The sequence below is a fragment of the Palaemon carinicauda genome, chromosome 33 (genome assembly GCF_036898095.1).
Source record: "Palaemon carinicauda isolate YSFRI2023 chromosome 33, ASM3689809v2, whole genome shotgun sequence".
Classification (NCBI taxonomy): Eukaryota; Metazoa; Arthropoda; class Malacostraca; order Decapoda; family Palaemonidae; genus Palaemon; species Palaemon carinicauda.
Genome location: NC_090757.1, coordinates 16,196,984 through 16,263,018, shown reverse-complemented (window position 1 = coordinate 16,263,018; position 66,035 = coordinate 16,196,984). Strand labels below are relative to the sequence as shown.

Below are 66,035 nucleotides of genomic sequence, written 5' to 3'. Positions count from 1 at the left end.
CGAAGGGTCACTGGAAAGACCCATAAATGATACCTTGAGTTCACCGCGTAAAATACGCTGACGGCATTGCGTGTGGAAGGCAATAACCGCCACTCTGAAGTCGGGATCAATTCATTTACCTAAGTCTCTTATTAGAGAAGTTTTGATATATATATATATATATATATATATATATATATATATATATATATATATATATATATATTATACACACATGAATCATGGTATGGTAATGAAGTAATATCCAAGAGATTTTGTAGATTTGGGAACAAAGCCCTCTGAAGAGTATTGGGAGTTTATGGCAGGACAGGATTAGAAATTAAACTATAAGAGAGATTACTCGAGTGCCATATGTGGACGAGATCATGATGGGGGTAGATGGAGATGGATTTGGGTATATGCTCTTCGCACTCCCCAAGAGAGATGAGTTCACTCAACTTTCAACAAGGCACTAGAAGAGTGGGAAGACCCAATCCTACATGGTTGAGGACTATGAAGCGTGAAGTAGGTGATGATGATTGGAGAAGTATTGATTTAAAAGCTCAAGATAGAGATGACTGGCGAAATCTAACCGAGGCACTTTGCTTCAATAGGTGTAGGAGGAGATGATATATGTATGAGGCTATAATAAACATCCAGGATGTAGGCAACTGTTACCATTAGGTTTCGATTAAATCGAACCCATATCATATTAGGCTTGCCACTTGCCAGGCTACTGATTGGTGCGCATGCGCATGTCTGTGTAATTGCGGCTGCTTTGAATTTGTAGACAACCTCGTAGTTGGTTGGTAAAATGGCAAAGAAGTGCAAGGAAAATGGAAAATATGAATAAAACATCATGCGTTTTTTTTTTCAAAGTCATCTCAATTATTAATTTTAAATAGTAATTGGTTTATCAGTAGAAATGAAATTAAAATTATACTTTCATATTATCGAGACGCTCCTTATCTATGCTTCTCATAATATACCTTTAATCCGATCATCTCTTCTTGTCTTCATATGTTACATTACCCTTCCCCCCCACAAAAAAAGATAGAGTTCAGTCAACCACAGCTGATTATTATTATTATTATTATTATTATCATTACCTGTTCAGCTACAACTCTAGCTAGAAAAGCAAGATGCTATAAGGCCAGGGGCTCCAACAAGGAAGAATAGCACAGCGAGGAAAGGAAATAAGGAAACTATAAGAGAAGCAATGAAAAATTAAAATAAAATATTTTTTTAGTATATTCTAATTGTCTCTTGATGATGGAAGTACAACAACAGTAATACTAAGTTATCGTGGAAATATTATGTTTCTTAATAAAATATTTATTATTATTGCAGGATTGGTGACCTACGCAGATGGCTCCAATGGGTTCCCCCGAAATGAAGGTTTCTTCCAAGACTGTCGATTCATGAGGAAGACCAGATGTCCTCAGGTCATCCAGAGGGCCCAGAAGGTTTCGCACATAGCCCGCGCCCAGATGGATACCCACTAAGTCTTAACTCTTAACTGGTTGAATAATGATGGTTACAGACATTCTTTGTGTTCATATTTTCATTATAAGCGGAGACCTTATTAGTCGAGTGAGATTATGGTTACATTTGGATTATAAACCAAAGCGTTATTATTAATCTGTTGAGATTATATTTGGATTATGAAAAGTCCCTCTCAAAGTTTAGACCTCGAATTGTATTTACCATTTAGTAGAGTAAGAACTCACTATGAAAGATGTTATTTATAATTCCTTGAATTACAATAATTTAAATTAATTTGAAACATATTGTAAAGTATGAGTAAATTATCTGAAGGAAAATCAATGCTTTATAAAGGCTAGAAATTGATCATTCAAGTTTTAGACGTCAACACCATGTAAAGACAATTACAAAGGTGGACAAAACTACTGTCAACCTCACAACTGAGACTCTATTCAATTCAATTGATTACTATAACATAATAAACGGATTACGAATCAATTACCTGTACATAACCTCTTTCATTTACAGTGGTGGTATTGTATCTTTGTTAATACAGATTAAAGAAGCTAAACAACTATGTAAAATAAACTAAAAGTGAACACTGAAATTATTGTATGAGTCTCCTTCACTTTACTCGTCAAACAAACAACAATGGTGTAACAACAAAGTTCAAATTTTGGAAGAAATATACTAAAAGCAGTCATTCCTTACTGGATAGTGCCGTCAGTGTGCTTCACGCAGCGTACTGTAGCCATTACCAAAGACTTTGCCCTCGGTCCCTAGTTGCACCTGCTTGCTAAGCCTCTACTTTATTTTCCCCTTCTGTACACCTGTGCTGAATGGCATCCCCACCCCAACGCTGGAGTATACGACCCAAAATCCATACAGGAAGTTAAAAGCTGTTAGGTTTTTATCAATAATTTTTGTATTGGACTGGATTTGTGCAATTGGTCTATAGTAGTCTACACTAGCGCCTTTGAGATCATTCAGCGCTCAATTACAAGTTGGAGGGGGGGGGGGGGGAGATGCCCGTAGTTGCGCTATGAAGTAAAAGTTAGAGGAGGTTGGGCGGCAAAGAGGGAGAAAGGAAACGGGATTAGAATTGAAGTAGAAGGTAAAAAAAATGCAGATTGGGTCCAAAAGAACGTTGTAAATACCCATAAATAATTTCTACAGTATGCCATGCAATATGTACTGACGTCCCTTATGCCCTTATTGTTGGTACCTGCTGGTACTTATTAATAAATAACGTAAAAATTTCAATCTATCGCTGGTCATTGGTGAGGGTAAAAAATGCTTTGCAACATGAAATGTGCAAATGGTTTCAATAAATTTTGGCTTATGGACAAAAATAATATGATTAGTACCATGAGGACACAAGATAGTACAAGCAGATGTAACCGAAGCAATTGCAAAAATATAATCGAATAACCGCTCTAAACCACTTTTATATTTTTTAATAAGAACCAGATAATGAAAGAAGATAGTAAAACAAATGGCATCGCCCTATAGGTCGATAACATTTATCATGTCATAATTAACTGAGGTGCTCTGCATACAGAGATTTGTATAAGAATCTTCAATTCACAAGCACGACGTTTAATCTTGATATCATTTTTCTCTGTGATAAAGTTAATATTATCAAATGCCGACAGTGGCGCTGCCGATAGGAACTAACTCATCTCGTTGCCAGTGACAAGCCCTCTTAAAGAAATAACTAGTGTCTGTACCACTTTAAATAGCACTCTATATGAAATAATTTGTGTCAGAAACACTTGAAATAACCCTCTATATGAAATAACTAGTACCTGAAACACTTTAGATAGCCCTCTTGGTGAAATAACTGGTGTCTGAACCACTTTAAATAGCCCTCTATATAAAATATTAGGTGTCTAAACACTTTAAATAGCCCTCTTAATGAAATAATTCATGTCTGAAACATTTTAAATAGCTCTCATAATGAAATAACTGGTATCTGAAACACTTTAAATAGCCCTCTATATGAAATAACTATTGCCTGAACCACATTAAATAGCCCTCTATATGAAATAACTATTGCCTGAACCACTTTGAATAGCCCTCTATATGAAATAACTATTGCCTGAACCACTTTAACTAGCCATTGTATGAAATAACTTGTATATGAAACACTTTAGATAGACCTCTATATTGAAACACTCGAAATAGACCGCCATATGAAATAACTTGCGTTTGAAATACTTTAAATAGCCCTCTATATAAAAAAAATTGGTGTCTGAAACTATTTAAATAGCCCTCTGTATGAAATAAATTATGTTTGAAACACTTTAGATAGCTCTCTATATGAAATAACTTGTGTCTGAAACACTTTACATATATCTCTATATGAAATAACTTGTTTGAAATGCTTTAAATAACCCTGTATATGAAATAACTGGTGTCTGAACCACTTTAAATAGCCTTCTATATGAAATAACTTGTCTGAAATACTTTAAATAGTCATCTATATGAAATAACTTATCTGAAACGCTTTAAATAGCCCTCTATATGAGAAATATCTGTGTCTTAAACACTTAAGATAGCCCTTTATATGAAATAACTTGTGTCTGAAACACTTTAGATAGCTCTCTATATGAAATAACTTGTTTGAAATACTTTCGATACCATTTTTATATGAAATAACTTGTGTCTGAAACACTTTTTATAGCTCTATATATGAAATATCGTGTCTGAAATACTTTAGATAGCCCTTTATATTAAATAACTTGTGTCTGAGCCTCTTTAAATAGCCCTCTATATGAAATAACTTGTTTGAAATACTTTAGATAGTCCTCTATATGAAATAAGTTGTGTAGGAAACACTTTATATAGCTCTCTATATGAAATAACATGTCTGAAATACTTTAAATAACTCTCTATATGAAATAGATTATGTCTGAAACACTTTATATAGCTGTCTATAAGCAATAACTTTATATGAAATAACTTGTGTTTGAAGCACATATAGCTCTTTATATGAAATAACGTGTTTTAAATACTTTAGATAGCTCTTTATATGAAATAACTTGTGTCTGAAACACTTTAGATAGCTCTATGAAATAACTGCTGTCTGAAACACTTTATATAGCCCTCTATATGAAATAACTTGTCTGAAATACTTTAGATAGCCTTCTATATGAAATAACTTGTGTCTGAAAACTTTAAATAGCCATCTATATAAAATAAATTGTGTCTGAACCACTTTAAATAGCCCTCTATATGAAATAACTTGTCAGAAACACTTTAAGTAGCCTCCTATATGAAATGAATTGTGTCTGAAGTTCTTTAAATAGCCCTTTTTATGAAAACACTTGTATCTGAAACATTAAATATCCGACCACAGGAGATATAGATGCGTAGACCACTCAACCAAAAACATGAATTGAATAAAAAAACCCCAGAACCTTAGAAAAAAATAGTAAATTAAAGAAATATAATAGAAGTACAAAAAACATCTAATGTTGAAAATAAAGGTAAAACGAAAAGCAGCCTTACATCTATTGCAAATAAACGAAAGTGATCCTGACATGACGATAAAGAAAGATCAGCTTCAATTGTAATTACGTTAGAAAGTATACGCAAAGCAAGATAAAAGAATTTGTCGGTGATTTAATAAGGGAAAAATAGAAGATTCTTCTACTTGCATTTCACGTTTCATAAAGTAATAAAGAAGATATTGAAAAAAAAATAATGATAGACCTTTAAGTTGTCATAAACCAAAATTAAAACTAAGCACAAACAACAGAAAATAAATTCTAGTCAGCAGGTTGTTGTAAGGGCCAATCCTACTACTACTACTTAAACACTAACAACATCTGTCGCAATTTTAATTATGAATAAATAACCAAGTTTTGGCACAGATGTAACTATTTGTAATATTAAAAAGGTGGCAGATTGTTTTATCCCTTCTTTCAAGAAAAAAAAACCCAAACTGTGTTTTTAAGGTCATGAACAACCAAACCAGATCTATCAATAACTTGGACTATAATTTCGCAATCAGAGGTGGCTTCTCAGTCTGACAGGAAATGCTTTATCTAACGTCTACCACTAAAATTCCCTGCCTTTGTTTTAGTTTCATCAACAGAATTGAGATTCCTCAATTTCAACTGAATATATATTAGAATTATAGGAATAAACATTGACTTGTAAGTATTCTCTCTTAGAAATTCTTTGATTACGAGAAAAACGAATTACTAGTGAAGAAAGCTTTATGTTATGAAAACTAAGTTTCAAGCTAATGATATTGGACTATTTGCGGAAACTGTTCATGCTAGTACTTTGAATCCTTTCCAATTATATGCAAATGTGATTGCTCATAACCTGGACATTTCGTAAACAGGAAAATTTTAACGCACGCAAATATAAAAATACGCGGGAAATATACATGAAATTACAGAACGTGCTAGAGATGGATAATTCCGATGATGAGAGATATTCCGTTCTTTATGTGCAATTTAAATTAATTCAAAAGATATTGAAGCAATAAGGCAACAAATGTTTAGATACAGATAGGGCGTTATCGCTCATTCTTCAGCTCCCAGAATGCTTTGCAGTCACGTGATCTCACGTCAGCCATATTTATATCGGCCAATAATGTTACGGTGAGATTTATCCGGTTAATCCGCTAACATCACAGCTTCTTTACTCGTTTGGGTGACACATAATTACTTGGGATTAATCGAAGAACGCAGAGGGATAATTTCAGAGGAGAAAGCGGCTACGACCTTCACCATGAGCTTCCTTTTGTAAGAAAATCCCTGGTTTGTTATGGTCGATCAGCTGATTGTGAAGTTGGCTGACTCGATCTATTTACCGTAGCGTCTGGGGTTAGGAATTGAAAGGCACTTGATTGATGATGTGAAGGAGACTTTTGTTGTATTAAGATATACCTTGTCAATGTTACTGCTCAGATTTATAACAAAAATGTAGGCTTTTAATATTTGTAATTAAGGGTAGGCTACGTAGGCTAATTTGAACACCGTAATCACACCTATGGTGGGTATGGTTGCGACATTGCAAATATCTGTAAATGGTTATTGGTGTCATGAATAAGATTTTGATAGATTTAGGAAAATTAACCTAATGTTAAGTCTGGTTCAGTTAGGCAAAGCATAACCTTTACTCATCATAGTTTGCATAAGACAATCTAACCTATATAAAAGGTTTGACATAAGTGTTGGTTCATAGTTTACCTGTTATTTATCTTTGGGAAACTCCAGCCCTTTAAGTGCTGTATTCTGGTTTTCAATAGTAATAATAATAATCATAATAATGATATCAGTAATTATAACCAGAAATTCATATGTAAAATATATGACAAATGTTTTATTATATTCTCATAGACAAGAGTAGTTTCTTTTACCCTAGAATTGACTTTAGGCTACTTATTAATTCTTACTTTAACTCATTACCCCTGCATTGAAAATCCCCAGTTATCCTGTTATTAATAGATATGCTGTGTTTATTTCAGGTAACCAAGCAACTAAACATAAGTTAATCTCAAATTATGTATGATCACTCATATAGTGTAGCTTCTGGAGCCTTTGTAGTTTGTTGGGATAGACATGGTGTAAAACTCCAATAGTTATTGCTGATAAACCACATTTTAAAAGTGAAACAAATACAAGAGCACCACCTAACTTGAGGTTCCCAACCTAACCTAACCTAGATCCTTATCCTTACCTAAACAGGGGTGAGGCTGCTATGCCCCCCTGCGATCATCCTTAGAATTCCGTATTCTTATCTAGCCCTAATACTAAGTCGCATTCTCGTGTTTGCCTACCAACCAGCTTCACTCATGGCAAGGTAATACTAAATCATAATCTTTCGCAAATCATATAATTAACTTTATATTGTATTTCAGACCAAAATAAACTTGTCCATTTAAAGGAAATTGGTTTGACAGTTGATAACGAGAGTTTACACCAGTCACAACAAACTACATTCACCCCTAGACTCTTACTGGAGCGAAACTGTATTAATTTTGTGTTGCATAATTGGTTAGCATTTTTACCATCACAGGTATCATTGTATAGAATAAAAGTTGATGGAATCGTACCAAATTTTCTTAGCTGAATAATAAGCGATTGTTTCTTATAATTCAAGGTCACAGCTCTAAATCATATGGAATCAACATGGCTTTCGTGTGGTTGAATATATTGATAATATCAAGTATTGGTACAAGCTGATCCTATGCACATATGTTAATGGACATTAAATAATTAAATTTTTTTTTGTATATGTATTTCTTTATAAATCTTATTGTGAAAAGTACTTTGTTATTACCATTTTGTGATTCTGGGCTCACATTCACATTCCTGAACCCAATTGGATGGAACTTTCTGGTCTCTCTCTTCTTTGGTGTTCATTGGGCTTAGTAAGAAAAAGTTTTTTTTTTTTTTTTTGGGGGGGGGGGGCTGCATCATATAAGTAACCTAGGGTAAGGTTCCACGTCTAGTCTAGTGGCATGTCCTGTGTCAGACATTGAGATTTTAACGATCAGAAAATATTTGTGTGAATTTGACTCCCTAAGGCCTATCTTTGACATAATATATATATTATTTATATAGTGATAGTTTTATATCTAATTAGTTTTAGGTTATTTTACCTTTTTTGGCCTAGATTTACTTGTTAGTGTTGGTAAAATACCTTTTGTAGGGTAAAAATAATTTGTTTTGGAACAGCATTAAAACCAGTGAATCCCAAAAGCACAATAACCTAACTGTTGTGTTAAAGATATTTTCATTTGGTTTAGAAATAACAATGCTTTTAAAAGTATTATTTTTTTTAATTGTTTTGGTAGAATAGCAGTTGGGTAAATAGCCTTTATTGTTTGTTTTATAAATCAGTTCTTTAATTCGGGGCTCTGTTCCTAAATAACTTGAAGCATATTGTTGTTACAGTTCTTTCTTGAATTGACAAGAAAATAGGAAACTTCTTTCAATAATTTGGGGTAAGCACAGCAAGATTTGTTGTTGTAAGGTTATTGGATTGTTTTACGCACGAATTTAGTTTAGTATAAAATTGTGCTAAAGGAATTAGGTGTCATCCTAATCTGCGATATGTAGCTCTGAAGAGGTAAACGTTCACCTTCCTCTATCCCAAGATACATAGTATGTTTCAATTAATGTAAGGCTGATTTTTAGAGGATAAACCCTCATTACATATTGGAAGGACACTTCCCCTTCCCTCCAGACAATGGCACATCATCTTTCTTGTAAAGAAAACCTGATTTGATAAAAGTATTTTTCCTAGCAACTTTTCTTGGGTTCTGGGCCTATTTTACGGTTTTAAATAATGTCATTTAGCATTTTTTCTTTTTATCCCCACTCAAGAACCCTTTTTCCATTGTTGTTAGAAACTTTATGAGTTGGGAAACCAGAAACTGCTGCATAGTTTGCTCCTACAATGTTAGCCAAAAATCCTATAATCCACAAAATAAACATGGTCAAGCATATTCAATGAATATGGGTCTGGTTGAATATTGGCAGCTTCTCTCAAAGGCACTTATGCCATTGTTTCTCGTGAAGTTTCTACTATGGGGTGAAATCAGTGCATGAACTAAGGTACTGTATACATAAATAACAAAGAAAAACCCAAGTCTTTCATGCTTGCTGCGTGTGTTTACTCCAGATCATAGTGATAATTGTGTCCCCGTAGCATTCAGAATATATGGGCCTTATAGAGATGGAGCACAAAGCAGATGCATCGTTCTAAAGAATACGCCATTGTCCCTTTAAGGATGTGTTTTATATATTATTATTCTTCATGTCTTTGTCATTGGTAATTATTCTTCTCTCAATTACCCACTAGGTGATTTGTATTATGGTCCATATCAAAATACAAGATGTACAATATTGCCAGATTTAAGCTTATTTTGAGTAGTTCACCTTATAATATAAGACAAGTACGGTATCTCATCACATATTGTACTTTTCCAGTGGTGTCTAGTATTAGGCAAGACACATGATTTCTTGATAATTAGTGTTAGCCTAAAACCTTTTTTATAGTGTAATTATGAGCCTAATGGTATTGCCGTTACGGAGCAGATTATCATCTGGTTTGCATCTGTTACTACAATACTTGCAAAATCTATGGATGGTCTGGCAATTGATACCATGATGTATAGGGCAAAAGTTTTCATCAATGAATTTTATACTTTTGATTATTTTGCCAAATGCAGTAGGAGAAGAGGATCATCCAATTTCACTGGATAGGATTTGTTATTCTAGGATGAGGTCACGTGGTAGATAAAAACTGGTATCCGGGAGGAATATTTTTCTTGTTTTTATTTATTTGCATATAATGCAAAAAATGCATTAAGATGTTGTAGTTGATGAAAAAATTGAACTTTTAAGATCAGTGGTATAGAGAAGTCGTAACATTTTTAATTGGTTAAGTTGTGGAAAATATAAGAGGTATGCGATAATTTCTTCTCTCTTCCTTTTACCTCAGTTCTGCTATTGTTTGCCATTGTTACAGCTGTGATTTTTCAAGCAGGACTTTGTTTTGATTTTTGCATTTTTCATTTAATAATCATGGTTATTTGGTTGTTATGTATGCAGTATTCCTTTTCCACCATTATCCTTATGCTACTGCATTTTCTTTGACCTTGTTTGACTTTTTAGTAACACCTGTATACAGTATCTGATATTGCTTTAGATATCAGCAAAGAAGTACTAGTATTTTTTGCTTTCCAATCTTCCCGTGTGTTTTTATGTTAATATATTAAAACCTTGGTAAGCTTTTATAATTCTTGTGTGGAGTACAATATACTATAATTCATCTGCTAATTTTCAGTTATATTTTGAGTGAAATTCATCGTAGCCATTAAAAGATTAAGATTTTATATCCTGGTACTGTAGTATATAGATATTCCATTATGAAAACATTGTCAACTGTCACAATTCATTGAAATAAACTATCAAATAGTAATATTTTGTAGAGTACTGAATACCCCCCCCCCCCAGCCCCTGCCTTGGACTTTTGGCCCTTATTCATAAATGAAATTTAATGAAATAATGCCTTATAAATCTATTCATGTAGTTGAATCATTTTGATGCATTACTATATTTTTGATGTGTGAGCATTTAAATTTTTTTCCAGAACATTCCTGCTGTAATCAAGAATATTTTGTCTAAGTGCAAGAGAATGTTTCTTAGAGGAATTTGTAGTCCGTGACATGATTTCAGACTAGTGCGTCTCAGATACTTTTGCTACCACAAGTACTCTAGGTATTTGGCAGCCAGAAAGTATTTGGTTTGCAGTGGTTTGTACTTCCTTTGTTTTGGATATCTACTCCCCACTAACAGTTGCCTCCCACACCCTCCCTTCCCCACATGGTTGGTGTGCATAATTCACTGTATACTGCTTATTAAGTATCTTTAAATGGTTAGGTCTATTGCTTTGGTCATTCTCAGAGTTTGCAGATATATTTTGGGCAAATGGTTGAAACCCAAATTGTTGGAATGCTAATATGTGTGCTAAATGCAATAGGCATACCAGAAGTGCTGAATTCCTGAGAAGTAGCAGGTCCAAGTATTGTCAGTGAGAATTTGGAGGTGATAGAAGAAAGAAGTGCAACTCCCAGAGTAGTGCGTCTTGTACAGCATACTTTTAGATATGTTTTTCCTTTGGGGCATCACACACAAACTTAGCCGTTGTGGGAAAAGAAGAATTATTGTGACAATTACGCCCATAGGGTCAGAGACGTATGTTGAAATTGGAGCTGCATTGGCATAGTTTGTCCATCCTTTTACTTGTAGGCTGCATACCTTCTGACAAATATGGAAGCTGCTATTTACAGCATGCTTTATATTGCTAACATTTATTTTGTCTTATAAGTTTTTTAGAATACCCAATGATAATTGTACTGGCATTGTAATAATGGCACTAATTCCTCTTTTGTTTCATTTTTGTTTTTAAATTGTCTCTAATTATGGAAATAACATATTGATTTGGTAGCTTAAAGTTTACTGTATTTTGATTAATACAGATATCCTTTTCCACATGCATACACAGACAATTTCCCTTTTGTAATAAGCATGCTGAATTTTCTGTCTGTAACATCCTTACACAGACAATTTTCATTTCTTTAAGCATTGACGGATAATTTTCTCCTGTTATATTAACAGTTTTATCTTAATTTGAATACAGTACACACAATTTTCCCTTTATTCACCTGCGTTTGTAGGAAATTTGCTTTTTGAGTGTTTGCCAATGTATTATGTACTGTTTTAAGGATTTTTGCTATACTTTTGTATTAACTCTTGAAACAACAATGATGCACGGTAGGGTGTAGTGGTGTTATGATAGCTGTCTTTTTGAAGAGATCAACCAAGTATGCTGTGCATACGGCTCAAACTGCCATCTTTGTCAGAGTGCCAAATTTCTGCCATTCCTCTCCCTTGCTTTTTCACTAGGAATGCAGGTAATTTTAGACCCACCGGTAGCAAAAATGCTAGGGATTGTTTCTCTCCCAAGTTAAAATGATTTGTGGGTAAATATGTATCTGTATTTAAGTTCAACAAGATGATTTTGTTTGTGAATGAATGCTTCAGCAGTTTTATCGTTACATTTGTTCTAGGTTATTATTTGTGCGTCCTTTTATCACTGACAGTATGACTGCTTTCATATAGAACAAGACAAAATGTAACTTCTCATATAGACATTAAAGAAAAGTAAGATGGCTAGAAAGGCATCTTAATTTTCTCACTTTCATGACCAGATTGAATGCAGGTATCGTAGTAAGGGATGTTTCAACATTTTTAAAGCCCTTCTACCATCATGAATGACAGATGCTATTGATCAATAGATTTGATAGCAAGCTGAAACAAATCCATCTCATAATGAAAGCAGAACAATTCCATTTGTGAAATTTGATGATATTCACATTTAAGTAATTTTCTCTCAAATTGCCTTCATCCATTTAACTCCAGGATATTTGAAAAATAGTACAGGTATACTGTATATAAATCACTTCCTGTGTACAGAGAATGCAGATTAACACTATTGAATGAACTTAGTTAATGGGAATGTCTAAACTTCGACCAACAAGGAATGGTAACTTTATGAAAAAAAATTCATGTACCCAAATGAAATTATATATATTTATATATATATATATATATATATATATATATAAATATAATTTATGGTTTATTCAATTATTAAGTTCATTAAGAATTGAACCTAGGATGCTAGCCATGTGTAAGAGTATTTCTATACAGTGATCTTTTTTAACTACCTGTACCTGAAGAAAATTAGTAGTAATGAACAGTCATTGACTCCATTAGCAAGTTTCCCCAGAATGCTTTTGTGTAAAGGATAGAGAAATTGAGTAAAGAAAGGTCATTAAAAGTCAGAAAAACTAAGCCCATGGCAATTGGTTTCTTGTTACTTGCATCATCATTGGTATAATGGTGCGATTAAGTTTTATTGTTCTATTACAAAATTTTGTGGTTTAGCATTTTTGAAAATCCTGAATATTATGTCCCGCAACTTTATTTCAAGACATGAAATTATGTTACCACTACAGTACATTCTTATGTTTGCACATCCTCAAAATGAGGTTTATCTTAAAATGCCCATTTAGGTGTCATGTTAGTCATTGTAAACAGTGAAGTACACTCTAAGATTGGTACTTTAGTCATATCATCAAATATTTGGAAAATAAAATCTTATCAATCATGTCACAAAACCAACAATATGAGTTGCATATAACTTGAAACCATTGCAAAACTTTCTTGGCGGTAATAATATCCAACATCGATATCCTTTCAATTTTTCTCTCATCTATCACATGTGCCACACATTGAATTTGTCCAGTCAAAATACTGTTCACATAAATGAAATTGTATTCTGTGATATTTAATCGATTTGGTGTGACCTTGGTTAGTAAATGTATTGGTTAAATTAGGTTCTGTCACTTCTAATAATGAACTCACTTTATTGGCAAAGGTTTGCCAAGGCTGTCGCAAAGCATTTTTTTTTTTTTAAGATTTTGGTAATTATGAACCAACACTTGTGCTTCATTGTAGCAATTCATTGTTTGTCGAGTTATTCTTTTTGGCGTATGTTTTTTACATAAAGTTGTACGTGAAGAGCTGTACTGTATTATTCATACTTAAGATTCCCAGGGCTCAATTCCCAGGTATATGGTCCAGGTTTCACCCTTGTATTCTCATTTATGATAGTAATTTATTGATATTTCTGTTTTGTGTTTGCTCATGTGTTAACAATATTTTGTATTTATGCATTGCATAGAAAGTTTGGTGAAAGATATTGATCCTTTCATGAAAGTACAGTATGTGTTTGGGTGAAATGTTTCTCAAGTGGCACAGACAGCCACTGTCAAATGAAAATAAAGTTGATCGCTTCGCATTTCTATTTACAGGGAAATTTGATTTTGTCTGTACAGTATCTTGTATTGGTTAAGTGATAAGTGTTGATGAGCAGTAGCCATGTCTAGTGACGATTTTAATTATGATGAGTAAGTACTATTCTACCTGGTGGTTTGGCTACAACTTAGCTGGAAGAAGATGGCCTAACTAGGTTTTCTGCTGTTGCATATCAGTGACAAAGGTTTAAGGGATACTCCAGTCAGATTATGATGCGAAGCAAAGCTGTATACAGTAGTGTACTTGTCTAGAGTGAGTGTGGTATTTTTTTTTTAATGATTAGATATTTTCATTTTGTGGAAGGTAAATAGTTGGTGTTATCAGTATAATTTTGAAAGATAAAATATGGAACTTGATACTTATAGGGAATGAGACATTTGTTTATGATCAGGTAAAGGCTGTGCAGTAATCCCTTGGCTATCGCGGGCGATACGTTCCAAGCCTACGATATCTGAAAAATTATGTAGATGAAAAACTTACATTATTTTTCATTAGTTATTATTTTTTATATATTTTATTATTTTATAAATTTAAGATTGTATAAGCTTAAAAATTATTTTTAACAGCAAATAATAATTACGTATGGAAATTATAAGATTTATGTACCCTCAAAACCCTCGGTATAAAGAGGAATCTACCATATAGACTTGCATATACTGTACAGTAATGTATTTATAAATCCTCGATAGGGGAACCGCGATATGATGAGGGATTACTGTATATATGTCTGTCAAAATATTCAATTACTGTAGTACTGTACCATCAATTTCATTAAGATTAAGAACCTCTCACTGTATAGATGGTAGAAAATTTAAATTTCCTAATATTTGAACGGTCTTTGTAAGCAATAGTATAGGAAACAGTTATCAACTTATGTTAGGGTAGGTTAATCTTGGAATACAGTACGTGTTGTAAGGGAATTTTATGTTTAGTGTACGTATCATGGCAGTAGAATCCCTTATTCCCACGTCACTAAGAATCTGACCACAGGCACTTTATTTAATAAACTGAAGATTTACTAGCCTTGGCTGTTGACACAAAGATCAAAGATAAAGCTGCACTTTATATTTGCCTGATACAGTATGTTGATTTCCACAGACACAAAAAATTATGAGTATTGTTGGGAAGCTGGTGAAGGGGGTGATTAATGAATGATGGCAGCAGATGGGATTTTGACTTTGTTTTTGAAGATGTATAATTACTGATTTTCATGTAATCCTGTTTAATGCGGGGAAGTCAAATTTGAAATAAATTCTGGTCCATGTACAAACCATTGCGCTACTAGAGCCTGTTATTGTATTGGTAGGGCTAACCAGTTAACCATTTACCAGGATTACAAATCTTACTTTTCTATGGAGTGATTCCTCCACTGAAGATTTTAATCCAAACTTTCAGAACCATCTTCCTCAGTTTTGAAGCTCCTTTTCTGTAATTAATACATTTATGCCTAATCAAAGGGGAGGGAAATTGACTTCGGGATAATTGTTTTTTATTATAAAGCCCTTTTTATAAAATATTTTCATTCCTTAGTATGAAGTATTGTATTATCTGTTGCAGTATGGAAAATTAGTACCTACTCAAGTGGTGAGGGATTTGAAGCAGATGAAATCTTAGATTTAAATGATAGCGTGAGATAAGATTTGTCGTTCGTGGAGTGAGCTACAGTATTTGAGGTCGTTGCATTATTTCAAGAGTTCAGGTTTAGTTAGGTACAGCTGCTAGGTATGGTAATATATGATGTACAGTAGAACATAAATTACAGTATTAAAAATTAGCAATGATATTGTACTTCTATGACAGGTAGGAAAACTTTGAATCAAAACATCTACTTTTAAGGACACAGAGAAGATAGAATGCCATTTTTAAACTAACGAGGTACAGTAATTAGATATGCATTGTAAACGTTAGGCATTATGGTATAGGGGAGTTGTGATTTCCCAACACCAACAACTGCTGGGGTGACTAAAGATGCCCAGTATCTTGTGGGAGACATTTTATAGTAGGTAAAGGAAGAGAAAGTGGATTAACAAATTCTCTCTCTCTCTCTCTCTCTCTCTCTCTCTCTCTCTCTCTCTCTCTCTCTCTCTCTCTCTCTCTCTCTTTTTATATATATATTTGTAGCTATCCTAAGCACGTTTTCCTCATCTCTCATCACACCTCATCTCTCACCTTTTAACCAGCTTCCAGACACTTTATCTCTTCTACAATTCCTTGTTCATAATATGATTGTCCTACCATATTCCAGCCATGAATCTTGATATTATGAGGTTGGATCTTAACAAAATATACTACATTTTGATTTATGTATGCTAGTTCTACTACGTAGTAATACAGGTCTTATGTTCACGTCATAATTTTTTTGTATTGACCAGTAGTCTTCCATTCTCATGATTTTGTCCAAGCTGCTACCATTCTTTCCTATTGCTCTCTCAACTTCTGCTTCACATTCCAGTGTGTATCCATGGTAACAGAAATGCTCTACCTTTTTCAAGACCTGTCTATCTATCACAACTGGACTCTGAACTCCTATCTTACCCATTTGCCCTTGTAATTTCAGATATCTAAAATCTTTGGACACCATATTATAAGATATTGTAATCCTGTGCACCACTTTTGATGTTGTCTATTATATTCTATACACAGCACAGTATTCAACACCACTCCTTTCTTACGACAACCACATGTATACTATCCTGATTTTACCTTTTCCTTTTTCTACCTTGCTAGTCACCATTGGCTTCGTTTTCCTTGCAGTTATTTAGAAATATATCCTCTCCATTCCAGTCTTCCACTTTTTAAAAATTTCAACCATATCTTCTTATTCTGCTGTCAACCTTACCTGAAGTCTGTTTTATAACTTTTTTTATTTATTACTGATAAAAAGCAGAATACTGTGTGCTGAGTCCTAGTAGACTCCATCATATAATGTGTAAATTTTCTTGATACTCGTGCCACTACTATCACACATAATGTAGTGTCATGGTAGAGTAACATCACTAACTTCTTGAATCTCTCTTGTATCTTTGGAATGCTTGTTTGATTATTGTGCTTGTCTTGGTACACTGCCTAATGCCTTTTCAAGCTCTGCTTATGTGCTGTATGGTACCATCTTTTCTTGTAATTATGTCATTACAAGCACTGCATATGTTGTTGATCTCTGGCATGAAACCAAACTGGCATATCAGTTTAAAAAATAAAATCATACTTTTCTCTCGAACTTTTATGAAATGTTTTCTTAGTATGTGCAGGAAATTGCTTTTCTCCTGTAATTTTCATGCTGCAGTTTTTGTGCACCATTATGTACTTTATGACTCCCCACACTTCTGGTCTTTTCTTGTTCAGCATTTTGTCAGGTACAATATCTTCTAGTAAGGTCATGGATGACAGAATCAAATTTTTGCAATTTTGTCACTTGTTGAAGATGTTCTTAGGGATCTTCCATTTTTTTTTCTTCCCATTGGATATTTTTAGCTTCAGTTATGTTGTTATACCAACATGTCTTGTTCCTGTTCATTCTCTTCATTCACCAACAAAATACAGCACGTCATTCCAGTATTTTTTCCTTTGTTCTTTTTATATCTCTTCCCACTTTCATATCATCATAAGCCACTTTCCTATCCTGAATATTTTTTTCCTCTGCTGCGTTGATAAAGTAGATACAGTATTCTAAGGAGATAATGTTCATAAGCAAATGGACCCTTGCATGAAGAATTCACTCGATGATGTTATGAAAAGAATTTAATTGTTATGGTAAAAGTTGAGTCTTGATTGTTTAATGGGGAGAATGTTTGGACAACAATTACAACAGTAAAGGGGTGACCAATGTGTGGTAAGGTGTTTTTGTAGGAGGTTAAGGTTTCAATGAAGTTGGTGTGAGTAGTAAATGTACTTTAGAATAGGTAACCAGGGTAAAGGGATCTTAAAAAAATTAGGGGCATGGCTCTTCTCTCTGTGCTGTTGGTGGGCCTATGTGTAAACATAATCAAGAGGAAGTGTGTAATGTAAACTAATAGTATAATTTCAAGAGAAAAATAAGGGAACGTAGAGATTGGGATGGTTGGCCAAGCATTTTTTTTTTGCTGTAGGTAACATTGATTCAGATACAGCTTGTAAATTGCATGGTAGCAAAAAAACTGGTGTACATGTACTAGAGATTAGGTGGCTGCCTGTAAAGGAGCTCTTATCAACGGGTCGTCTTGACATCAGTAATAAAAAGTTGAGTTTCAATTAGTTTTTCACTTGCACAAAGTGCATTATGTGGGAATACTCTGTAAAATACACTGCCTATAAAAAGATAAAGATGTGTACATGTGGGTAGAAGTGTATCCCTAGAAATTAAGAAGCATTATAGGGTAGAATCCCTTTTGAATGTAAGAATACTCTGCACAATGAATGCCAAAGAGGTTTGGGCTTGAATCCCTACCTTCATGGGGCAGGTAGATATACTATTGTGTGCAGTTGATAACAGTATCAGAGAAAACTTTAGTCCTAAACACTTTACACTGGAGCTTCAAACTGAGGATTCTAATTTTAAGGAAGGGCCCAGGTTGGAGCATCTATCTTGATGGGCCTTTATCGCCACCCAAAAGACATTCCAGTACAAAGGTATTCATTAGACTTACTGTACTTGTATAATAAATACTCTTTTGTATATCTAGTCTCCAGCTAACATTTATTCTGATCTATGTGTTCATTTAATAGGAATCCAGCTATGTTGAGTTTCTGTACATAATGCAAATGATAGGCTCTAGTATGGTAATGGTGTGTACTTATATTAAAAAATGTCAATGTTACAGTTTTGAAAAAAGTACTTGATATAAATCTTCAGAAGATAAGTTTTATATACTGCAGTGCATTTTTTATTGCACATTTTGCACCATGAATGTTCATTTGGATTGGTGTCAAATGTCATGCTGCTTCCTCAAGCATGGGTGAAGGCTCAGTTAAAATTGGCAATTTTTTTTTTCTTTCTTTTTCAATGATCTAAAATCTTGTAAATTCAAATCTAAATCTTCAGTGCAGTTCTTAAGTAAAAGTACGTACATTTATTTTTTATCTACACAAACTGTTGGTGCAGTCCAATTTTATATATTTCACATTCACTGGATGCTATATGATAAATTGCTGATGGCATATGATAAATAATTGTTGGGATGATCATTCGTAAGCATGTATTGGACGGATATCAAACCAGGTTTGCAAGTCTGCTGCCTTGAGCAAGGAACTTTACATCATTTTTGACAACTGCATAGGTTATAAATTTTTCCAAAATAAATTTATTTTTCGCTACAAAGTGCACTGTAAAGTGACAAGATACACTGTAAAACAGAGAAAAATAAATATTTTTTATTCTCTCTTCTATATGACATCATGTAAAGCTTTACATGTCACTAATTTTGTAAAAATATATATTTTTAAAATTGTCATATGCTGAGTATACAGTATGGTCAGTTTACTAAATTGTCTTTTGACATGGATATTATCCTTAAAGCAAGAGCTGTTCTTAATACAGTACTGTAATCTCTCAAATGAATTGGAAGTCTATCTTGTAACTTGATAGAAATTATGAAGCTGATTATTACTCAGCAGCATTTTTTAATCCCTTGCAACTTTTTATTGAGATTTTTTTTTCTATTTACACTATATTAATTGTGAATTAGACTTAGATTTATGATAGTAATTGCAGTTTACTTTTATTTAATAACTTGCATTGCGTGATAAAGTAAAAGTTCACACATACTGTACTACAATGTTCTTTTATTACAGTGGAAGCCGATCCAGCAAGACTTTCAAGCCAAAGAAACACATCCCTGAAGGAACTCACCAGTATGACTTGATGAAACATGCAGCGGCCACTCTTGGCTCTGGTAACCTTCGGGCGGCTGTTATGCTACCTGATGGAGAAGACCTAAATGAATGGGTAGCAGTTAACAGTATGTGAAATTTTCTCTTGTTGGTACATTATGTATCCTAGTTTCCTAGAGAGAATAATGCTAGTGTAAACATGCAGGTTATAACCCTAAGTCGTAAATTGAATAGCATTTATGTACACGAAACAATACTGTATGTGGATATACATTGTGCCCTATTTTACAGAGACAATAACTAGCCTATAACTGTTTCTAGAGCTAATTTGTTACTAGAATACAGTAAATAATCCTTCAAGTCATAGTATTTTCAGAATAAAAACAAGAAAAATTGTTACCTGTACCCCAAAAACTACTATACACCAGTTGTTCAGGAAAATAGCACCTTTAAGAAAATCAAGCGTTATTTTCCGTTGGTGTTACCTATTGCAAAGATAAACAATTGGTGTACAGTAGAGTTTTTGAGGTAAAGGTAATGACAATTTTTTCACCTTTTATTTTGAAAAAACTATGACTTGAAAGATTATTTCCGTAATGTAGTAACAAATTGACTCTAGAAACGGTCATAGGCTTGTTTCTCTCTCTGCAAAATGAGTCACATTATATATTCATATATTTTGTGTATATAAATACCATTAGATTTACAGTTTAGGCTTATAAATTACATGTTTACACTAGCATCATCTAGCCTTTAAAGGGTATGCTGTCTGGGCCTTTTGTGTATTTGCACAAAGATAAAAATCTGTCTGTGCAATAAGATTTAGAGGTATAAAATGAAAAGCATTTTATTATGTACAGATAGCTGTGAAAATTCTTGAGACCTGTTTAGGCAAGGTAGCTCACTAGTAGTAGTTAGATCAGCTGATTGAATACAATGGAGGTATGGGTAGGTGTTATGGGCTTCATGTAAGTGTCATTGTTATTGGACTTACTTTAGACAGTGAAGTTATTTCTTCATTTTATAAAAGGACACAGTTAAAGATTCTGGGAAGGCAGAAGGTGACAGAGTTCCACAGTTTAAAAGTTAATTTTATGAATAGTACTTGCCTGGCAGTTATATATATATAGCTTCAAATATATATATAACTGCCAGGTAAGTATTCATAAAACTGTTTTACCATAAAAACTACATTTTTATGAATAGTACTTACCTGGCAGTATATATATATATATATATATATATACATATATATATATATATATATATATACAGTATATATATATATATATATATATATATATATATATATATATAAAACTGCCAGGTAAGTATTCATAAAACTGTTTTATCATAAAAACTCCATTTTTATGATGATTTATTAGGCTGATTGACTTTCAAGTTTGTGACTGCCACCACCTTGCTGAGGATTCTTTTTGATTATTTTATTATTACTTGGTAAGCTACAACCCTAGTTGGAAAAGCAGAATGCTATAAACCTGAGGGCTCCATCAGGGAAATATAGCCTAGTGAGGAATTTAAATAAGGAAACTACAAGAAAAGTAATTAACGATATAAAATATTTTAAGAACAGTAACAACATTAAAATAAATATTTCATATATAAACTAAAAAAACAAGAGGAATAGAAATAAGATAGAATAGTGTACCCAAGTGTATTCTTAAGCAAGAGAACTCTACCCCAAAACAGTGAAAGACCATGGTACAAAGACTATGGCACTATCCAAGACCAGAGAACAATGGTTTGATTTTGGAGTGTCCTTCTCCTAGAAGAGCTACTTACCATAGCTAAAGAGTCTCTTCTATCCTTACCAAGAGGAAAGTAACCACCAAACAATTACAGTACAGTAGTTAACCCCTTGAGCGAGGAAAAATTGTTTGGTAATCTTGGTGTTGTCAGGGGTATAAGGACATAAGAGAATATGTAAGGAATAGGCCAGACTATTCAGTGTACGTGTAGGCGAACGGAAAATAAGCCGCAGCCAAAGAGAAGGATCCGATGTAGGACTGTCTGGCCAGTCAAAGGACCCAATAACTCTAGTGATAGTACCTCAACGGGTGCCTGATCCCCAGGCCAACCTACTGCCTACAGATTTTTTTAAACCGTTCTTTGTGTATTGTTTATATTTTGGAAATGGGTTGCTCCTATTTTTCATCTTTAGTTATTTATTATTATTTTAACCATGCTATCCTTAGGTAAGTTTCTGACTTCATAATTGGGAACTAGTTTTTGGTTAATTTTGGAATCCATTTTTCAAGAGGATGATAGGTTGTGGGATGGGATGTTAATCTTCTAATAATGTTTGAATTTTAGAGATGTTTATGGAATATTATACTGGTGTTTCCAGAATCAGCCTATGGAATAAGGAATATCCAATGTCTATGTTATAAGAAGAAGGAATGGAGACGAAAAAGGTCTGTGTTGTGGAAAGATAGAAAAGAATATGATATATGATTGAGTCTTACACTACAGTATTATATGTAACAAAGTCCTAGGCACTTACCAAAAAAGAGCATAATTATTTTAGCCAAATGTTTAACTACAGAATCCTACCACTTTTGGGCTAGATGTCATAGGGAAGATTTTACTGTAAAGTATCACAAACTATGAAATTATTGAGAGGTGTAGTGTGTAGCAGTTGGAAAATAACTTGAAATATCAAACAAGTAAGTGACGATTAGAATTTATCAGTCCTCAAAAGCTGTTCAGTACATAAGGGAAGTAGCATGTTCAAGATTTTTGGAAGATTCATAAAATCAGGGGTAATGAGCTTAGGTAAAGTAGAAATTTAAATTTAACCCCTCCTGCAATTTGCATACAAACATCATAGCTGATACAGTGGATTAATGTGCAAATGGGACATACATGTCTCAGGAAGGTTATTTCATTTTTAAGGTAGAGTGGAAACACCTGCCCAGGGGCAGTTAAAAGTGTGTACTGTACATGTCTGCTTTGTGTACTGTATATGAGGCAGGGATAGTACAAGGTTACAGTACTTTACTCTGTTGGTAAAAATTATATTTTTCCTTTGTTCACAAGCAAAGTAAGGTCATGTTAAGTGTTGTGTTACTGCACTTCAGAATATGCACTTACAGTGTAATATGATGACAGTTTGCAAACCTAGTCAAGTTATATGTTTGATTATGGATGTTGTTAGGCTGTAGATTATTTATGGTATTCATTTCGCTTCCCTCTAAATTTGTCTATTTTGCTCTCTTAGCTGTAGACTTCTTCAATCAAATCAATATGTTATATGGAACCATAACAGAAATGTGCACCGAGGAGTCCTGTCCAGTCATGTCCGCTGGTCCCAAATATGAATATCATTGGGCAGATGGTCAAACAGTCAAGAAACCTATAAAGTGTTCAGCTCCAAAATATATTGACTATCTTATGACATGGGTACAAGACCAGTTAGATGATGAAGCACTCTTCCCTTCTAAGATAGGTAAGTTTTCCAGAGTTTTTTTTTATGAATTTAAAGTAAGTTTTCCTAGAATTTGTTTCAAAGCAAAAGTAACTTAGCCCCAATGCAAATACAAATCTTCATCATTTATATAAGAGTATCCTTCAACTCAATCTGGAAACAGTTTTTGGAACTTGATAATGTTGGCAGTTAGTCAAATGTTATGATACCACCCATTTTCATGAAGTAATCTATTCACATTTCTATTGGCCACAGAAGTATAAGAATGCAACTATGCTACATCCTGACCAACTGCTTGTTGAATTACCATAAAAATTTTTGTGTTCTATTGGTATTTCTCGAGTCTTATGAGATTGTGTGTAATCTGTAACAGTGTTGAAAACGTGTGTGTGTGTAATCTGCTACTACAGTATCATAAACTGCAGAATTGTGTGGGATAGTACTGTGGTGAGGTTCATGCTTTATATCTGTAAATACTAATTAGTTATATGTTCTTCCTCTTTTGTTATATCTTGAATATTGTTGCTTTGAAATTTGACTAGTCGTATATCTTGTGATTTATCCCTTTGGGATTGTGTTCACTCTGCTATTTCATAGTGGAAATGGCAAGAAGAGTGTTCTGAGGCTTATGATATTTATGATCCAATTGAGTCTTATAGTTTTATGTCTATGCTATAAACCTTTGTAACCTGTGGTTAATATGTTAAATTATGTTAGTGGCACGTATGTGCTGCTTTTTTTAGTTTGTAATTTACTGGTGCTTACAGGACCCGTCTCTACTGAAGATCCTATGTGGGGGAAGATGGGTGCTGCCTCTTCCCCTGCATCCTGGGTTTATATTTCAGGTGCTTCGGCAGCTGGGGGAGACGCTGAGAAGGAAGGCTCATCGATTTCGGAACCCACCGCATGGGATCCGCCTGGGACACCCTACAGGTCTCCCTTGAGATTGGAAGAGGAGTTTGACTCGTGGTTCGCTTGGAAGAAGGGTCCTCGGTCTCCCCCAGCACCCTCGTCAATGCTCCCGCCCATCTTTCTGCAGCCCTCTCCGCCAGAGAACCGACGTGAGGTTCCCCCTGCAGATTTGGACGACTCAGGTGATTCGGCGGACTCCCTCTCCTCCTCGTTGTCATCCTCTTCGTCAGATTCCTCATCGTCAGAGGACGAAGACACGGAGTCCTCGAAAAGGAAGCGGCAGGAAGAAGTCCAAGACCTCCAAAAAGAAGGCTAAGAGGAGCCGATCGTCGAAGGATAGGTGGGTGAAGATCACTGTATCCCGGAATGAGCTGTTTAAGGCTACCTCAGCCTCGGCCACTTCCGGTTGGCTCCCTAGGGCCTCGTCTTCACCTGCTTGACCCTCCTCCTCCAGCAGGCCAGATCACCGTCAGGGGACGTAGCACCAGGCCCCCCAAGACCTAGTTAAGTCCACGGAGGTTCCCGTTACATCAGCCCAACGGACGGAGCCGCTCCGCCGGACGGAAGGCTTGGCATCAGCTGCGGGCACCTTGGCAGACTTCTACAAGCACCAAGGGCGCCCTTTGTGCCTAGGAAGGCCCACAGACACGGAGACCCCCGCGGGGCTGGGTAGTCCCATGACGGATACCCTTGTCCCAGCGGATCCGCCTGTGCCGTGGGCAGCCCTGTCTGGAGGGAGGCAGGAGAAGAAGCTCCCTCCTTCCAGCGTTGCCCCCCCATACCATTGCGGAGTCTTCTCAAGCGGAGGAACTGGTGACGGACGCCCTAGTAGAAGGGGAGAGTGCTCATCTGATGACATCTCCTTCTATCGCAAGGTCCTGGCCCTCATAAGGTGGCATCATCGGTTGGACGAACCCAAACCCTCTGCAGAACAAACCTGGCTCTCTGAACTTAGCAGGCTCGTGGATATCCTAGTTCAGCGGAGACCCTCTTTGGCTCTCCCACTAGCACGAGACGTGAAGCTGGGTATGGAGCATATTGATAAGTACTTAAGCGGCCTGGTGGACGCCCCTAGGAGTCAGAGTTCCTCGAAGCTTCTCCCTAGCCTTAAGACGCAGAAGAGGTTCTACGTGCCGGAAGGACGGCGCGAAGGGGCCCGCACAGTCAAGTCGGCCATTACCACATTGAACCAAGGGGCTGCAGAGGACAGAGCATCCTCGGCCCCAGTGTGTTTTTCCCCAGCAGAAACTTCTATGATGGAAGACATGGCCCAAGACCTGGTCTACGTGTCTTCCTAGTTTGACTGGTGGGCCTGTACTCTGGTAGGCTTCCAGCCGTCACAGGATCTCTCCCTGCCTGAGAATCAGTCCTTGCTGAGGGAGTTGATCAGTTCAGGGGGTAAGGCGCTAAAGTTCCTTTCTCACCAATCTCTCTCCCAAGCCACTAACTGGGTACTGCGGAAGAGAGACACGGTTCTAAGTAAGTTAGTGAGGAAGCTACCCGACCAAGAAGCTAGGTTACTTAGAAACTCCTCGGTGTGGGAAGAGTCACTCTTCCCCCCCAAATCTGTAGAAGAGACGATGGAGAGGGTGAGGAAGATGAAGGACGTAGGAGAACCAAGGCCTTCCCCCATGAGACGTCCAGTGCACAGGAGACCCTCTGCGGATGTGCCGCATACCTCCCGTGCCTCACCAGTTCAGCCTAGGAGGGAAGGTCCAACGGCCCCTAGGCTCCAAGGCTCTCAGCCCCCCCCCCCCGTAGAGGTAACACTACCCCGCAGTCTGGCTTTAGACCGTCCTACGGTAACTCTAGGAGAGGTCGTTCCAGAGCCACAAGTAGGGGAATGCCTCAGACACTCTTGGCAAACATGGCGGGTTTACGGTGCAGATCTCTGGACTGTTACAGTCCTAAAGGAGGGATACAGACTACCCTTCCTGACGGAACCGCCCCCACTTATTTCGGCCCAATAGACCGAGTCGTTAGTACCGAAGGACCCCTTGAAACGGGCAGCATTACAGGAACAGGTGTTTACCATGATCACCAAGGGAGCGTTAGAACCAGTTGAGAATCCCGGTCCAGGGTTCTACAGCAGGCTCTTCCTGGTGGAGAAGGCGACAGGGGGGTGGAAGCCAGTCATAGAACTGTCAGCCCTCAACAAGTTTGTGGCAAGAACCGACTTCAAAATGGACACGGCTAGGACAGTGTTGGCGGCCTTGAGAGAAGGGGACTTCATGATGTCCCTAGATCTCAAGGACGCATACTTTCAGATCCCTGTTCACCCCTCCAGCAGGAAGTTCCTCAGAATGAAGTGGGACACCCAAGTCTTGCAGTTCAAGACCCTTTGCTTCGGACTGTCGAGAGCACCTCGGGTCTTCACGACAGTTTCGGTGTGGGCACACGAGCAGGGCATTCGCCTGATCCGGTACCTGGACGATTGGTTGTTACTTTCAGCCTCAAGGAAAGAACTGAGGGAGCAAGGCGCGAGGCTACTACGTCTCTGCAAAGACTTGGGGATCACAGTCAACCTGAAAAAGTTCCAGTTGGCCCCCTCCACCAGGATGACTTACTTAGGGATGGTCCTGGATACCCGGTTGGTGAGAGCCCTCCCCTCCTTGGAAAGACTGGACAACCTGGACTGAGTGCTACAGCCCTTCCTAACGAACCAACCCAGGAGAGCCAAGGATTGGCAGAAGTTATTGGGCCACCTGGTGTCAATAGAAAAGTTAGTTCCACAGGGGTGACTCAAACTCCGGTCAGTTCATTGGAATCTGAAGGATCTCTGGGTCCCAGGGGAACCCCCACACAAGATAGTTCCGGTTTGTCCAGAGCCGATGGAAGTCCTGCAGTGGTGGAGCGACAGGGCGAACACCTGGAAGGGAATGCCCTTCGCGCCCGATCCTCCGGAGATGCTGTTATTCACGGATGCGTCGAAGGAGGGTTGGGGGGCACACCACCTCGACAAATCGACGAAAAGGAAGTGGTCCCCCGAGGAAAGGACTCTGCACATAAACGTTCTGGAGATGTTAGCCGTCCTAAGAGCATGTCAAGAATTCGTATGTCTCCTCCAAGGAAACACCATGGCGTTGATGTGCGACAACGCCACGGTGGTAACCTACGTAAAGAAACAGGGAGGACTGAAGTCGAAAGAGTTATGCACTTTATCGACAGAACTACTAGAATGGGCGGCAAAGGAAGGGATCGAAATCACAGCCAGATTCATCCCAGGAAAGAGGAACGTGCTAGCGGATGTCCTCAGCAGGGTAGGCCAAGTGATAGGCTCAGAGTGGACTCTCCACCCGGGAGTAGCGCAGGCAGTCATCCTGAAGTGGGGCTCGCCGGTAGTGGACCTCTTCGCCACGCGACTGAACGCACAACTCCGCGTGTTCTGTTCTCCAGTTCCAGATCCATCAGCAGCGTTCGAAGATGCCTCCCAACATCCGTGGGATAACCTCGACGTGTACGCTTTCCCACCCTTCGGAATGCTCAGGCAAGTGCTCAACAGAGTGAGAACGTCGGCCAATCTACAGGTGACTTTGGTAGTGCCTTGGTGTCCGGAGAGAGAATGGTTCGCAGACCTAAAGGAACTAGCTCTTCTCCCCCCTTGGCCACTCCCAGACAGGCCAGACCTCCTCCGTCAGCCTCACATCCAGAGGTTTCACGAAAACCCTCGATCCCTCCTCCTACACGCGTGGAGGTTATCGAGTGGCTCCTGAAGAAGGAACGGTACTCGCCGAGGACCGCAACGAGGATGTCTGGTTACCTAAGGCGTTCCTCGGTCGCAGTTTACCAGGCAAAGTGGGCAGTCTTCTCGAAATGGTGCGCTTCCCGGAACATCAAGCCCCTGAGGGCTTTGATTCATGAGATAGGAGACTTCCTAGTGTACCTCAGAGATGATGTAGGTATGTCTATTCCGGCCATAAAAGGGGTACGTGCGGCATTAGGGCAGGTCTTCCTCCTAAAAGGCATTGACTTAGGGGCCTTCAGACATTTCGATGCTCATCAGGAGTTTTGAGCAGTCATGCCCCCCCCAGGCTGTGAGGGTGCCTCAGTGGGATGTGGCTAGAGTACTCAAAGCCCTGTCGGAACCACCCTTCGAGCCTCTTAAGGACACCCTGGACAAAGAACTCACCCTCAAAACGGTCGTCCTTTTAGCTCTGGCTTCGGCGAAGAGGGTTAGTGAGTTCCACGGTCTGTCGTACAAAGTCGCGCACTCAAAAGGATGGCGAGAAGCATCCTTTAAGTTCGTACCTAGTTTTGTGACCAAGACCCAGAATCCAGCTTGTTGGGATCCTAGATTCGAGTGCTTCTCGGTTCCTGCTATCCCTCGTTCTGACAACCCTAAAGACTTGCTTTTGAGCCCAGTCAGAGCGGTAAGAAAATACCTGGAGAGGACTTCCAGGTTCCGTCCAACAATCAAGAATTTGTTCGTATCGACAGGACGTGTGAATACACCTGTTTCCAAGAATTCAATTGCCTTCTGGCTACGGTAGGTGATCAAGAGGGCCTACGACACCTCAGGAACCCCTCTCTCAGACAAACCTAGGCTGCATGATATTAGGGGTCTTAGTACCTCGTTAGCCTTTGAAAAGAACATAGCAGTGGGACAAATCCTGAAGGCAGGCACATGATCCAGACAGTCCACCTTCACGGAACACTACCTGAAGGATTGTTCGAGGAAATCTTTGGACGGCTTCGCCCTTGGTCCTGTCATTTCAGCCCTCCAAAAGATCTAAGGTCATAGCCCCAGGGAAGCTGTGGGCGGTAAGTCCAAGAGACACGAGATCCTTCCTTACCTTTGTCCCCCCCCCTTTTCCCTTTTTAACCTTTCCCTGGTCCCTGATTACTCGCACTAGCATGACTCAAAGACACATCATCTACCAAAGGACACTTCATCAGCGAGGAATACGTCTCTGAGACGTTTTTACATAGGTAAGCCACTTAGACACTTAGTTTTTTGGCCAGTTTCCCTATTTCGTGCATTTTCTATCATTGGTCTACGGAACCTAGCCTCCTATCTAGGTTCCTCCCCCCTTGTGCTTCCAGCTGGTCAGTCTCTAGCCCCTGCAGGACACTCCTACCTCCTAAAGTTTAAGTCTCCTAAGAAAGTAGTTCGAGGTAAGTACTCCGTGTTGGAACAAATCACAAATTTTTAAGTAATTTGTATTTTTCCTAACATACTTACCTCGAACTACTTTCGGGTTATGGCCCACCCATCCTTCCCCGAGGGCCCTGCAGGCCTGAGGAGAACCTTTCCGAAGAAACTTACTGAGGAGCACGACCTGAGCAAGCATGCTCTCCGACCCCGGGTCGCCTCAGGGCGAGTATCACTCCGCCTGAGGTTAACCCCATAGAAAACGGGAATAGGGTAAACTACACAAAATTCTGGTCGGATGGGAAGAGTTCCCAGTAACTCCTAAGAAAGTAGTTCGAGGTAAGTATGTTAGGAAAAATACTAATTACTTAGAAATTTGTGATGTTCCTAGATTTGTAATACAAAATATAACAACAAAAATTATCTCTTCATAAATCCATCTAGAAAATGCATAAACCTCAGTAAGTAACTCTGTTTCATGTTGTATAGAGTGATTTCAGTGTTTTTACTAATTTTCTGGTATATTTATATGGTCTTCGTAATAGTAAAGAATGTGAAAAACTGATAGTTGAAAACCATTTAACACAAAATAACTTGACATTAAGTATCACTGTACTTCGTCTTGTATGGTTCCGTGGAATGGAGTACAGGAACGTATCGTAGTTTTTAAGACATACAGGACTGCCACCCTGGACTTCATAAGTGTGAAAAGAGAGTCTTCATGGTCTACTCTCGTGGTCAGTCCCAGGCTTGCTCCTAGGAAGATCCCATTAATGCTTTTCTTGGAAATGCTTTGGGAATACAAGAATGTGCTTCCTTTCACCAAAATAAAATGTACCTATGTCTAGGGTTTTGCATAATTGGTATCGGTAATGAGCGTTTGCTTTTGTATACTTCCGGGACTTATCATTGTCTGAATCGAGGGAGTCGAGTGGGACTTGGACTTGGCGAGTGATTGTTATTGAACTTTTCCAGTGACCTATTCTCGTCAGTGTATACCTGGTTTAGGCTTCTCACGAGTGACTGAATTATTAGGAGTGTAAATGCTCTCCAGGTTAGCTGCTATATCCTCGATTTTTTTGAAAGGCAAACTTTTGGGAAGTGGTAAGTCCAGAAGGACCTGATGGTCTTGTTCTATTTTATGTGAAGTACAACCAAGGCTGGAGAGAGATTTCCAGGTCATTGCATTTTTATATAGACAACCTTTGTGCCTTTGTCCTGAGAAATCTTGACCATAGAGAAATAATTTGGTGTGCTTTGTGGTTTATAGTTGTTTCAGGGCTGCTTTGCCCGAGATTTTCCAGCTGTGTTCTAGGCAAAGTGAGTTCAAGGAACTACAATTCTGAGAATACACTTATTCCTAGCTAGTCTAAGAAGCTCCTGGATATGAGCAATACTTCTTTATATGTGTGCTCATCAGTCCTTCAAATAGTCTTTCCCTTGGAGATTTAAAACAATAGATTAGCCCTTCTATGTGACAGTCTTTAGCTGTGGGTCTTCACCATGGTCTATCTAGAGAGTATCGTGATTAGACCTATGGTCTGTCTCTGTAACTAACTTGGCCAGTGTTTTGACCTTTTGTTTCTTGAAAGAGAAAATGGGAAATTATGTGACTTTAAGCAAAAAATGCCATAGACTTCTCCCACGCTTCAGTCCACGTTCTTGTTGGGTGAACTTACCTACAAGAGAAATTTTAGGTCTTTCTTTGTTCAACCTGTATACCCCAAAAGTTTTCTTGCTCTGAGGTATTGGTCAGTCTTGAATTCTCATGTTTTATTGACAAATTAAGGACTGCCAGACAAGACTTGTTAATTCTTCATGCAGTCTCTTTCAGGGCCCCTACCCTGGAAGAAAAATGCAGCTGATACTTCAGAGATGGTACCAGTTGAGAATCCTTTATTTTAAATTCCAAAATATGAAAACCTTTGAAAAAATCCGAAAGGTTTTGAAATGACAAAAAGAAGTCTACAGTTCTGTTATTCATGTTCAGGTTCACATGCGTCCTTCTGGTACTCATGTTCAGGTCCACATGCGTCCTTCTGTTATTCATGTTCAGGTCCACATGTATCCTTCTGTTATTCATGTTCAGGTCCACATGCTTGCTTCTATTATTCATGTCTAGGTTCACATGCTTGCTTCTGTCATTCATGCTTAGGTCCACATGCCTGCTTTGGTTATTCATGTTCAGGTCCACATGTTTACTACTTTAATATTAGTTCCAAAGACAATTATGTCATGAACTAACATTATAATACCTTCACAATCTTGCAAAACTTGTAGAATATGTTTATAGACTTAGGGAGCATAGTCAACTCCAAACAACAACCATTTATACCTAAACAACCTTTTGTGAGTAACAAAACTAGTTACAGTAAATATCTACTCTCAGGTTCTAATTCAATTTGAAGCAATCCCCACTTTGAATCTAGTTTGAAAAATACACCTCCATTCATATCAATCAACAATTCATTTATTGTTGAGATAGGTTGCATAGTTCTTAAAATAGCCTCGTTGACTCCTTATATCAACACATAACCTCAATTCATCACTGTTACCAGGCTTGGGGAAAATACAGAATTAGAATAACTCTTACCAGGCTTTGGGAGAAGTAAATACAAAATTAGAAACCCATATCGTAGGGTCTTGCACCGGCTCAATAATATCTGAATGTAACAAATCATCAAGTGTTTTCTCAACTTTCTCCTCAAAGATTGTGCAACTGGCCTCACATTGGGATTTACATGCTATTTCAACCATAGATCATAAAATGTATCACACAGTGTCAGTATTCACATGGTTAACTTCTTCACCATTTCTCAACATATATAAAGCCGTAGCTGTGTACATGCCAAGGAGGTTACTATCAGTGACATAATTTTTCTCATCACCAATGAAATTTGCATCAACATACACTCTCCCAGATGAGGACTCAGTCTTTGCTATAAATTCCCTTATTTTCAATTGGGTTTTCACACCGTAGAGTACAATAGCTTATTATATTCTCAGAAAATTATGGACTTTACTAACTTCTCAAATTCAAAGGCAGTAATAATATTACAAGAATCAATAAAAAAACTCAGTAGATACATTGTTAACTTGAAGATTAAACAAGCAAACATTTTACTGCATATAGATTCTTAACATGGAACACCTAATGTTCATAATGTTTGTCCTTTTCTAGATCAGACTGTACATCTTTTACCACATTGATATGCAGGTTATGGCCAGGTTGACATAGCCGTCTCGTAATGAAATTTCTAACCGCACTGCTTCTTCCACTGGACTTTTTCATTCCATATTAGGGCACTGACATTCTTTGATCCACATTATGAGTAGGATGAGAAACTGTAGTAGACCTGCAAACACAAGGCAAATGGCCTACCTTACCACATTTTCTACATATCTTTTGTCTTTACAGTAGCAATACTGAAGTAATTTTTCCAATGACCTTGTAAACCACAACCTCAACAGCTTTGTTTCATATTAGTCTTACTCACTTTATATTTTGGCCTACTAGAATAATCCAAATTTTCTGTATTTTCGCCCCTTTTTCCTTGAAAAGTACTGCAACCTTTGGGCTGATAACTTAACCTATTCTCTCTTGAGATAGATATCTTGCCATGGCTTCACAGTATACTCTTCAATTTGCCCAGCCTGGCTATCGGCCATTTCCCGATGCTGTACCATTCAAATCATGTTGTCTGGTGTCAAGTTTCTCTCCTTTAGAAATGTAAATTGTATATTCTTTGAAAACCACTTTTCATCAAATATTTTGATCCCTTAAATTTGAATTCACTTCAGCAGTTGGATGTTCACTGGATTTAATTAAATTCCTTAGCCTAGTTAGGTAAAGTATCCATACTTTGGATGAGCCATGGCAAGCCTGCCTGGAAAACTGGCCTCTCGTAAGCTACATTCTTTTGAAGCATAAAATGTTCATCTGATGCAGCAGCTGCATCATTATACATGTCCTCTGTAACATTCAGAATCTTGAAAAGACGTTGTACCTTAAGACCTGACAAGTGAAGCAAAATTGCTTTTTGTATACCATCATTTTCAACACCACTACCTTTTATGGAATATTTGAAACTTATCTTTCCAGTCTGTTTACTTTTGAGCTAGATTGGAATTCTCTACGGGAAAATGCTGCCATGGGCATAAATTGCAATGGGCTAGCCATATGTACTTAGTTCAGTCATGGTTCTCACGATATGCAAGTTGCTTTTCTTGTTTCCTAACAAGATTGATTTTTTAAGTAATAGATCTCAAAGAGTTGTTGTTGATGGGCACCATAGTGTTTATAGGAATGTGATATCCGGTGTTCCACAGGGTAGTGTTCTTGGCCCATTACTTTTCATACTATATACACATGACATGTGGTTTGGCCTAGAAAACAAGCTTGTTGCATATGCAGATGATGCTACTCTCTTTGCATCAATTCCATCCCCTGAATGTAGATCTAGGATTGGTGAATCCCTTAATAGAGATTTAGCTAGAATTAGTGCATGGTGCAAATTATGGGGTATGAAGTTGAATCCTAACAAAACTCAAAGTATGATTGTAAGTAGGTCAAGGACAGTGGTTCCTCAACATCCGGATCTCAGTATTGATAATGTTTCTTTAAATATGTATGACTCTTTCAAAATTTTAGGTGTGATTCTCGACAGTAAATTTACTTTTGAGAAACATATAAGGTCTGTGTCTTCTTCAATTTCACAAAAAATAGGCTTATTGAGAAAGTCTTTCAAGATTTTCGGTGATCAATCTATTCTGAAGAAGTGTTTTAATTCTTTCATTCTACCTTGTTTTGAGTATTGTTCTCCTGTCTGGTCTTCAGCTGCTGATTCTCATCTTAATTTGTTGGACAGAAACTTACGGTCTATTAAATTTCTTATTCCTGATCTAGATATTAATCTCTGGCATCGTCGTTCAATTAGTTCATTATGCATGTTGCATAAGATTTTTCATAACTCTGACCATCCTTTACATTCAGATCTCCCTGGACAATTCTATCCTGTTCGTAATACTAGGCAGGCAGTTAATTCTAATAGCCAGGCCTTCTCCATCATGAGGCTCAATACTACGCAGTACTCTAGAAGTTTTATTCCAGCTGTTACCAAGTTGTGGAATGATCTTCCTAATCGGGTGGTTGAATCAGTAGAACTTCAAAAGTTCAAAGTTGGAGCAAATGCTTTTTTGTTGACCAGGCGGACATGAGTCTTTTTATAGTTTATTTATGACATATTTGTTTTTGATGTTGTTAATAGTTTATATATGACATGTCTGTTTTGACGTTGTTACTTATTTTAGAATGATTTATTGTTAATTTGTTCTCTTCATTTATTTATTTCCTTTTTTCCTTTCCTCACTGGGCTATTTTTCCCTGTTGGAGCCCCTGGGCTTATAGCATCTTGCTTTTCCAACTAGGGTTGTAGCTTGGATAGTAATAATAATAATAATAATAATAATAATAATAACGGGTTCTTGACACAACATAACGATATCCTGGCAGGTTTTCTTGTTGCCTTTTGTGCTTCCATAGCTGGATAACTCTGGATTCATCATTAAACTTTATCTAGGTAGAACATGTTTACAGTATTAACCTCTGGCCCGCTTACAACTGATAACAACAATTACATTCTAGCCTAGCCACAGAATGTCAACCATGATTAAGGATATTAAGGGAGAAAAGTGTCATAGGAAATGTTACTGGGACATTTTTTAACAGACATTACAGCTTAGTTTTGTTATGTTCAGTTTCACATGCTTGCGTCTGTAATTCATGTTCAGGTCCACATGCTTGCTTTTGTTATTCATGTTCAGGTCAACATGTTTATTTCTGGTATGTTCAGGTCAATGCACTTACTACTGTTATTCATGTTCTGGTTCACATGCTTCCTTCTGTTATTCATGTTCAGCTCCACATATTTGTTATTCATGTTCAGATATACAGTACATGCTTTCTTCTGTTATTTATCTTCAGGTCCACATGCTTGCTTCTGTTTATGTTCAGGTCACCATGCTTTGTACATTATTTATATTCAGGTCCTCATGTTTTCTGTGGTTATCTTCTAGTCTACTTAATTTCTTTTGATTTTCATGTGCAGGTTCACATGTTTCTGTCTGTCATTCATGTTCAGGTCAACATGCTTTCTTCTGTTATTAATCTTGAGGTTCACATGCTTGCTTCTGTTATTAATCTTGAGGTTCACATGCTTGCTTCTGTTATTAATCTTGAGGTTCACAGCTTGCTTCTGTTATTTGTGTTCAGGTTCACATACTTCCTTCAGTTATCATTTGTCAGGTCCACATGCTTCCTTTTTTTATTCATATTCAGGTCCACATGCCTCTTTCTGTTATTCATGGTTAAGTCCACACACTTCCTTCTATTATTCATGGGTAGGTGTACATGATTTCCTCAGTTATTTTTTTTAGTCAAGAAGTTATGGTAATGCTGTTTATAGAATTATTTATATATGATAATTTTAATCTTAGATATGCGTAAAATCTGTCTGCATTTGTATCCCTTAGGTATTGATAGTTTTGTTGTGATTATCATCATATAGTGACAAACTTTTGTGTAGTATTGTACATAATTTTTATTATTGTTACCTGTTTAGATATGAGGTCTTATGAATCCCTTTAATATTTTTATTGAAAATTTATCTTTTTTTGTTGCAGGTGTTCCTTTTCCAAAGAACTTCCATGGTAATGCAAAAACAATACTGAAGAGATTGTTCCGTGTGTATGCTCATATATATCATCAACATTTCTCTGAAGTTGTACAGCTTGGGGAAGAAGCACATCTCAATACTTCCTTTAAACACTTCATCTTCTTTGTTCAGGTAAGGGGACTTGAAAAGCATGTTACACACAGCTTCATATTGTCCCAAACAATGAATTAATTATACACTGCACTATACAATTGACTCATTGTGAATTTTTCAATTTTTCAGGAGTTCCAGTTAATAGAACGTAAAGAATTGGCTCCTCTTCAGGAATTGATTGACAAACTGGCAGCAAAGGACCGATGATTAGTTTTTTAAGGTAAAAGATTGAAAAAATGTGCATTTTTAAGAGAATGTGTATGATCTGTGGCCTATTATTTGGCATTGCATAGATCAGGATTAACTCACAGTTTTGATTATGTTCTCAGGGAAGCTGGTCTTTGGGGAACTTGCCAAAAGTTTAATTTTCAGTGTCAAATTGCATTTTGATGAAGTTTATAAAATGATTTCAGATAGAAGTGAAACACAGCTGCACTATTGTTGTGTAGATTTAGTAATGCATTTGATGAACAGTTTTTAAAATTAATCTTTGTTCTTTTCCAGTTGGAGAAGTAGTCATATGTGAGCTGAAGATCTTAATTTATTGTAGTTCTAAGGTTTAAAAAGAAACTAATTTTGTAAAAGAATCAAGTAAGGACTTGTAAAATATGGATCATAAATAGATTATTCTTGGAGTTGCCTTATTTTTATGCGTTGATAACCATTCTTTAGTGCTTGAAAAGGTCCAGAGTCACTGCATCTTGGTAATGTTCAGAAAGTGACCTTGTGATTAATTACTGAATTGTAAGTGAAGTTTGGGCAAGTTATTTTTTAGTCAATGTTTGCACACTCCAAGCTGGGTTTGAGGTGATGTAACGTTATTAAACGTGTAGTAAATGTGATTTGCAATATAGGAATAGAAAAAAGTCGAATTGTATAGGTGCTGATAGTAAGTTGGTTTAGATTGAAAATTCAGGTATGCCAGACATGACAACTCCAAAAGATAATAGCAGAAGATTGTAGATTAGTATCAGTGATTCATGGTAGCTGAAATCAGTTACCTTAAAACCATTATCCAAACACTACACACAGGCCAGACTTATGAGAGTCAAATATGATTCGGTAGTTTGGTTTAAACTATATAATAATGATGATAACTACAGAAAACATTGGAAATTGTGGTACTGTATATTTAATTATCCTTTCAACCAACATTAAAGGTACAATTGCTTGCTTGAGTTTCTCAGACCTAATTGGAATTAACTGCCCTTAGTTGGGATTCAGAACAATGAATAAAAATTGGGAACCATTATTCAACTATTTTAGTCAACAAGAAGGCTGCATTGTAAATTGAAGGTAATTACAGTGGCAAAGTACAGTACATGTTTGCGAAAGTTATTCAACACATCCACTTATACCTGTACATTCCAGTCCAAAAACAAAAAGATATGTAAGCCTTTGCTATGATAAAAACACTTTGAACCACCACTTAATTGCTAGACATAGTAGTCCAGTGGAAGTTAGGCATTTGGCCGAAGGTTGTAGATTTGTATCTCATCTGAGGCAGATGAATTTATTGCTGTATTTACATTTCAATTTGAGGTTCATAGTATTTGTAATTACGTACATACTTTATTTAAAATAAAAGAAGCTTATTGAGGAATATTTGGAAAGGTGCAATTTAATGGTAGAGTTTATTCTTGCTTGCTTGTAATTTATACAGAAAGCATTGAGCATTCTGCTTTTCTTATTTGCCAAAGAGAGAAGCAGGGATAGGCTTAGTGGCTTGATGTATCTTTGACATTGTTTGTGTAAACTTCACTTTGTAGTTTATCTTTTGGGTTGAGTTTGAAAAGGTTTAGCTGTGAGTGTATTAGAAATTTGTGATTAAATGCTATTTTATGAATTTAGGTCATAAATTAGTTTTGTTGGAACTATGTCACTTTGAAATTTTTGTTTTCACATTTATAGATTTGAATATATACCATTTGGTTTTGCCATCTGATTGTATATTCTTGCTTGATATGCTATATATTCAGCTTATGCCTTGATAGATTCATGTCAAGTCCTATTAAGTGTAGAGGTTTGCATCACTGTACAGTCATCAAATTCTTTGAAATGTTCAAAGGTTTGTAACGATGTGTTCAGCCTCATGAAATATATTAATTGTATGAGGTTTGGTTTGATGGGATTGCCAGTGTAATGGAATGCTGAAACTTAACATTTCAACCTCATAGTTTTGTTGTAATGCTGAATTCATTACATTTTTCTTCCATTTATTATATTTTTTTGTAAATATCAGGAAGGGAGATTTTAACTTTTTTTTTTTTTTTACTTTATTCCATGGACTATACTGTCAAATTTTCTATGGGTAAATATGGGCACATTAAGTGTTGGCCCCTTTTTATGTAGGCCCCTCTGCCAAAATCGTGTTATCAATTTTCACCATTTTGAAAACATCTCATGCATTTTAAAACCTGATAAATGTTGAAGTTTGTAAGGAGAGGAAATAAAAAAGTTGGTACTGAGTAGTTTAGAATGTATGAGTACAAAAATCCAATACCCCTTTTTTGTCATGATCTTTTTCTGTGTTAAACTCTTGGCATTATTTTATGCTTTTGTTTTCTATGTTGAAATTGTATTTATCCGTAGCCTTGCATTTTAATTTGCTGTTATATGTTAGTCATATTGAAGAAAATTTTCTTAGCTAAATGGGTATTATGAAAAGTATTATGCCAAGAATATTACTAATCCTAAATAAGAATCTTGAAACATATCAATGTCTAATGATTGTTAACTTGATTAAGTCTGAAGCTAAAAATGCAAGTTCATTAAATATCAGTAACCTCTTGGTAGGAGTGATTTGCTGATGAAATGGCTGCATTATTAATACCTCAACAAATTTCACTTTATGTTGTATCATTTCATCATTCATAGGCGTGATGGATAGCATTTAATTAGAAACATATATGTTAGATTAGAAATTTATTTGTACTTTCTCTTTGTTATCTGTGCAGGTAAATGCTGTCACCAGCATTGGTTAGGAAATTTATTTCATGTAAACATCTAGCCAGTTCCTGAATTTGTACGTATTTCATAGCAGTTTGAAATGATACAGAGTGTCTGATCCGGAAGAATATTTGAAATGATAAGAATCTTTGGTAGTTTCAGAGGTGTGTATTTTATATATAGATATATACTAGACATAGTTCTATATACATTATATGCATATGCACACACGTTTTTGATAGTACTGTACTGTAGTGTTAAATCTGAGGGGTATGAAAAATGCATTTCTCAAAGATAGGTATAGAACCTGTTGTATATTGATTCTTAAATACTTCTTTATTGTGTGATTTTAGTTGAACTGTTCCTTTATATTTTGCCATTATTTTTGGGAAAAAAGTGATACAAAAGTCAGACCACGTGGTTTTACATTAATGAAGTTATGTTTGACATAAACACACACATACTATTAGCATTTCTCCTCCTTTTTCTCTTGTTTAGAAGGGCCAATATATAAGTAATGTGCACCTGTAATTTTGAGGTTTTTTTTTCTAATTTTGTGTGAGAAAAGATGAAATTACGTTTTGCCAAAGGCAGAGTTTAATGATGTATGGATCAAATTTCCAAGTGGCACATTATTTTACTGCAGTGTACTATGGGACCTTATTTTAGTGATTTTTTTTACTCTTATTATTAAAGCTACTAGTTCCCTAAAAAAGCACAACTGTAACTTGGTTGTAGTTATGATCTCTCTCTCTCTCTCTCTCTCTCTCTCTCTCTCTCTCTCTCTCTCTCTCTCTCTCTCTCTCTCTCTCTCTCTCTTGAATATCTTATTTTTAATAACCTATTTGGTTATTTGGGGTATATCAAGTATGTAATTAAGCAGCAATACATATTTTTATCTTTATAAGGGCCTTTCACTTATACCTATTGGTAAAAAATTACTGTACTGTACTTTAATCTTTCATGTACTGTATATGTTCATACGCATTACAAGCATGATGCATCTAATATTCTGTGAATATTGACCAATTGCTTTACTTGAGGCATTAATTCTATAAAAAAAATACAGACCAATTGCTTTACTTGAGGCATTAATTCTATAATAATAATACAGACCAATTTTAACAGTTTATGAAAAAGAAAGCAATAGGATTTTTGTTAATGAGGAATACCCTTGAATTGGTGCACAGTACGTGCCATTTTTCCAAATTTTTTTAGCCAGTTTTGAATTTGGCTCAAACTATACACTTTTGTTTTAAAAATACAGTACTGTACATGCTACATCGTCGTCGTCGGCGCCCACTCGTGTCCGAGTATTGGGTTCTGTTGTTAGCCATCAGCCTCCTATCTATGAAAAGATGAAGAAGGGTGGAGGAAACGACAGAATGCCAGTAGCTGGGTATATTGTTTTGGGTGGTCGTGGCTTTGCAATGGCCACGCTCACACACTTGGCCCACATCGTTTTCACCGCGGCTCAAGACATATGAGACAGGCGGCTTCTCCGATGTTGGTTGCATCGGGCTGCCGGGTTCTTGTTATGTCAAGGCCCGCCTTGTTGCCTGCCCGACAGGCATTGCCCTCTTCTGCCGGCGCTGGGAAGCTCCGCCGTTGGGGTCTTGTTTGGTTTGATTTTGGAGTTTTCCTTCTCCTAGCCTTTGCCTATTTTAAAATAAAGGAGAAGGCCTATAGGGGTCCAGTCTTGGTCTGGTCTCTCAGAACTGGCCTTAGCGGTATGGTTGTGCCTGCCAGGGTGGATAAACTACCCCACCGCCATTGCCCAGCCCATCATTGAGACACTCAAGCCCCTCTACTGCAGCAAAGTGCTGGACCATCAGAGGCACTTACCCCAGTTTTGGGGGTTAGCCAACATCAAACAAAAGAAACAAAAAAAGGGGACCTCTCCTCTCTACGTTCCTCCCAGCCTGACAAGGGACTCAACCGAGTTCAGCTGGTACTGCTAGGGTGCCACAGCCCACCCTCCCCCGTTATCCACCACACATGAAGTTTCATAACGCTGAATCCCTAACTGCTGCTACCTCCACGGTCATCTAAGGCAGCATTTGTTAATTTATTTCTCCCTTAATGTAGATGATTTTTTTCTAGTTTTCCTTCTTTGAAATGTTATGTCAAGCGTATTATTCTTGTGTTTTGTAAGAGTATCTCCATTCAGGCAAGTAATTTGCTAATTATCATATAAATGGAGGAAACTGCAAAAGCATGAAGAAATGGAAGCTCATGAAGAACTGCAATCTACAGAAGGCTAGATCCTTGGATGGGTCACCTTGCAACGATCAAATTTAAACTAAAACCATGGATTTTCCAATGCAAATCTGCTAATCACAGATTGTTTTTCTTATTGTACAGTATATATTGTGCAGTTTAATCTCAATTGTACCAGGTCTTAACATTTTGGATTGTAAGGTACATGTGACCAGAGTGTGATGACTCCTATTATTTTAGTGCCCAGGTAATGCCTAGTGACTGAGGGGAGAAGGGAAAATTTCTTTTACCTGACCCCTTAGTAAAAACTGCTAACTTTTAGAGTTGGCCCAAAAGTTTCTCCATTGCCATTAAAATTCTAATTTCAATATTGAGAGTTCTAAAAGTTTTAGTATCTAGTAAGTGAAAAATATTTAGGCTTCTGATAAGATTTCTTTAATTGATTTCCAGATTTTTTGTTGTGTGAATGAAAGAAGGATGACATTCAGAGTGTTTAAAGTGAGTTGTGCCTTTAAAGACATTAAAATCTATAATTTTAAAGTAAACGTAACCTTTTGCGAAGGATCCAATTTTCTTTTAGAGGTACAGACTTTGCTGTATATTGAAAGGCTCAATGGTACAACAATATGGCAACAAATAACTTTCTAGAATGCTGAAACTCCCCAGTATATCCTGTAGCAATGAGGAAGGTTATGGTAATTTCAAGTCTACTAATGCACCTATCTTTAACTATGACTTACCTAAAATTTTGAAAAAATTCCCAATGGTGGTGATGAAATAAATACTCTGGCTAGGGATTTTGGTTGAAACTTGCCTTTACTGCATTACTAAATGGTTGAACCTTGATGTTGTGTTAACAAGGGTACATTGTAAAGAAAGCACAGTTGTGCACAAGTTACTAGAATGTTATTACAGTGGTGATTGAATAGGCAATGGGAGATCTGCCCTGCCTAGAAGGGGTTAAATATTTCTGTAAAGGACAAGTATTGTTACGGAAGACTTCAGAACCTGAATAGTTTTTATGTAGGATTTCTGGCAAGGTCCAAATATAGGTAACTAAAAGCTGTCTTGCACTTTCAGTTTACAAACTTCTGTCTAAAGATTGGCAGTGGCACCTAGAACCCTTCTGCTGGTCACTTTATGGTTGTAGTCACATTAGAATACCTCACTGAAAGTTTTCTGCAGGCGTTACTTGTGGGTCTTTGCTTTGTCCCTTCAACTCCTAGCTGCACTGACTTTTCATCCATTTACTTTCCCTCATCTGCTATCTTGTAGTCTACTCTCTTGTAACTTTAACTTCATAGTGCAACTGCAAGGTTTTTCCCTAGCTGCAATATGGGCCTATACAAATATAAATCTATATCCACTCCTGCTAATTTCCCATTAGCAGGCCCTTGGTTTACAACGGTTTATCTTCGTTTCGCGGACAACCAGCTTCCATAAATTAGTTATTTATTTTTATTGCCATTTTATTTTGTAATTGCTCTCAGTTCTAGTTATATACCGTATCCATATAAAGTGTGTTTTTGCCCCAGATTATGACTACTTCTGGATTAAATAGATAAGTGACTTAAGGTACACACGCACTGTATTGTTCATAGGTATGTGGTGACTTGCATCAAACCTGTGTTACAATACCACATTGAAAGGAATCTTCATTATAATCCAAGGACCTACTGGTTTTAGTTAGATTTCCCATAATATTCTCTGTGGTCTCTTGGACATGCCGAACCTGAATCAACAGTGGGGTTTATTCTCGGTTATTCTTTTGTGATATGGTCCAAATTTATGAATATAGGATGGAGTAGAGAGTTTTTTTTGCAATGCATGATGTACTGTATAATATTTTCTATAATTCTGATCATCCTTTTCATTCAAATATTCTCACTGTATGATCCACCCTCTAGTATTGAACATGCTGTTAATTTTAACGGTCTTGCCTTTTTTTTCGTGTTGCTCCAGCTGACCAAATTAGAAAGGATTTTCTAAATCTTATATCTGTATAATGGTTGAATCTGTGGAACTTCAGGAGTGAAGACTACTACTGTGCTTTTGCTGACTTGATGTAAGTACAGTATTGTGTTATGTTCTAGCTTTCATTGGTCTATTTTATTTTTCTTAATTAGTTTATTCGTAAAATTTTGCCATTCTTCACTTACCCTAATGGGGACCTTAGGCTTGTAATAATCTGCTTTGCCAGGTAGGGTTTCTTCTTAGCTTCTAATGATATAATAGTGCTTGGTGAGGAGATTGGGTAGAACAGCCTGACAGGTTTGAAGATTGTGTAATCTCGAGTTTGGCAAAGAGGAAAGCTGTGGGGTCTTCATCGATCTGTAAACCCTTAGTTTGTTAGTCTCTTAGTTTTTTTTTCTTTCTTTTTTTTTGCTGGCCAAATTTCTTAGTATTTTATGCTGGCCACTTGTATGAGATATATAGTTTATATACCTGACTTGTACTGTACAGTACTGGATTGTTAATAGCCATAATTTGACCGATATGTGCTAGTTTAAGATGAAATAAACTTTATCCATCTTGATAGCATAGTTATCAACAGATAACCTTAGTCTTATTCACTTGCAGTGGTTTGAGCCCGACTGCAGAAGGGAAATACATCCCCCTTTTCTTAATTCAATGGTTATAGTAACTTCTATTTATAAATATTTGCTTAGAAGGCTTCTTGTTACAATATTGAGGATTAGTGTGTTCCAACTCTCGTAAAATAGGCCGAATTTCATAGCAAATTTAAATAGTACTTCGGAAGGAAAAGTCTTCCTTCTTTATTTGTAATGCTTCACAGGCCTTAAGGCGGGGTAATATGAGCATGTTCGTAAATAAAGAAATCTTTGTTGTAGGGCAAAAAAGTACCTATTAAAAGGTTGGGAAGCTCTTGGTAAGAGGAAATTCTAATGAGTAGGAATGAGCACTTTTTTTTTTTTTTTTTTTTTTTTTTTTTTTTTTTTTTTTTTTTTTTTTTTTTTTTTTTTTTTTTTTAGCCAAAGAAAGTACTTGAGATTTGGATATAGTTCTAGCTCTATACGTAAGGTCGAGATGTATGCATATTAAAGGTACATGGAGCCTTCAGGTAAAGATGCCCCCTAATGGCAGTTTAGCCTCTTTACTGGAGGGCAATAGGAATCGAGTCCATACTCCTATAGAATGATGAGCAAATTATAAAGTTGTTGCGTGCACGATTTGGATGTCTCCTATTGGGTTAGTGTATAGGGTTTTCTGTTCCATTTCATTTTTGTCAAAATAAAAAAAAGAGGGTGGGGAAGAAATTGGGTACACAAATGCATCTTTGTGTTTGACTGATTGAGGGTTTAATACTAAAGATAAAGCATAAGAGGTGGATGGATTGAGGAGACTGGAAATTATGGTATCGAGACTTGAGTGAGACAAGCAAAAGGCAAGTCTTTGGAGGTGAGAATGAAAGCATGATTGTATTTGTTGAAATCGGTAATGTTTGTTTTAGTATATACACAACGGTGGTGAAGATGTGTGTGTGTGTGTGTGTGTGTGTGTGTGTGTGTGTGTGTGTCACCTCAGAAAGCAATTACTGAAATACTATTACAGTGATGAGGATGAAACTCACCATTGTAATTAGAAATAAAGCCATGGAATTCCTTTTGAAATACGTTGTCATCATAAACGGCGAATAGCTGATGTAAAAAGCTTAAGAAATAATGCTAGACCTATGCTTAGGTCTAATACGTTCTCACGATCTCATTTCATTTTCTCGATCCCTCACAACTTTTCATCTTGGTGTAATCACGAGGGTTATTCTAAGTTCCACATAGGCAATGCCAAGTACGAGGCCACATTGCCGAAATTCCACAAAATCATTCCTACGCCTACCAATACCAGGTACACGTTTGAGCCTTTTCTTGAACAAAAATATTTCAGGAAATATTAAAAACTGGTTAATATTATCAATCAAATCCGAATTTTGTGAAGATAAATGTTTGTAATGAATTAGATATTTTGGTGATATTCATTATTTCGAATTTTCGATGTTTTTGAAAATAGAGCCTCCTCAAATAACCGTGTAACCGCCTTCTTGGCTAGTTGATACGCACCTACTTATTCTATCTTTTACTTCATTGTGCAACCGGTGGGGGATTCCTCTTATTTTCATTTAGACGCCAAATGACTTGACAGGCACCAGAGCCAAGATATATATCCCAAATTTATAACTTCATGTATCCATTCAATAATGCATTTTTACTCGGTTGCGCCATTCCGTAAATAAATAAAAGTAGTCCGCTCAAGATAATTCAAAACCTTATCCATATTGTGAAAGAAATGGCGAAAATCTACGGTAATTATATCGATAATTTACTGTGTCGTAGAGTGGAAGTGGTTAAGAATGAACTTGATCATTTATTTTAGGTCATCATCAAACCCCTAGAATGTAATTCGCGGAGGAATATTTTCAAACTCCTTGCCTTAAGTCTTAAGTTTGTAACTGTTGTTTAATTGCGAGTTGACCATTCTAAGTGATAGATGTGTTTTCGCGTGTTCGTGACGTTACCCGGTTCTCCGAGAATTCTTCGAGATATTTCGAGTGCAGTATTAATTTTAGGATTTCGCAAGCGAAAAATAGTATAGTGTACATCGTTAATATTGTAACTGAAGAAAACGGGACGCCCAATTAGTGACAAATTGTATCCTGGGAGGTAAGAGATTATAGATTTTTTATTTTATTCTGAAGGATGGTCTCTGGTTTGACCAGATAAAATCCATCATTTGTATGTATGAACGGGATAGGCCATGCTTTTAAGGATTTAACTAGGATTATAGGAGTGGTGGTGGATTTAAATGAGCTTGGTTGATTAGTATTTACCGGAGAAGGCTCAGGCCCTCAGTAAATTTTAAGATATTAGGCCTAGGACTATATTTTTAGAATTGATATTTTTTTTGGAAAGAGGACGTAGGCCTACCTATTTTTATCATATAATTTTCGATGTTAAGCTCTCAATTCTAAATAAGGAATTAAACGAGCATATTAGTGATGTGTAGATTTTACGTGTATTATGCATAGGCCTAGTCTTATGTTATATTCTGCTCAATTTTCAGAAAGTGCCTGTTGTACGTTACATATTTTTAGTTAATGTCATAGCAGCAAGCCGCAGTCTATAATAACTAGGCTTAATCATGTGTCATATGCAATAAACCGTATTAGTTTATAACCTGCCCAATCAATGCATTTCCGCTACGTTTTAAGATTTTTATTTTATTTTAATTAGGCTTAGCCATTTTATAATGAGTAAATTTGCTGAAATTGTTTATTATAATTACGACTAATGATTTTTCTCGTACATTTCAATTTTTAATGTTAGGACTAGTGTCATTTAACATTTTCTAAAGGCGCCTAAGCTAAGTCCATCATAAATATAGATGTACTGTAGTGTTAATTTCCAAGGCTTAAAGGGTATAAAGGCCACTCATGAATGGCAGAGGCAAGGGACTGCGACATTTCCCTATCAAACAGGACAATGCCATAGAGACTGACCATGCATACGTATGATCAGCGTCCAAATCCCCTCTCCACCTATGCTCTGACCAAGGTGGGTCAGGTAATGGCTGCTGATGACTCGTCAGATAACCCTATCATCATCATCTCCTCCTACGCTTATTGACGCAAAGGCCCTCGGTTAGATTTCGCCAGTCGTCTCTTAGATCAATACCTCTCAATTCGTCTTTTACTTCACGCTTCATAGTCCTCAGCCATGTAGGCCTTGGTCTCCCAACTCTTCTAGTGCCTCGTGGAGCCCAAATAAACGTTATGTGAACTAATCTCTCTTGGGGAGTGCGGAGAGCATGCCCAAACCATCTCCATCTACCCCTCACCATGATCTCATCCACACATGGCACTTGAATTATCTCTTATAGTTTGATTTCTAATCCTTTTCTGCCAACTCTCCAAATTCTTCTGAAGGCTTTGTTCTCAAATGTACAAAATCTGTAGGATATTGTTTCATCGTTATATCACGACTCATGTCTACAGTAACACATATAGACCCCACCCTCATCCTTATCTTACAAGGGTGATGAGGGTGCAGCAACCAAATGAACTTTCTAGTTTAAGTAGGACTCGAACCCCAGTCTGGCGGTCACCAGTCAGGGACGTTACTACATAAGCCACGTTGTTTGTAATTGAATGTTTTGGCGTTCATGTTAACTATTTTTTTTACATTAAATGCAAGAATTTTGTAAATAGGCAAAAATACAAATCCTTTATACACTAAAGTCTTTTCACAGAAAGAGCTTAATTTGCCCGTGACATATTTTCCTATAATGTCTAAATATAATCCTTAAAGGTTATTCATGCTGTCTTCATTCCGTCTCTGTTCCGTCCACTGAGCCCCATGTGTGTGGGATGTGATTTGCCTCCCGTGTAAAACCGTTCCTGCTTTATGAGCAAACCGGTCGGTGGGATGTCTGCTGAAATTTATAGTTATCTTGAATAGGCTCGTTTAATGTATCGTGGGTATTTAATTTGTCAACGCTTTCTCATTTAATCTACACGAACTTAATGAAGTTTGGGTGCCATATTCAAAGGCACGGTTTCCCGTACTTTTGTTGGTTTTGGCACAAATGTATTTTAGTCTATGCCCCTATGTGCTCTTAGGCATTACTTATTTTTCCTTGATTTTTTTTTAATTGCAGCATAGGCTGCGTAAAATCGCAGCGTCCTTGGCTGAAGCCCAGTACTGATATAACAAGGATGGGCGTAGGATTCTACCTGGCGGAGGTTTAACTGACTTACGGAATAAACCTTACTGTTTTTTAGTAAAATATTTTTTTCCTACCATTAAAAACTCGCCTGCAGCTGTTAAATCGTGTGATTACGCAGTTATTAAAAAGGAGAGATGAATACCTTATCCATCATACGTGTTCTTGGTGGTAGTCCTATTTTCATCCTATTTTCTATTTCTCTTATAGATTTTCTGCACGTAATATTCTAAATATCACATATTTACCTGAAAAAACGCAGTGTTAGTTCACCTTTTCTTTTAATGTATATATTAAAGTTTCTTTTTGAAACAATTAATATGAATGATGGTGTTTCGTAATTTACCTTTTATTTATGGTCTCCATCCAACTAAAGTGTTTCACATATAATTATATTTGTCCATAACTGCTACAGTTGTGCATATTTTACAAAAATCACACTGCACTGGTAACTTGGGTATTCCTTTTGATAACCCATTGTGGTACGATATTATGTGTGATACATAATGCCGGTCTCAGGACACTGTTTTGAAGGGTAAAAACCACACTTCCGCTTTTAAGATAATTGTTTAGACTTTTGGAACATTATCACATTTAAATTGCATAGGCATATGGATGAACAGAGGACTGGAAATACATGTTACCCTAACGAACCTATTCATAATGATAAATGTATGTATTAAATGAGTGGAAGCAATATTACCCCGTTTTATCCAAAACAATCCTTCCCCTCATTTCGATAGACTTCTTTAGTCACAGGTCATCTTTTATTTCAGGTATTGCTTTTATATTATGTAAGATGCGACTTAAACAATTGGTAGCTAAAAGCGGAATACATTCGGATGTTAAACCTTGAAGTACCACTTTAGAATTTTGTTTTGCATGGAACATTGGCTCTCGTACTTGAACTGTTGGACACTTATTAAATTAATTATCGTTCGCGGATGGCTTATTGTCCTCTTTATTGGCATGACTGACGTGAATTCGTAAGTAATTGTAGCTTTCCCACCTTTGTTTGCGCTCCGTGTACAACGGCCGTTTCCATGCACATAGCCTATGGTTTCAGCAAACTGTCACTGCATTCAAACTGCAGTATACTATTCCGATAAGTTCACTCTGGAAACAGTTGCTGCTCCGATATGTCGTCAAAATAAATTAGGCTACCTACCACCATCCGTGATTTTGGTTTACCATTTATTGTAAAGTTTATATTTGTCCAACAATTGCATGATATATCTATTAACTGTTAAGCAATATGAGATGAATTAGGTTTTATCAATGACATTCAAGTTTATCATAAAACAGATAAAGGGGAAGTAAAAATTGTAGGCCTAGCCGTGGTTTAAAATTAGAAAAGTTATTTGTAATTTTCGGCCATAACTGAACTAAGGTAATTCTTAACTAATTTGAAGCCACGGATAGGCTTACAATTAATTTTTTTCTGACTAGTCTTTTGCACTTACTCGATAACTTAACGTTCCCCTTTTACTGTTTTATGATAAGTTAGATGTCATTGGGATAGCCTATTTTATCCCAGATTACTATTAAGCAACTGGTGGGTCCCCCCCCCCCCCCCGGTTGCAATTAGGCGCTGAATGGCATAACAGGCCTCTGTGCCGGGCTATCAACCCAAAATCATAACCCTATATCACTATCATCTCTTAATACGTCTACTTTTTTTTTAATCTTTTATTATAAAAATGCAATTACACTTCATCAATTTAAATTATATACGTAATTATGCCATAAAAATACAGATGTGAGCTTACATTGTTTTACAAAATTATATATCAAATCAATGAAAATCAAATCAAATTAGTATAAATTATATAATATACAATAAATTTTATTATACATACCTTCTTAACTTATAATAGAAATGTTACATATTTAAGTATTTATCATAAATGTACTTTTTTGTAAATATCTTTTTTAATTCTTCTTTTAGCGTTTCTTATAAAAATTTGTGTTTTTAGCATTCTATTTCTTATGAATTAACTAAATTTGGGTCATCCGTTAACAGTCTTATAGATCGTCCTTACCACACTCCTGCTAAAAATCCGATATCAAAACCATTGCAGTATTTTTATCCTTATTTGACACAGTTTCAGTCTAATTTCAAAATCTTAAGCAAACTGTTTGTCTTGATCTTACAACAATTTACAACTGTTTATCTTGATTTTACAACTGTCTCTTGATCTTACAACAATTTACGCCCACTTGTTAATCGTGAAGTTTCAGGTCCGTATTTCACCCTTGAGTAGGTGCTCCAACATACCTTCCTAACTTCTAGCTTGATAGGTAATCAGTGTAGATTTATGAGGACGGGTGATCCGTTCACGACGAGCGACACCCATAATCAATCTTGTCAATCTATAGAAAAAAAATGCAGTTTGTTGAGCTCGTCATTTGGTGAATCATTATATAAGGAGTTACAATAGTCCAATCGACTGATGACGCCGTTATGAACTAACTTCTTAGTAGTCCTCATCCAGATATTTGCTAATGAAAGCAACGTTCCTTAAGTGGTAGAGCGGTGTTTTAACCACATTATTAATTTATGGAACCAATGAGAAACCATTATCAAGATGGACACTCAAATCCTTTACGTTATCAACGAGTCTCACAGAATGAACACCATCGTCACCCGACCTCATAACATTTGCATTGCTCCGGTCATGTTTTCTTTCAATCATCATATACTGGATTTTATCAACGTTTAGCTTCAACTGATGATAGTTCATCCAATCTTTAGGGGAATTTAATGTGGCTACAAGACGGTCACATGTGGCGTCAATGTTAGTTACTTTGAGGTAAAATTGAGTGTCGTCAGCTAACATTTTAAACTTAATGCCCTGATCATTTAGAACTCTTGCGAGTCCAACGGTACATTGAATAAAATTGACCTAGAACCATAGTTCCTAAGTGCTCATTGTTATCAGGTTCAGTTCCTTTAGAAGGCACCTGGTTTGTAGTCGTCGCCGTCTTTTCGTAATTCCTTTTTCCTTTTTGCCTTTTATTCAGACATCATCTTTCTCTGTTTTTCTTTGTTGTGGTTAGTTTTTATAATCGTATCTTGCAGTCCCTAAGGAATGGTATCAGTGCCTAGAACCCTGCTTTGAGGGATAGCCCTATCTATCTACGCAAAGGGCCTCCATTAGATTTCATCAGTCTTCTCTATCTTGAGCTTTTAATTTGATACTCCATTCATCATCTACTTCGCGCTTCATAGTACTCATCAACCATGTAGGGCTGGGTGTTCTAACTCTTCTATTGCCCTGTGGAGCCCATATAACCACTAGATATTTCAAAATCATAACCATATTTTTAAAAGAATGTCGACTAGTATGTTAGTATCTATAATTTATTGTATCGTAGGGTAGAGGTCGGTAAAAAGGAAGGTATGATATTTGAATTTGGTCATTTATTTCAGTTAATGCCATCATCAAACCCCTCGACGAACCTTTGTAATTCGCTGAGGAATATTTTTGAAAAGCACAGGTGTTGGGCCAACTCCTTTCCGTAACTCAGTCTTAATTGTGAGTTGATCATTGTTGGTGACATAGTCGATATGTATATTGACTCTGGTTGGTGATAGATGTGTATTCATGTTCGTAACGTTACCCGGCTCTGAGAATTCTTCAAGATATTTTGAGTGCTGTTAATTTTTGTGGCAAGCGAAAAATATGTAATATCGTTAATACCGTAATTTAATTGTAACTGAAGAAAATGGGACGTCCAATTAGTGACCAATTGTATCCTGGGAGGTAAGGGTTTATAAATTTTCTCCAGGCTAAGATTTTTTTTTCTTTATTCTGAAGGTTGTTCTCTGGTTTGACGAGACAAAATCCCTCATTTGTATGTACAAACGGGATGGGCCATACCTTCAGGGATTTAAATAGGATTAAGGTGTGGTGGTTAATTGAGCTTGATCGATTAGTATTTACGGGAGAAGGTGGAAACCCTCAAGAAATGTTAAGGCCTTAGGCCTAGTCCTATATTTTTAGAATTGCGGAAAGAGGAAGTAGGCCTACTTATTTTTATCATATGAAGTTTGATATTAAGCTTAAAATTCAAAATAAGGAATTAATTGAACCTATTACTGATGTGCAGGTTTACGTGGATTATGCATAGGCATAGTCGTATGTCATATTCTTAGTTTTCAGAAAGTTCCTGCTGTACGTTACATATATTTAGTTAATGTCATGGCAGCACGCTTGCAGTTTATAAGAATTGTGCTTAATCATGTGTCATACGCAATATACTGTATTAGTTTATGATCTGGACAATCAATGCATTTCCGTTACGTTATAAGAAAATCTCATTTTAAATAGCCCTAGCTATTTCATAATATAGTAAATTTGCTGAAAGTGTTCATTATGATTACGCCAAATTATAGGCTATTCCAGGTACAGCGAGTTTTTAATGCTAGGTAGACTCGCGTCATGTAGGTAAAATTTCCGGTTGTATTAGGGAAGTGCATCGCAAATGCAGTTGTAGATTGTTTTCATTGCTTTAAAGGCTGTTATAAATGACAGAGGCAAGGGTCAGTGACGTTGTCATATCAAACAGGACAATGCCCTGGAGACTGACCATTTATTATTATTATTATTATTATTATTATTATTATTATTATTATTATTATTATTATTACTACTTGCTAAGCTACAACCCTAGTTGGGAAAGCAGGATGCTATAAGCCCAGGGGCCCCAACAGGGAAAATAGCCCAGTCAGGAAAGGAAACAAGGAAAAAAATATTTTAAGAACAATAACATTAAAATGAATAATTCCTATATAAACTATATAAAAACTTTAACAAAACAAGAGGAAGACAAATTAGATAGAATAGTGTGCCCGAGTGTACCCTCAAGCAAAAGAACTCTAACCCAAGACAGTGGAAGGCCATGGTACAGAGGCTTATGGCACTACCCAAGAGTAGAGAACAATGGTTTGACTTTGGAGTGTCCTCCTAGAAGACCTGCTTACCGTAGCTAAAGTCTCTTCTACCCTCACCTAGAGGTTAGTAGCCACTGGACAATTACAGTGCAGTAGTTAACCCGTTGGGTGAAGAAGAATTGTTTGGTAATTTCAGTGTTGTCAGGTGTATGAGTACAGAGGAGAATATGTAAAGAATATGCCAGACTATTTTGTGTATGTGTAGGCAAAAGGAAAGTGAACCGTAACCATAGAGAAGGATCCAATGTAGTACTGTCTGGCCAGTCAAAGGGATCCATAACTCTAGTGGTAGTGTCTCAACGGGTGGCTGGTGTTGTGCCAACCTGCTACCTACTATATCCATATGATCAACGTCCAAGCCCCCTCTCGATCCAATTTGGGACCAAGGAGGGTCAGGCAAAGGGTGCAGCGACCAAAGTAACTAACTAGTTTGAACGGGACTCAAATCCCCAGTCTGGAGATCAACAGTCAGTGGCGTTACTACGTGAGCCACATTGTTTGTATTAGAATGTTTTGACGTTCATATTTTTTTTTTTAGGAATTAAATCCAAGAATTTAGAAAATGAGAAAATTACAAACCAGGGAGTCTCTTACAATGTCTAAATATAATCCTCCAAGGATATTTATGGGGTCTTCATTCTCTCTTTGTGTTCCATCCACTGGGCCCCATTTGATTGGTATGTGATTTGCCTTCTCAATGTAAAACCGTTACTACTGTATTAGCAGACTGATCAGTGGGATCTGTCTGCTGAAATTTATAGTTATCTCAAATAGGTTCTTTGAATGTATCGTGCTTATTCAATTTGTCTTCGTTTTCTCATTTAATCTAAATGCCACATGAACTTAATGGGTTTGGATGCCACATTCAAAAGCTTGTTTTTCAGTATCTTGAGTGGGTTTTGGTATAGATATATTTTAGCCCACCCTCCTGCTAGCTCTTAGGTATTACTTATTTTTCCCTTAATTATTATTATATTTTTTTTTCGAATACCATGTAGGCTACAGAAAATCGCATTTATTCATTGCTATTGCACGTAATCGGTAAAGCTCAATACTGATATAACAAGGATGCGCGCAGGATTGTACCCGGCGGAGGTTTAAACTGGTTTTAGTGATAAATCCTGCTTGTTTTTAGTCAATATTTTTCCTATCCTTCAAAACTCTCCTGCAGCTGTCAAATCTTGCGATTACGGCGTTATTAAAAAAAAAAAAAAAAAAAAAAAAAACCACACACACACACGCAAGTACCGTATCCATCTTAATGTTTTTGGTGATAGACCTAGTGCTATTTTCTATTTCCTTTACGGATTTTCATCAGGTAATGTTTTAAGTATTATGTATTTAATTGAAATACCCGCTATTAATTCACTTGTGTCGTGTCAATGTAGAATTTAGTAGTAAATTTACCACCCAATTAATATGAATGATATAGCTTCACAATTTACCATTAGTTTTTCCTTCCATCCAACCCATGCAGGCCTTCATATGTTCCACATATTTGTCTATAACGGGTGTAATTACTTATAGGCTATGCTACAAAAACTCACTGTACCGATAACTGGAGTATATATATATATATATATATATATATATATATATATATATATATATATATATATATATATATATATATATATATATATATATATATATATATATACATATATAATTCATTGCGATACGATAGTATATGTGCCGTGCTTAATAATGCCGGTCCTAGGACACCTTTGAATGGCAAAAGCCACAATACTTTGTACAAGCTGATTTTTTTTGTCCTTTAGAACATTAATGTGTCGATTGCATAGGCCTATGAATAAATAGAGGACTGGATAGACTTTTTTACCTTAACGAACCTTTCCATAATGATAAAAGCAAGACAATTATGTAAGAGTGAAAAGAATATTGCCCCTTTTTTCCAAACATGGAAATTTTTACCAATCCTTCCCTATATTCCGATAGATTCCTTTTCACAGGTCATCTTTGATCTACAGTATTTCCGTTTGTTAGTTAATGTTATATAAGAGACGACTAAAAATTGGTTGCTAAAATTAAAATAAATTTGGAGTACCACTTAAGTACTACTCGTGAATTTTGTCTTGCTTGGACCATTGTCCTCACATCAAAGCGCTGGTCACTTATTTAATCGATTATTGTTCACAGAATGCTTATTGTCATCTGTACTTCACTTTCGCAATTATGGCTTTCCGTACGCGAATTTGTACGTAATTATGGCTTTCCGACCTTCTTTATACTTTCTCTCCGTACATGAATTCATAAGGGCCGATTCACACTGTACGGTTCATTTCCGTATGCATATTGTTCGAATAGTCTATGTTCCAGCAGAATGTCACTGTATTCACATCGTATATATATATATATATATATATATATATATATATATATATATATATATATATACATACATACATACATACATACATACATATATATATACATACATACATACATACATACATATATATATATATATATATATATATATATATATATATATATATATATACATACAACAGTTGACAAGTGATGAGCATAAAATACGTTGCATAGTCACTTCCCCTGTTATTATACGATATCCTAAAGGGAAACCTTATGGGTACTCGCGCCAGAAGTTAGAATTCTGTGAAACCTTTAGTTTAATTCTCTGGGAATATCTACTGTAGTCATATATACCCTTAGGAAGCTACTGAAGGAACCTTCCATCAGGACGTCATGGCTTGAGCCCAAAAAAGACTAGATTGAAGTTAGTCTCAAAATGTGATCTATTTATTTTTGTTACGACTGCCTTCCTGGTACTGTCACATAGGGGAACTCTACTCTTTACAAGACTTACAAGAGCCTTTTATCGCTTACATTCTTAGGTATTTTGTATATCACTCTGCATAACCTCTCAGATGTCAGGATGCCTGAAAACTTTAAATCAATCAATCTGCATAACCTGTGTGCATTAACGAATCCAAGGTATCAAAGCACTTGGGGAACAAGATTCTAAAGTTTCTTCTTGAACGAAATATTTCTCAAGATAATATTATGTCTAATGGAATTCGAATTTTTTCATTACCAAAAGATTTATGATAGTCCTCACTCGAGCACAGCCAACTTACAACATTGATGTTGCCAATTAATGCTGAAGTACTAGCTCTAACCAAGTCTTCAATTTTCCTTTCGTGGTTGTAATGCATGTGTGTGCTAGTTATATACACAAAAATAGAAAAGTGAACAGACTTGATTGGACTTAGTTCTTTGGCTTATTGGTGACATTAAGTCCCCACTTTTCCTTTCGTTGCTGGTTAGCCATTGCATCAGCCGCCCATTGAGATACTACCGCTAGAGTTGTTTAGCCCCTTGACTGACCAGGTAAAACTACTTTTGTGATTCATCTATCAAGCTTAGATGGTTCTATAATCGATTGTGTCCCTACCACTATAGCTAAGATACAAGAAGATTATAGAAATGCCTTTTTATGGTTGCCAGTGATTTAAATGCTCATCGTAGGGAATCTCTTATCATGCCTTGGTTTTGTTAGTAATTGCGACTAAGCACACTAACCCATATGTGTCATACTCTCGTGTACGATAGGTAATTTTTCTCAAGCAATCTGGAATCACATTTTGAATGACATTTTTCATTTAAATTGGTGACAGTTATTTAGAAGGATTGGGCCTGTTGTTCTTTAGAATGAGAATCTGGTCAACACAATTTTGGCTATCCATTCTCGTGTGTTAAAAGATCGTGTGAAAGACAAACCCTGGTTCAATGATGCTTGTAGATATCCTTACATAGAGACACAGGAGTTTTATCATTTTTAGAAAGGTATCGGATCTGATTTGACTTGGATTAACTGTACCCGGCCAAAAGCTATTACTCAGAGAGTTTATGCTTTAAGTAAAAAAGATTACAATTTTACCATAAGAAAAAAATATTTCTGGTGCAACCAAGAAACCATAAATGGTTGGCTACCTGTAAACCTCCACTTTTTAGTAAAGACAACAGTTCCTCCTTTACTAGAACCAGATGACACTGTCACTCGCTAACCGAAGAAAATTTAATATATTTGGCTGATGTGTTTGACAGTAAGCATTGTGTAATGAAAAACTTCATCTTCCTCATTTGGGTTTTCCCTGAAGCTAAACTAGTTTGTTTAGCGTTTTGGTCCCATGAAATCAAAACACACTTACATGCGCATGAAGGTGTAGACCCAAATTGTATACATTGATTTCATAGCTCCTAAGTTGTCCGTTATTTTTTTATGCAAGTTAGCAAGAAGAGATTTGCTTTAGCACTTGTCAGAAAATTAGTAATGTTACTACATTAGGTAAATGTGTTTGGCCAGGGCACTAGCCTCCTGTTGAGATACTACCGCTAGAGAATTATTGGATCCTTTGACTGCCCAGGCAGTACTACAATGGATCACACACACTCTGTGATTACGGCTCATTTTTTCTTTGCCTACACATACACCGAATACTCTGGCCTATTCTTCTCACATTCTCCTCTTTCCTCATACATCTGGCAACACTAAGATAACCAAACAGTACTTCTTCACTCAAGGGGTAAACTACTGCAATGTAATTGCTCAGTGGCTACTTTCCTCTTGGTAAGGGTAGAAGAGACTCTTTAGCTATGGTAAGCAGCTCTTCTAGGAGAAGGACACTCCAAAATCAAACCTTTGTTCTCTAGTCTTGGGGAGTGTTATAGCCTCTGTACCATGGTTTTCCACTGTCTTGGGTTAGAGTTTTCTTGCTTGAAGGTACACTCGGGCACGCTCTTTCTATCTTGTTTCTCTTCCTCTTGTTTTTATGAAGTTTTTATAGTTTATATATGATAGATATAATTATCTTAGTGCTTTATGTTGATTGTTGCTACTTCTCTTGCAGTTTTTTCCTTATTTCCTCTCCTCAATAGGCTATTTTTTCCTGTTGGAGCCCTTGGGCTTATAGCATCATGCTTTTCCAACCAGGGTTGTAGTTTAGCTGGTAATAATAATAATATTAATAGTAACAATAATAATAGCTTTATCCCTGCCGATTACTGCTTAATTTCCATAACTCGCATATCATCTAAAATTTTTAATGACTTTTGACAACACGGCTAAATATGTATGCTGAAAGTAGTCATCTGTTCTCTAATTTGCAGTTTCCAATGCTGTGCAGAAATCCCTTGATTGTGGTCAGGATATTTGCTGATTGACCTTGATTTTAGCGATGCCTTTGACCATGTTAATCACGAGGTCCTTTTTTTCAAGGTTGAACAAATGTGAGTAGGTGGGTCTGTTCTTAATTAGCATCATCATCTCCCCCTACGCCTATTGACGCAATGGTCTTCGGTTAGATTTCGCCAGTCATCTCTATCTTGAGCTTTTAATTCAATACTTCTCCATTCATCATCTGCTTCAGGCTTCATAGTCCTCAGCCATGTGGGCCTGGGACTTCCAACTCTTCTCGTACCTGGTGGAGCCCAGTTAATCCTATATGAACCACGTAAATTTTGGTCGGACAAAAAAAAAAAAAAAAAAATCGTGCATCTGTTTCTAGGTTATTCTGGACCCGAGGAATGCTATAGTTTAGTTTTCTAGCAATTGCTGCAATCTATACAACAACACAGTACCGTGACTAATTCGTCATGTTGGTCACCTGGGAAGTAAAATATGCTAATGATTGTATTATCAAGATTTATTAAATTTTTAGAACATAGATTGCACTTCTGTTGCTCATCTCGTCAGAAATTAATATCCTATTGACAAATGAAACATAAATGTATAATTTGTTGATGGCTTGACAACTTCTAATTAAAAATTAATTTTTCTTTATCATAGAAATAATAGGATACATAATAGGATACATTACAAATGATATAATACCTGTACTGAACAGTGAAAAGTCTTATGAAAAGTGTAAAAGTAACATCAATAACACTTTTATTCATAATATTACACTTCAGAAAAGAAAACACACCCGAACTGATTAGTGAAAAATCTGTTGGAGAGGGCAGATATATTATTAATCCTGATTAAAGAAAAAAAATTCCCTCCTTACACTAGGGAATGAGAAGGAGAGTTTCACTGTCGTATGTATGAAACTGCATAAAGCAGCTGTTTCTCTCATTTAGGCATAAACTCCCATTCCGACCCATTCATCCAAGTCACTTGCAATACAAAAGAGGATTTCTCACCTCTGGGAAGCGCCATACTTTATCAAGTCTCACATCTGTCTGTGGTCTAACTTGGCCAACAGTTTGAATTCTCTTCGACGGTGGAGTAACCATTCTTTTACTTGAAGATGGACAACATCGCTTTGGGACACATTTCCCCATTTTGAAAAGTGATTCTGTCAAAGACATCCTGAAGGTCAGTAGGGAATGTTTTTTTTTGTTTTTTTTTCTCCTGGGGAATCCTTTTGGCCTCATTAAACTCTTCAGTATAACAGCTATGCCTCATTGATAGTTAGGTCAATCATGTGATAGGTAAGGCTGTGATAATATTTCTTAGAATGCACAGGGATCTTGTATAGTGTTAGAAGATAGTCAGCAAGTCTACACTTCCTATGTTCTTATTGTACAAATGTACGATGTTAGGCTGTGGAATTTCCACAACGTGCGTCTGACTTATCATAGCATTATGTCGTGTGGGTTGGGTTGCCTTCAGCAAATGAAGACAATAATGTCACTCATTTATTGGCCAACTATTTGACTGTTGTTACCTGGCTGACCTCACCAGATGATTTCCATTCCTCAAATGCACCTCTGCTTTTCTTCTTCGTATCATTGTCTAATGTGAACTTGAGGCCTGGAAGCCGATTTGGCCGACCATCCCATAGCATCATATGTTCCTTTCAGCCAGATGCTCTATAGGTGGAAATGTTGTAAACCAATTGTCAAAATAAAGGTGATTCCTATTGTTCGGAATGGTTTCAGCCAAGTGGAAGACAATAATAGATGAAGCACCTAGATCTGGAATACCACCTTTTTTTTTTTCACAGGTTGAATCGATGAATTAGACCCGACTGTCTGGAAGAACAAATAAATTGAAACTCCATTTTTTATTGGTTTCATGGGCAAGTATTGTTTCATGGAATGTCTTCCTTGAAAGGCACCCTTTGTTCATCAGTACAGAGGTTTTGTTGCATTGGAAGTTCTTGGAATTTTTTTCTCAAATGATCTACCATTGACGTGACCTCGAACACTTTATCATTGTTCACCTTACACCTCGTCATTACTGTCCCGAAGATAAGTTGGATTTTATAGTCTCCTTTGTGTTATGACTCATAACTAGAGCAGTAAACTCTCTGTGCCGCCTAAACAACTCACCAGACCAATGGAGACGTGTCTGGGGAGTTCTAATTATGGTAAACCTAACCATATTCAAGTTCTTGCCCAGTGAGATTGAAAGTTTATTTTTCACAATTCTTGTGTCGAATACAAATTAGACGGATAGACTATCATATCTAAAAACACCAGGAGTAAAAACTGTGAAATACCACATTGGGTTTGATGAAGATGGGTTGTAGTCACTGTTGATAGAAGCTGTCTCTCTGGCAGGGATGAAAGTTGCCAAGGGTGATAGGGAGTGGTCTGTTTTTCTGGTCCACAGACGTCTTCTAGAAGGCCGTGATGCTTGTGTACCAGTTGATGGACGTGCAATAGGATCTTTTATTTCGTCTTAAGTTACCACTTGGAACTTCGATAACAATACAGTTTGTGAGACCTCTGTATATATATATATATATATATATATATATATATATATATATATATATATATATATATATATATATATATATATATATATATATATATATATATATTATATATACTGTCCTCCCTTCAGTTGAAGTGGCTATCCTGGAGGGTATTTAGCCTTGCATGGTGTATCGGCTCCTCCATGTTGACCAGTTTTTCCGACTTTTTACTATAGTCTATGGATATCATCAATCACTTTTATTATTATTCTGTACATATTGTTTTTGTTTTAATTCTTGTTAATCTAGTTTTTAAGTATGATGTCTCTTTTTTATTTCTATTAATTCTTATGCTGTCTGGAGACATTGAGCGAAATCCGGGACCAGTACGTCTTAGATTTCGTCAATGTCGTCTTCTGTATTGCAATATTCGTGGTCTTCATGCAAATATCCGAGACCTTACAGTTGCATCCAGACAGTATGATATTCTTTTGTGCTCAGAAACTTTGGTTTCTAATATGAGGCACTCATCTGAGCTCCTTATAACTGGTTTTAAGAAGCCAATAATGCTGAAACGTGATTCCATTCCTAGGGCCAGGGGAATGGCGGTGTATATTAGGACCGAGTACCCTGCTTCTCATAAGTCCTGCTATCAATGTGGATGTCATGAGATTCAGGTAATAAAAGTTTGTGGCAGGCATAACAACTTTTATTTGTGTTCAATCTACCGGAATCCAGACATGGATGATTCTATCTTCGATTGTCTTCTTACCATTATGGCTAAGATACAAGAAGATGATAGAAAGGCTTCGTTTGTCTTTGTTGGTGATTTTAATGCACACCATAGGGAGTGGTTGAGTTCTATCTCTCCTACCAATCGCCATGGCTTAAGAGCTTTAGACTTTGCCTCGGAATCAGGCTGTGAGCAAATCATAAATGAAGCTACTCACAGGTCTGGTAATTGCTTGGACCTCGTATACACTGACTCCCCTGGCGTTATAACTAGTAAGGTTGGTTCTCCAGTCGGGACTTCTGATCATGCCTTGATTTCATTATTAGTGAAGACTGAGCAGCCTGTCCCTGATATATCATATTCTTGTAAAATTTATATGAAATCCCAAGCAGACTGGAATGGGATTTTGCATGATCTTTTGTGCTTGAATTGGTCACAATTATATAATAGTGTAGATCCTGTTGTCCCTTTGAATGAGAATCTAGTCAACATAATTGATAGGCGTATCCCTTCTCGTGTGCTAAGGTACCGAATGAAGGACAAACCGTGGTTCAATGATGATTGTAGACGTGCTTATTTGGAGAAGCAGGAGGCCTATCACCTTTGGAAGGGTAACAGATCAGATTTAACCTGGAACAACTATACTCAGCTTCGAGCTTTTGCTCAGAGAGTTTATGCCTCAACTGAAAAGGAGTACAATTTAATCATAAAAGAAACCCTCTCTGGTACAACTCAGGAACATAAATGGTGGTCTACCCTTAAATCTGCACTCTTTGGTGTAGATGCAACAGTTCCTCCTTTACTTAAACCAGATGGCTCAGTCACTCACTGTCCAAAGGAAAAGGCAACCCTTTTGGCTGATGTTTTTGACAGTAAACAGAGTAATGAAAAACTTGAACTTCCTCATTCCTGTTTTCCTGAGGCTAAACTAACTAGTTTAGCTTTTCGATCTCGTGAGATTAAAGCTCTGTTGATGGACCTTGATGCTTATGGAGGTGTAGACCCTAATGGTATTTTTCCTTTGTTTTTTATAAAGACAGCAGATTTTTTAGCTCCAAAGTTATCTGTTATTTTACGCAAGTTAGCAAGAAGAGGAGCTTTTAGCACTTGTTGGAGAATTGGTAATGTTACTCCTCTATGTAAATGTGTTTGTGGTAGCTCAAGTCCCACTGATTACCGCCCAATTTCCATAACTCCCATATTATCTAAAGTTTTTGAACGTCTTCTGGCAAAACGTCTTAATAGGTTTGCTGAAGGTAATCATCTATTCCCTAGTTTGCAATTTGGTTTTCGGAAAGGCCTTTGAGCATGTGATGCCCTTCTTACAATCTCCAATGCAGTACAGAAATCCCTTGATTGTGGTCGGGAAGTTCGTATGATTGGCCTTGATTTTAGTGCTGCCTTTGACCGTGTTAATCATGAGGCCCTTGTTTTCAAACTGAAACAGTTGGGAGTGGGTGGGTCGTTTCTTAGCATTATTATTGATTTTTTAAGTAGTAGATCTCAAAGAGTTGTTGTTGATGGGCACCATAGTGAGTATAGGAATGTGATATCCGGTGTTCCACAGGGTAGTGTTCTTGGCCCATTACTTTTCATACTATATACACATGACATGTGGTTTGGCCTAGAAAATAAGCTTGTTGCATATGCAGATGATGCTACTCTCTTTGCATCAATTCCATCCCCTGAATGTAGATCTGGGGTTGGTGAATCCTTTAATAGAGATTTAGCTAAAATTAGTGCATGGTGCAAATTATGGGGTATGAAGTTGAATCCTAACAAAACTCAAAGTATGATTGTAAGTAGGTCAAGGACGGTGGCTCCTCAACATCCGGATCTCAGTATTGATAATGTTTCTTTAAATATGTATGACTTTCAAAATTTTAGGCGTGATTCTTGACAGCAAATTTACTTTTGAGAAACATATAAGGTCTGTGTCTTCTTCAATTGCACAAAAAATTGGCTTATTGAGAAAGTCTTTTAAGATATTCGGTGATCAATCTATTCTGAAGAAGTGTTTTAATTCTTTTATTCTACCTTGTTTTGAGTATTGTTCTCCTGTCTGGTCTTCAGCTGCTGATTCTCATCTTAATTTGTTGGACAGAAACTTACGGTCTATTAAATTTCTTATTCCTGATCTAGATATTAATCTCTGGCACCGTCGATCAATTAGTTCATTATGCATGTTGCATAAGATTTTTCATAACTCTGACCATCCTTTACATTCAGATCTCCCTGGACAATTCTATCCTGTTCGTAATACTAGGCAGGCAGTTAATTCTAATAGCCAGGCCTTCTCCATCATAAGACTTAATACTACGCAGTACTCTAGAAGTTTTATTCCTGCTGTTACCAAGTTGTGGAATGATCTTCCTAATCGGGTTGTTGAATCAGTAGAACTTCAAAAGTTCAAAGTTGGAGCAAATGCTTTTTTTGTTGACCAGGCGGACATGAGTCTTTTTATAGTTTATATATGACATATTTGTTGTTGACGTTGTTAATAGTTTACATATGATATATCTCTTTTGACATTACTTTTTTAGAATGATTTATTGTTAATTTGTTCTCTTCAGTTATTTATTTCCTTATTTCCTTTCCTCACTGGGCTATTTTTCCCTATTGGAGCCCCTGGGCTTATAGCATCTTGCTTTTCCAATTAGGGTTGTAGCTTGGATAGTAATATATATATATATATATATATATATATATATATATATATATATATATATATATATATATATATATATATTGAGGTACTACTGCTAGAGAGTTATGGGGGTCCTATGACTGGCCAGCGAGTGCTATACTGGATCCTTCTCTCTGGTTACGGGTCATTTTCCCTTTGCCTACACATACACCGAATCGTTTGGCCTATTCTTTACTTATTCTCCTCTGTCCTTATGCACTTGACAACACTGAGATAACTAAACAGTTCTACTTGTCTCAATGTCCTAAATACTGCACTGTAATTGTTCAGTGACCACTTTCCTCTTGGTAAGGGTAGTAGAGACTCTTTAGCTATGGTAAGCAGCTTTTTTAGGAGGACACTCCAAAATCAAACTATTGTTCTCTAGTCTTGGGCAGCGCCATAGCCTTTGTACCATGGCCTTCCACTGTCTTGGGTTACAGGTCTCTTGCTTTAGGGTGCTCTCGGTCATGCTATTCTACCTTGTTTCTCTTCCTTTTGTTTGTTGGAGTTTTTATAGTTTATGTAGGAAATATTTATTTTAGTGTTGTTGCAGTTCTTAAGATATTCTAATTTTCCTTGTTTCCTTTCCTCACTGGGCTATTTTCCCTGTTGGAGCCTCTGGGCTTATAGTATCCTGCTTTTCCAACTAGGGTTGTAGCCTAGCAAGTAATATATATATATATATATATATATATATATATATATATATATATATATATATATATATATATATATGTACAAATATATTATGTATATATATAATTATTATTACTAATAGAATTATTATTATTATTATAGGCACCTATGCCTGCTTATAGCTCTTGAGTAAGAGGAAGTGACGTCAAATTCTGTAAACAAAGGTATAAATACCGGGAATATCCGTAATAAACAAATAAATACAGACGATACCAGAAAGATTGATACATTTTGATTTATTATTTGTGTGCTCCGTATGACCAACATGACGAATTCGTCATCTACATAAAAGTCCTCATAATCTTATTTCATCAAAAGATAAAATAGTATGTCATTCCCTGTGACTTATAACTATTCCCATTTCAGAAAAAAATTGCTATGAAACTAGTTACATCCCTGACAACTCACCAATGATCAAATAAATGCACAAAGAATTACGTGTCTGATATCACTGTAGTTGTCGTCAGCCAATGCTGGACTGGCCACGTGGCTATCGACCAATCAGCTTCTAGGAGCTGTTTTCTGAGAGATGAAGCCTAGACGAATTTGTCATGTCAGTCGTACAGGGTATAACTGCTCCTCTGTCCCAGTGAAAGTCAATGGAAACTTGACTGAGGAATTTGTCAGGTTGGGATATATTGGGTTAAGTGTTTAGTTTGGTGAACTAATCTCTCTCGAGAAGTGCAAAGAACATGCCCAAACCATCTCCATCGACCCCTCATCATGGTCTCAATATCATTATTAAATTTTGAAGTAATGGATTGAAAAGAGTTGTTGTTTATGGACATCATAGTGATAGTGGCTATAGGAATATAATATCTGGTGTTCCTTAGGGTAGTGTTCTTGGCCCTTTATCCGTACTATACAGGCATATGTGTTTTGACCTAGAAAACAAGCTCGTTGCTTGTCCGCGGTTGTGCTACACTCTTTACATCATTTCCATTTCTTACATGTAGATATATGATTGTTAGATCCCTTGATAGATGTCTAGCTAAAATTGGGACACGATGCAAATTACTGGACACGAAGTTGAACCCTAACAAAACACAAAGTATGACTGTAAGTAGATCGAGGACAGTGGTTTCTGAACATCCAGATCTTTGCACCAACAATGTCTTTTTAACTATATATAATTCATTTAAAATTTTGGGTGGGATTCTTGATTGTAAATTTACTCTTGGGAGAAGCTTTTGGTCTGTTTTTTCTTCCATTAAACAAAAACTTGGCTTTTTGAAGAAGTGATCAAGATTCTCGGTGATCATTCTATCCTGGTGTAATATTTTAATTCTTTCATTCTCGCTTGTTTCAGTCTAACAGTCTTGCCTTTTACTTAACATGACTGAATACTACACAGTATTTTAGAATTTTTATTCTAGCTGGTTCCTGGTTCCTAATTGC

General features: G+C 36.6%; 2 protein-coding genes across 5 annotated transcripts in view; both read left to right on the top strand.

Moving 5' to 3' along the window:
* rtp (retinophilin) overlaps positions 1-2,071 on the top strand; it is a 20,284-nt gene extending 18,213 nt beyond the window's left edge. Inside the window, exon 4 of the mRNA XM_068357161.1 lies at positions 1,330-2,071. Within this exon, the coding sequence (XP_068213262.1) occupies positions 1,330-1,484 (155 nt within the window). The 3' untranslated portion in view covers positions 1,485-2,071. The remainder of the gene's footprint in view (positions 1-1,329) is intronic.
* A 3,944-nt stretch (positions 2,072-6,015) lies between these two features.
* Positions 6,016-39,820, top strand: mats (MOB kinase activator-like 1). Of its 4 annotated transcripts, XM_068356791.1 has the most exons (6): positions 11,039-11,192; positions 19,647-19,813; positions 22,927-23,154; positions 35,819-35,982; positions 36,094-36,184; positions 36,469-39,820. In XM_068356791.1, exons 1-5 carry the CDS (start codon positions 11,104-11,106, stop codon positions 36,169-36,171), a joined length of 726 nt encoding a protein of 241 aa, XP_068212892.1. In that variant the 5' UTR covers positions 11,039-11,103; the 3' UTR covers positions 36,172-36,184; positions 36,469-39,820. The 4 variants fall into 4 exon arrangements, with proteins under 4 accessions (XP_068212894.1, XP_068212892.1, XP_068212891.1 ...); XM_068356793.1 differs by lacking the exon at positions 11,039-11,192 and adding an exon at positions 6,016-6,227 and having other exon boundaries at positions 36,094-39,820; XM_068356790.1 differs by having other exon boundaries at positions 36,094-39,820.
* The last annotated feature ends 26,215 nt before the right edge of the window (positions 39,821-66,035 follow it).

What these genes read in the sequence shown, in the direction of transcription:
- mats (XM_068356791.1), top strand. Translation starts at nt 11,104, where the DNA reads ATGTTTTTCCTTTGGGGCATCACACACAAACTTAGCCGTTGTGGGAAA. An exon ending in ACGCCCATAGGGTCAGAGAC is followed by an intron (nt 11,193 to 19,646) that starts GTATGTTGAAAT and finishes CTTTTATTACAG; the next exon opens with TGGAAGCCGATCCAGCAAGA. An exon ending in ACTTCATCTTCTTTGTTCAG is followed by an intron (nt 35,983 to 36,093) that starts GTAAGGGGACTT and finishes TCAATTTTTCAG; the next exon opens with GAGTTCCAGTTAATAGAACG.